The sequence below is a fragment of the Camellia sinensis genome, chromosome 2, assembly GCF_055761805.1.
Source record: "Camellia sinensis isolate YWXY chromosome 2, ASM5576180v1, whole genome shotgun sequence".
Taxonomy (NCBI): domain Eukaryota; kingdom Viridiplantae; phylum Streptophyta; class Magnoliopsida; order Ericales; family Theaceae; genus Camellia; species Camellia sinensis.
This window is the reverse complement of record NC_138962.1, coordinates 110375110-110447198: the sequence shown is the minus strand read 5'-3', so window position 1 is coordinate 110447198 and position 72089 is coordinate 110375110. Positions and strand designations below refer to the sequence as shown.

The window sequence follows — 72089 nt, the reverse complement described above, 5'->3', positions numbered from 1 at the left end:
GTTGGTACCTCCTGCACTTCATCTATCTGATTGGGAATTGGCTCAATATAGCGATCCCGGGTTTAGCCTTGTTGTACAGTGATCCGGACATGTGTCCGTGGATGTTGGTAGTTGTTTATTATCTTGTTTGCATCCTTTTTACTTTGTAAATTGAGTTATGGGATGTGTTGGGCAGGTTTGTTACAGGTTGGTTGTGTTTGGGAGCCTAGTGTTGCTGCCCAGATTTTTGGTCCTTCGCTCGAGCTAGGAGTTTGTCGCTCGAGCGAGAGTTGAGTTGTGTCTGGTGGGTCGAGCCAGAGTGGCTTCGCTCGAGCGAGTGATGGCGTCTGGTTCTGGACCTGAGAGTTGTGTTTCTTGGCTCGAGCGAGCTTTTCTTGGCTCGAGCGGTCTGGTTGTTCTTCGCTCGAGCGAGTGGTCTGTCGCTCGAGCGTGTTGCTGGTTACAGACCTGAGGGTTTGAGTTGTTGGCTCGAGCGAGAATTCCTTAGCTCGAGCGCACTTCTGAGTTTTTGGCTCGAGCGAGAGTTCCTAGGCTCGAGCGAGAGTTTCTGTGTCTGGTCGCTCGAGCGACCAAGTCTTCGCTCGAGCGAGCGTGTTTTATATCAGCGGACAGTAGCGATTTTAAACATCACTTTTTCACCTTCCTTTTCTTTTAAACCCTAAATCCGAGACCCTCTCTCTCTACACTTATAGTCTCTCTAAGAATTGATCTCCCTAGAGTGTGAATCTAGCCTAGGGCCTTTGTTAAAAAGATAGAGGGCATTGAGAGCTTTGTTTTAATCTGAAAAAGTTTGGATTTGGAGCAAGTTGATCTTCGAGTCTTCATCTCCTTTTTGGCTCAAACTTCGAGGTAGGGATATCCTACTCCTCTCTATGGATTTTGTCTTTAAATTTTGGTATTTTGAGATGTTGGGCTTAGTTTGGTAATTTTGTAAAAGTTTGGGGCTTTTGTGCAATTTTACAAAAGTTGGGGTTTTATTCATAATAAACCTGGATGCATGTTTGGCATAGAGAAATGGAATGAATGTTAAATCATTGATGAAAATGGGACCTAAGGGTTGAATGTTAATTATGGGAATTGACCTAATTACATTGTTTAATTAATTGGGATAATTAATTGAGAAGAATGAGGAAATGAAATGTTGATTGAATATCCATTGTGCATTTATTTTCTGTTTAGAAATAACTGCTTTGGGCTATCGGTGGAGGATAGTCGTGATTGTTGTAGACAATGCATGATGATTAGGCAAACTGAAACTAATCAATGAAATGTGTCATGGAATTTGACGGTTGATAGAATACATTAACTGTATGTATTGAGTGATTGTATATAGAACCAATGTGTTTGTATACGTTATGTGTAGAGGAGGAGATGGGGGATGTACTCCGCGGTTTAGGGGAAGATAGGGGATGTACCTCTAAACCGGATAGTGTTGGGAGAAGATAGGGGATGAACTCCGTAGATACAGCTCATATGCTTGTCTAGAGAAGTGAAGATAGAGCTTATATGCTTATCTTTGTGATGTGTGGATATAGCTCATATGCTTATCTGTGGATATTGTTGTTATACCTATCTGTTGTAGAATGTGGATATAGCTCATATGCTTATCTGTGGATATTGCTGTTATACATATCTGTTGAGAATGTGGTTAGTGCTTATATGCCTATCCGTTGAAAAAGGGAAAATGAAAGGAAACTTGGACTCATAAGTCGTATGACATAAATATGTGATTTATGTGATTGAATCAGTGTTGGCCATCTATCAAATGCTAATATTTTAGTCATTGTTCATGGTTGGTTTAGTGTATTTCTACTGGGCTGTGGCTCACCCTATATGGGAATATCATTTTCAGGTGCAGGAAGCATGCCACCTCCAAGGACATAGCTGGGAGGCTAGAGGCGGACATACTTTTGTCGCTTAACTTTTGATGTATTACATGTAACTTCAAGCCAATGGCTTAATGTGTAAACGAGTTAGTACTCTTTTGTTGTAACCAAGTGTTAACTTGGAAAGCTGTAAGCCCGTAGGGCATTTTGTTTTGATGTTAACATGTAATACCTATGTAATGGAACTCTAACGAATAAAAGAATGTGGTTAGTTTATATGTAAATGCATGTCTTATCTGATGAGGTTAATGTTGTTATTTTGAGGGTGTTACAACTTGGTATCAGAGCGTACCGGGTTCGAATACTTTGGGTACGTGGGAAGTGATTAGGATCACAATGGGTTTGTCTCGCTTGATAGAGACTTAGATGTAGTATCATATGCTATGTGTTTACTTGATAACATGCTTCTGTGACTATGTGGGTATGGGATTTAATTTCTGGGATGTTGATTGGATCCTTGAGTTTCTGGGAGTCTTGTTGGAAAAGCACTTGATCAATGCTATTTCTAACCGGAACTCTAGTAACGCCTCGGGACTATCATTATCCGGAAATGAAATTCGTAAGTGCTTATGTGTTTATGTGCTTACGTGGAGTGAATTACTGTTGTCCATGCATTAGGACGTGAGTGTTTAGTTTCGGCACATTTGTGAATGTGCTAACGTTCTGTGTTACCTTTATTAGGATGTCAGGACGAGGAAGAGGTGCTAGGCGTGGTAGACCTGCGAGGCAGGAAGTATCGTTACAGGGTGAGATTCCGGCAGTGCAGGAGGGAGTTGGTCAGGCCAATGTGGCCGAGCCAGTGGGTCAGCAGGCTATGGGTGCCTTGGCCAGAGAGATAGCAGGAGCTTTGGGTATTCTTAGAGCTGGGAATCAGGCCGCTGAGGCAGGGCCTTCTTTCTTGAAAAGGGAGTTCTTCCGGTCTAATTCGGATGAGTTTATTGGGGATCCAAAGGAGCCACTGAAGGCTGATGAGTGGCTAGAGCAAATGAGTAAGACGTTCGAGATGCTTGGCATCGAGGACGGAGCACTGAAAGTGACCTTGGCATCCTTCCAACTGAAGGGAGATGCGGGTCAATGGTGGAAGTACGAGAAGACTCGTGTTGGTGGCACTTGGGAGGCGTTTATAAATGCTTTTCAGGAGAGGTTTTTGTCTGCAGCAGCTAGGGAGAAGCTGAGGGATCAGTTTAGCCGGCTTAATCAGCAGGGCTTGTCAGTGGCCGAGTTTGAGGCTACCTTTACTAGTCTGTCCAGGTTCGCACCTGAACTGGTGGCGTCTGAGGAACGCCGTTGCTATGAGTTTGAGCGGAAGTTGAGGCGGGGCCTCAAGTTGAGGGTTGGTGGGTCTTATATCCGAGAGTATAGACACCTGGTAGATGCTGCTGCTCATATGGAGCTCATGATGCAGGAGGAGGATGAGGGGCAGAGAGGCTCCAAGAGGAGCCAGGATAGTCAGGGTGATGGCAGGAGGCAGAGGGGTTCTAACCCTCAGCAGTCGTAGGGTGGTGTTGCTAGATCGACCTTCCTAGTGCCGAGTGCAGGCTCCGGGAGAGGTGGTCAGGGGGAATTCACCTGTTACAAGTGTGGCCAGCTGGGTCACAAGGTTTCTGTTTGCCCGCAGAAGGGTGGGGGTCAGAGAGCTGCTTCTTCTTCAGCTAGACCGCAAAGTCAGAGTTTGGGCAGGGGGCAGCCCTTGACTTGTTATAAGTGTGGACAGCCTGGGCACCTGAAGAGGTTTTGCCCACAGTTGAGTGCCACTTCGGGAGCGTCTGGTTCTAGGCAGACGCAGGGTTTTCAGCCAGCTCAGTCTGTGCAGGCCTCGAGGGCCAATCCGGGAGCTTCGTCATCCCAGTCAGTGCAGCAGTCTTTTGCTCCGAGAGGTGAGCAGGTAGACCAGGGGCCTACGGGGCGCGTGTATGCTGTTACCGCACAGGATTTAGTACCAGCTCCATCAGTAGTGAGAGGTACTTTTCTGTTTTGCAACTCGGTTGCTAGTGTGTTGATAGACACGGGTGCATCTCATTCTTTTGTATCTGCTGCATTTGCATCTGTTTTGGAATTGGAGTTAGCACAGTTAGCATCTCCTATTTGTGTGGTATCGCCTTTGGGTGGTGAGTTGATCCTGAAACAGGGTGTTAGAGGATGTGATATAGAGATCGCCGACTATAGGCTTCCTTTTCCGTTTGTTGTCATGCCTATGAAGGGTTTTGATGTTATTTTGGGTATGGACTGGTTATCGTCATACCGGGCTGTTATCGATTGCTACCGTCAGAGGGTCACGTTATGTACCTTGAGCGGGGAGTGGTTCCATTTCTTGGGAGACCGGGTTGGTAGTGTCTTGCCACCGGGGTATGATTCACGAGGGCGAAGTGAGCTTAGTGGTTTACTTGCTAGCTTTGAGAGTAGTGAGTGTGTTGAGACTCAGATTGTGTTGCCGAGGGTGGTTTGTGAGTATTCGGATGTCTTTCCCGAAGATCTTGTTAGTTTGCCACCTCACCGAGAGATAGAGTTCTCTATTGATTTAGTGCCCGGCACGGCGCCGATTTCTATGGCACCTTACCGTTTTGCTCCAGCAGAGTTGGTTGAGTTGAAAGTTCAGCTCCAGGAATTGCTCGATAAGGGCTTTGTTCGCCCTAGTGTTTCGCTGTGGGGAGCGCCGGCCCTCTTTGTTAAAAAGAAAGATGGTGCCTTGAGATTGTGTATTGACTACCGGAAGTTGAATCGGGCTACGGTTAAGAATAAATATCCTATGCCCCGTATAGATGATTTGTTTGACCAGTTGAAGGGTTCCTGTTGTTTCTCTAAGATAGACTTGAGATCGGGTTACCACCAGTTGAGGGTCAGGGAGGAGGACATTCCTAAGACGGCATTCCGTACGCGGTATGGCCATTACGAGTTTCTGGTGATGCCATTTGGGCTTACCAATGCACCGGCAGTCTTTATGGACTTGATGAACCGGATTTTTCGGGAGTTCTTAGACCGATTTGTGGTCGTCTTTGTGGACGACATCCTTATTTATTCGCTTTCAGAGGAGGAGCACGAGGAACACTTGAGAGTGGTGCTTGAGTTGCTTAGAGCCCATAGGCTGTATGCCAAGTTTGGGAAGTGTGAGTTCTGGCTGGGGGAAGTCAAATTCTTAGGCCACGTGGTATCCGGGGAAGGGGTGTCTGTTGATACATCCAAGGTTGAGGCAGTGCAAGATTGGGCACAACCTAAGAGTGTGTTTGAGATCCACAGTTTTCTGGGATTAGCTGGGTATTACCGTCGGTTTGTGAAAGATTTCTCCAGGTTAGCGTCACCGTTGACTAGACTGACTCGGAAGAGAGTCAAGTTTGTGTGGAGTGAGACTTGTGAAAAGTCGTTCCAAGAGCTGAAAGTTAGATTGACCACCGCCCCGGTGTTGATTATTCCGGAGAGAGGGTTGGGTTATGCGGTTTATTGTGATGCCTCACGAGAGGGTTTGGGATGTGTGTTGATGCAAGAGGGGAAAGTGGTAGCTTATGGCTCACGTCAGTTGAAAATACACGAGAAGAATTACCCCACACATGACCTAGAGTTAGTAGCAGTGATCTTTGCCTTGAAAATCTGGAGGCACTACCTTTATGGTGAGAAGTTCGAGGTGTTCTCGGACCACAAAAGTTTGAAGTATCTGTTTACACAGAGAGACTTGAATTTGAGGCAGAGGAGATGGATGGAGTTCATCGAGGATTATGATTTTGAGTTACACTATCATCCGGGAAAGGCCAATGTTGTGGCCGATGCCCTTAGTAGGAAATCCATTAGTGATGCAGCTTGTATAGCCATCCGGGAATGGGAGATGTTGGGAGCACTTGGCGAGTTTGATTTGCTACTGGGCGAATCTGTTGAGGCTGCGGCCTTGTTTTCTGTTGTTGCGCAGCCTACACTTGTGATTAGAGTGTTAGAGGCACAGAGAGGTGACCTTGAGGTAGAATCCCTCCGAGAGAAGATCTCCAGTGGGAAAGTTGAGAAGGGTTTGACGGTGTATCCCGATCTGAGTGTGAGATACCGAGACCGTTTGTTTGTACCGGAGGCTTGCCGAGAGGAAGTACTCCGAGAGTTTCACCATTCGCGCCTTGCGGTGCATCCGGGAGGTACTAAGATGTATCAGGATTTGGGTCGCCAGTTTTGGTGGCGGGGTATGAAGAGGGATGTGGCGGTTTTCGTATCGAAGTGCCTTACTTGCCAGCAAGTGAAGGCCGAGCATCAGAGGCCAACGGGTTTGTTGCAACCCTTGCCTATTGCCAAGTGGAAGTGGGAGCATGTCACTATGGACTTCGTTGTGGGTCTTCCGAGGACTCAACGGGGTAGTGATGCTATTTGGGTGGTTGTAGACCGGTTGACTAAGTCGGCGCACTTTATTCCTATGCGTGTGAGAGATTCGGTGGATCATCTTGCCGACTTGTATGTTCGGGATGTAGTGAGATTGCACGGGGTCCCAGTGACGATCGTCTCAGATAGAGATCCTCGTTTTACTGCTAGGTTGTGGCAGAGTTTGCAGAGTGCCCTGGGCACTAAGTTGACCTTTAGTACGGCTTATCATCCTCAGACTGACGGGCAGTCCGAGCGTACTATTCAGATCCTTGAGGATATGCTTCGGGGTTGTGTCCTGGACTTCAGTGGGACGTGGGAGAGGCACTTGCCATTGGTAGAGTTTGCCTACAACAACAGTTTTCAGTCTAGCATCGGTATGGCACCGTTTGAGGCCTTGTATGGCCGACCGTGTAGGTCTCCAGTTTGTTGGGCCGAGGTGGGTGATGCACCTTTGTTGGGTCCGGAGTTGGTTAGGGAGACGACGGAGAAAGTTGAGCTTATCCGTAGGAGGCTTGTTACAGCCCAGAGTCGGCAGAAATCTTATGCTGACCGTAGGAGGAGGCCTTTGGCGTTTGAGGTAGGTGATCATGTCTTTCTGAAGATATCACCTAGACGAGGCCTGATGAGGTTTGGGAAGAGTGGGAAGTTATCCCCTCGGTTTATTGGTCCTTTTGAGATCCTTGAGAGGATTGGTGAGGTTGCTTATCGGTTAGCCTTACCGCCGCAGTTGTCCGGGGTGCATGACGTGTTTCATGTGAGTATGCTTCGAAAATACGAGCCAGATCCATCACATGTATTGGATTGGACCGACTTAGAGGTAGATGAGGATGTCTCGTATGAGGAGAGACCGGTTCGAGTCTTGGATAGGCGGGATCAGGTCCTGCGTGGCCAGACCATTCCTTTGGTGAAAGTCTTGTGGAAACATCACGGAGTGGAGGAAGCCACTTGGGAACGTGAGTTGGAAGTCCGCGAGAAATATCCGGACTTGTTTGTTGATATGTGATCTTGTATTTAAATTTTGTATTTTGTTGAACTTAAGAGCTTTTATATATGTCTTAAGTTGTGAAACATTGAAAATGTTGGGTTTATTGGAAGTATGTTTTGGGAACTTGCCTCATATGGAAGTTGAATGTGACACTATATGTGTTGAATGTATTGTTGAAATTGGAAAGATAATGCGTAATGTTAATGCATGTTGAAAGTACATATGTTGTTTACATATTGTGAGATGCCTCTTGTTCAATGGAGGGGATGACCAGTAATGGGTCGGATTGTTGAATGTTAAGGTGTAACATTGTTTAAAATGAAGAAAAACTGTTTTCGAAAAACTTGTGCTTAATTTCGGGGACGAAATTCTTTAAGGGGGGGAGGTTATAGCGATCCCGGGTTTACCCTTGTTGTACAGTGATCCGGACATGTGTCCGTGGATGTTGGTAGTTGTTTATTATCTTGTTTGCATCCTTTTTACTTTGTAAATTGAGTTATGGGATGTGTTGGGCAGGTTTGTTACAGGTTGGTTGTGTTTGGGAGCCTAGTGTTGCTGCCCAGATTTTTGGTCCTTCGCTCGAGCTAGGAGTTTGTCGCTCGAGCGAGAGTTGAGTTGTGTCTGGTGGGTCGAGCCAGAGTGTCTTCGCTCGAGCGAGTGATGGCGTCTGGTTCTGGACCTGAGAGTTGTGTTTCTTGGCTCGAGCGAGCTTTTCTTGGCTCGAGCGGTCTGGTTGTTCTTCGCTCGAGCGAGTGGTCTGTCGCTCGAGCGTGTTGCTGGTTACAGACCTGAGGGTTTGAGTTGTTGGCTCGAGCGAGAATTCCTTAGCTCGAGCGCACTTCTGAGTTTTTGGCTCGAGCGAGAGTTCCTAGGCTCGAGCGAGAGTTTCTGTGTCTGGTCGCTCGAGCGACCAAGTCTTCGCTCGAGCGAGCGTGTTTTATATCAGCGGACAGTAGCGATTTTAAACATCACTTTTTCACCTTCCTTTTCTTTTAAACCCTAAATCCGAGACCCTCTCTCTCTACACTTATAGTCTCTCTAAGAATTGATCTCCCTAGAGTGTGAATCTAGCCTAGGGCCTTTGTTAAAAAGATAGAGGGCATTGAGAGCTTTGTTTTAATCTGAAAAAGTTTGGATTTGGAGCAAGTTGATCTTCGAGTCTTCATCTCCTTTTTGGCTCAAACTTCGAGGTAGGGATATCCTACTCCTCTCTATGGATTTTGTCTTTAAATTTTGGTATTTTGAGATGTTGGGCTTAGTTTGGTAATTTTGTAAAAGTTTGGGGCTTTTGTGCAATTTTACAAAAGTTGGGGTTTTATTCATAATAAACCTGGATGCATGTTTGGCATAGAGAAATGGAATGAATGTTAAATCATTGATGAAAATGGGACCTAAGGGTTGAATGTTAATTATGGGAATTGACCTAATTACATTGTTTAATTAATTGGGATAATTAATTGAGAAGAATGAGGAAATGAAATGTTGATTGAATATCCATTGTGCATTTATTTTCTGTTTAGAAATAACTGCTTTGGGCTATCGGTGGAGGATAGTCGTGATTGTTGTAGACAATGCATGATGATTAGGCAAACTGAAACTAATCAATGAAATGTGTCATGGAATTTGACGGTTGATAGAATACATTAACTGTATGTATTGAGTGATTGTATATAGAACCAATGTGTTTGTATACGTTATGTGTAGAGGAGGAGATGGGGGATGTACTCCGCGGTTTAGGGGAAGATAGGGGATGTACCTCTAAACCGGATAGTGTTGGGAGAAGATAGGGGATGAACTCCGTAGATACAGCTCATATGCTTGTCTAGAGAAGTGAAGATAGAGCTTATATGCTTATCTTTGTGATGTGTGGATATAGCTCATATGCTTATCTGTGGATATTGTTGTTATACCTATCTGTTGTAGAATGTGGATATAGCTCATATGCTTATCTGTGGATATTGTTGTTATACATATCTGTTGAGAATGTGGTTAGTGCTTATATGCCTATCCGTTGAAAAAGGGAAAATGAAAGGAAACTTGGACTCATAAGTCGTATGACATAAATATGTGATTTATGTGATTGAATCAGTGTTGGCCATCTATCAAATGCTAATATTTTAGTCATTGTTCATGGTTGGTTTAGTGTATTTCTACTGGGCTGTGGCTCACCCTATATGGGAATATCATTTTCAGGTGCAGGAAGCATGCCACCTCCAAGGACATAGCTGGGAGGCTAGAGGCGGACATACTTTTGTCGCTTAACTTTTGATGTATTACATGTAACTTCAAGCCAATGGCTTAATGTGTAAACGAGTTAGTACTTTTTGTTGTAACCAAGTGTTAACTTGGAAAGCTGTAAGCTCGAAGGGCATTTTGTTTTGATGTTAACATGTAATACCTATGTAATGGAACTCTAACGAATAAAAGAATGTGGTTAGTTTATATGTAAATGCATGTCTTATCTGATGAGGTTAATGTTGTTATTTTGAGGGCGTTACACTCAACTTGGTGAGAATGGATACGAGAGTCCACGTTTGGCTGTTAGCTTTTTGATTAAAATAGTCTTAAAGTCAAAACACTTTAATCACATTTCTCTATTTTTTTTACATGGTTTTTTTTATAAATATTAAAAATTCGATTAAAATGATTACTTTCCAAATAAACTCCAGTTGTAACTGAATGAACTTGTCTTGGAAATTAAATGTCATCATATTATATAAATCAATTGTTACAGAATTGAAGTAAATGTTGAAGGTGCAATTTTAGAAATGAGCAAGGGATAAAGAGATGACTTTTATTAAGTAATTACACTTAGGTCAATTAGTTTTCTCTTATTTAATTACTTAAATTTCAAGACATGACATTTTGGACAATTTTTTTCTAGTAGTAAAAAAATAAAAAAAAAATAAAAACATTTCTGCTAACTTTATAGCACACTCCTAATTATAATTATTATTATTGTTATTATTATTATTATTATTTGCGTTGATTGTTATTTCGGCTTTTAGCTGTGGAGTGAAGAGGGGATGTTACCAAACCACATTTAAATATAAGAATTCCCCATTTCTATAAAAGGACTTTATTATAACCGAACAGTTGCACTTACAAAGTAGTCATCATCAATGTGTACAAACATTTAAGACATGCTCAAAAAGAACACCCCTACCCCTCAAACTACAATATCTCTCATCTGCTTTATCTACACTTTTTTTTTTTTATCAGCAAGAAGAAATCTTTATTGATGAAATCATAAAAAAGAGTACATCAATAAAGAGGAGCTCGGAGCTACATTAAGCTCGGAGCTCCAGTTGGAGAGAATCCAACACAGAGGAAAACCAAATAAACAGAAACAGAATACACAGCATGAGAGTAATCTAGCAGCATACAATACACAGCATGAGAGTAATCTAGAAGCATACACCAAAAAAAGGCAGATTGCACACCCTAGTAGGTTGCCCACCATTCAGCACCCAAATCTGAAACAAAACCAAACTAAACCTACAAGCTGACCATCAAAATTGCAGCTGACCATCAAAATTGCAGCAAACAAACCTTCATCTCCAAACCTTAGCACCACAAAAACTTCAGATAGCTGAATCAGCAAGACTAGCAACAAAACACTCTGAGAGCTACCTAAACAGCAGAGCAATTTTCTACAGATCAATAAGTAGCAATGGTTAAAATAACTGAATTCCTATAGAGTAAGTAGAGCACACATCAACTTCCATCAAATCCAACCAACACCAGAACATGGAGACTAAACTGCATAACTAATGACAAGCACATTCTAGCTGCATAACCAGAGGCAGAACTTCCTCACACACAGCAGAGACTATCCTGCACAGATTGAGGCAAAACTCTGCAGCCTAGCATGCCAACCGAGAGCATTCTGCAGAAGGACTAGTAGGAAAAAATAGGCCTCCTCATATACTTGACCCTCTGACACCACCTCCCAAACTAAATCTGATACACTGTAGATTAAATATGAAATCATGAATAGAGAACAAGCGTTCCTTAAATACTTCCTTAAACCACACAGCCATTTTTAACTTAATCAGATCCGTAATTCCATCCACACTTGGGACAACCTCCTGAAATAAACATTCATTCCGATTTTTCCATAGAGACCACATCACTACAAGAGGAAGGGCATTACACATCATCCTTTCCTTTTTATTAAGACCTACCCCTGTCCACCATTCAAGCATGTCCTCCACTGAGGCTGGCAGTGCTCCTTGAATCTTCCACCATCTAATCATTTCATACCACACTCTCCAAGCCAGTGGACATAATAGAAGCACATGTATGAGAGACTCAGCTCCAAATTTACATAGACAACATTCTACAGATGCACCAGCAGACAGAACACCAATCCTGTGCAGAAACTCAGCTGTCTTTAGTTTTCCTTTCCAAGCAAGCCATCCAAAAAATTGGACTCTAAGTGGGACATGTTTAACCCAAATCCTTTTGCTAACTGTGCATCTATTGCTGGATCCCTCAACCAATAGCTTATACATAGATTGAATTGAATATCTTCCAGATTCCGAGGCTTTCCAGACAAGAGTATCTTTTGAGTAACACCTAAGATTAGGACCTGCCTTAATCTGACTCACCAATCTGATTAATTCCACTCTTTCCCAGTCAAACAACACCCTTCTAAACTGAAATGACCATTCACTAGCTTCCTCCTTACTGATCATCATATCAGATAAAGTCACTCTCTTATCAACTACTACCATGTACAACAGTGGAAATGCATCTTTAAGGCTCAAGTTTTCACACCACTTATCCTTCCAAAACTTGATTCTATGACCATTACCCACTTTCACCTTACAATTGTCCAGAAAAATAACCACTAGACTGTTACTCTGTTCAGATTGTAATAATATATCCTACCACATTTTAGAACATCTCGCATTACAGATTACTTGACGGCTCCAACTCCCCTCCTCAATCCTATATTTACTGCTCAAAACTCTCCTTCACAAAGCTTTATTTTCCACGCCAAACCTCTACCACCATTTCAACATAAGGCAACTATTCACTTCCTTCACTCTCCTAACCCCCATGCCCCCTTGGTCTACAGGCTTCACCACTTCCTTCCATTTTACTAGATGAACCTTCCTCTTCAATTCAGATCCCCCCCACAGAAAGCAAGCTTGAAGCTTGTCCAATTCTCTAGCAATCCCCTGTGGCAACTTAAACAATGACATATAATATATAGGCAGCGAGGACAGGACAGATTTGATTAAAACAAGTCTCCCAGCAAATGACAGCAGTTTCCTTTTCCAACCAGCTAGTTTGCTTCTGAATTTACCTAGTATAGGCCGCCAAGTTGCTTTCCTACTTGGGTTAGCCCCCAGCGGTAAACCGAGGTATTTGAACGGCAAACATTTAACTTCACAGTTCAGCACTGATGTGTACTCAGACATTTCCTCTTCTAGAATACCCACACCACTAATTACACTTTGATGGTAATTTATCTTCAACCCTGACATCAACTCAAAGCACCTCAGAATCTTCTTTACATTCTTTATCTCCATTACATCAGCTTCACACAATAACAAAGAATCATCTGCAAACTAGAGATGAGTAAGGACTAACCCATCAGAGCCAATCTTAACCCCCTTTATCATCCCCAAATCCAAAGCTCTATTGAGCAAAATGCTTAAGCACTCTGTAGCTATGATAAACAAAAATGGGAACAAGGAATTCCCTTGTCTCAGTCCTCTCTGTGGACTGAACTCCTCAGTAGGAGAACCATTAACAAGCACCGATAGCCTAGCTGAGGTAATACATACCTTAATCCACTCCACCCATTTTCCCCCAAACCCAAAATTAACCAACATGGAGAGTAAGAAATCCCAATTCAATGAGTCATAAGCTTTCTGAAAATCTAACTTAATAATCATTCATTTCTTTCTAGATTTCTTCCAACTGTCAACAACCTCATTGGCCACCAAAACACCATCCAGAATATTCCTCCTTCCAATAAAAACTGATTGGTTTTCACTTCCGATCTGAGGAATCACTGCCTTCAGCCTTGAGGAAAGAACCTTAGACATAATTTTATACATCGACCCAACCAAATTGATAGGTCTATAATCCGCCAACCCCACTGGATTCTCCTTTTTAGGTGCCAAAGTGATGAAAGAGCTATTGATTCCTTTGACCAACTTATAATTCTTATGGAAATCGAACACAAAATTCAGCACATCAGACTTCATTACCTTCCACAGTTTCTGAATACAAGCCAAGTTAAAACCATCTGGACCTGGAGCCCTATTCCCATCACAACCCTTGACAGCAGCCCATACCTCTGCCTCAGTAAACTCTGCCTCCAACATATCAAAACAAGGACTATCCCTCACTAACTTAAATGGACCTACCAATACAGGCTTATGCTGTCAATCCTCAGAGTACTGCTTCCGAAAATAAGCTAGGTCCTCAAGCTTAACTCTACATAGATCATCAACCACCACATCACCAACAGTTAGAGTATTTATTTCATTTCTCCCCTGCCTATATTTCACTAACACATGAAAATATCTTGTGTTTTTATCACCATAAAAATTCCCGTTAAGCCTCGATTTTTGGAACCACAACCTTTCCACCATTCTTGTTAAATATCCAGCCTCAACTCTAGCCTCTCTTCTTCTAGTTTTTTCTACCACTTCAAGCTCTCTTTCCTCTGCTAACAAATCAATCATATGAAGCTCATCGTATACCTTCTTCAACTTAATATTAACATTACTGAACACTTCACTATTCCACTTTTTGAGTGCTAATTTCAACTCTTTCAGTTTCTAGAATAACCTAAACCCAGCCCACCCCTCCACCTGATGCTCCCTCCACCACTTTTCCACAAAAGGTAAGAATTTTGGGTGTAACATCCAAGCATTAACAAACCTAAAGGGCCTAGGGCCCCAATCTCTCTCATCTTCCATTAGCAGTAAAGGACTATGATCAGACATGACTCTAGGAAGTCCTCACAACTTCAAATTAAATGATTCCACCCATTTTGGATCCACCAAAACCCTATCAATTCTGCTCCATTTCTCCCATTCCCTAGCATTACACCATGTAAACCTTCGGCCTGATAAAGGCAAATCATTCAACTCACTTCTATCAACAAAATCATTCAACTCCTCCATCCCCTTATCCCTCCTAGAGCAGCCTTTCTTCTCACCAATCTTTCTAATTTCATTAAAGTCCCCCCCTATTTACCAGGGTTTAGAATACTCCTCATTTAACTTTAGAAGACACTCCCACAGTTTACCTCTTTGGCCCACTTCATTTGGTGCATACACATTGATCAAGACACAATCAAAAGAAAATAATAAAGACCCAAAGAGAAGAACAAACCTTCTATTACAGCAGCAACTTGACATCTGTAAAACACCTGGATCCCAAATGCATAATAGGCCACCAGCAGAGCCCTCAGCATCCACAGTCATATATTCCATTCTATCCCTAGCACAAATCTCTTTGATCTCCTTTTCGGACATGGAGGCCTTCTTTGTCTCTTGAAAGAGAGCTATATCAATACCTCTATCCTTCAACAACCTCTTAATTTTACTTTTTTTTTCCTTTATCCCCAAACCTCTGACATTCCATGTTAGTAGCTTCATCATAACCATTTACACTGAACTTTGACCCCCCAAGATCTTATTAATCCGCAGGAACTACATCCCCTTCCCTTCTTGCTCTATCATTTGCCTCAAGGTCCAAGATTTTGGTCAACACTTCCTCTTCTTTACCTTTATAGTTTATACCCAACAACTTTCCCATCTGAATAGTTCCCTGAGCCTCTTTAAGCGACGATCTGCTTCTAGCTACTCCACGAGCTGTTGAATCTGCACCTGATGCTGCCACAGTTGCTGCTCTCCATACAGCGCCTTTCGGTCCCAATTTACTAGAAGAGGCTCCTTTATGATTATGGCTTTTTGAAAGCTTAAGATATCCCTACTTCATCTCTCTGATTTTCTTCCCACTGGATTTCGTAACTACTCTCTTCCTCCCTCTATTCTTCTGGAGTTTTTTCCTTGAGCTCAATTCGTTGCACTGTGATTCAGATAAGTCAGAACATATTATTAAAGGGCTATTTTCAACCTGAAGCCCTCTTTGAAAACCAGCCTTGGAGCCTTGGGTTTGCGTCTCGCCCCCTGCCCTCATATCCACAGGCCCATTACATAGGCCCACCCCATTACTTCGACCCAGCACCACCTCTAGATGGACCCCCTGTTTGAGCAAACTAGATCCACTCAAGCTTTTAACAGCACCTTTCATGACAACCTGCTCCTTACTTTTCTGACCTACCAACTCACAGCCGTTGCCTATGCTCCCACTACTTCCATAATGCTATCTGTTATACCCTCGAACTCACTGCCAATAGACTCTGGTACCACAGTTTCAAACTGCCTTGGTGACCCCGTCTGCACCTCATCGCTACACATCACTCTTTCTGGCCCAACCCCAATACACACCTCCTTCGATTGGTCCAGCTTCGTAGCTGACTCACCATCCCGATCATCATCTTCTACAGCCACATCAGTCGCCATAAGTCCTACACCTACCTTCTCACTATTATTTGAACTGCAGACTCCTATCCCTCCGTGTTCCATAGAGCTCTCACTCCTCCCAGCCAATATCTGTGGTACCCCAGATAAATGTTCCCACACTCTCACAGTTTGGGAATACCCTTTGCACTCCAAATTGATTACTTCATTAATAGGCTCCATATACTTTGTTAAAATTTGAATCCTTGCATATTCAAATGATTCTGGGTTGCATATATCACCTTCAATACAAATAACCTCCTCCCATACCTTCCCAATTCTATTTAAAGTTGTTCTATTCCATAAGCTCCATGGGATCCCAAAACAGCAGACCCACATCTTACGTTCACCTCCACTGTGAAAATCAGGATTCCACATCATAATTTCCTCGCACCAATCACCTATCCATTCCTTCACAGTTCCCAAACTATCCTCCATGCACTCCTTAGAGTTGAAAGTTAACAACACATCTCTACCTCCTCCATCCCTCACTACCACATTCTCCATGCCCCTCTGCTGTAATTCATATTTAATCTTAACATTGGCGTATTCAACTTTAAGACGAACCACCACACTGTCATATAGCCACCCGTTTCCGACTTCCTCTGCCTGGACAGACACAATTCCACTTTCCATACCATGCTTTATCTACACTTGATTAGAAAGAATTCATTCACTGAAACCTAATTGAACACAAAAATCCTCTCCCTATGAACACAAAAACCAATCAAAGAATGTGCTACCATGAAGACATTATACACTTAACATGGTTGTATATTTACGTGCAAAGTAGTGGTTCTGCTTCTGTGGCTTGCCAAAATATGCAACAATGATTAAATGAGGTGAAGCAGGGAGAGAGGCATTTATACTATATCAAATTTCAATGGTTGCACGAGTTTTAATAGGTTTAAGCTTGATCCCTAAGCTCTCAGGGGAGAGCAGCTCTGGTGTTGTGCATGAATACATCTGACTAGGAGGTTTGGCGGGGTTTGATCCATTACTTGATGCTGTAGATAAAGGTAGTTGTTGCCTATATAAGCCAAACCCCATTTTTTTTTGATAAGCAAAAGAGAGCTTTATTGATGAAGAAAGCAGAACAAGCATACAACTTACATCAATAAAGAGGGAAGTGCAAAAGCATCACCTCAGGCCTTAGCAATCCCAACTAGGTTGGCACCACTAGGGAAGCAAAATCATCTGCTAGCACTTGACCCAAGATTGGCGAGAAACCAATCCAGAGAAAACAAGAGAAAGGGAGAGGAAAAAAAGAAAAACCAGACCAGCCACCTAAACATTGACTAAACAGAAGAATAAATAAGATCTACCATGAAACAAGCCAACTGCATTCCAAACTGACTAAACAGCAGAGCGCCTCAGACCATTCCAACTGCAGGACCAAACATAGAGCATAATTCTTCAAACTGATACAAACTGCACAGCAGCTTCAACCTCCAACAGACAGATACAACCAAGGGAGCCACCAGAACAGACCAGATCAGCCTTCCAAATATTTCCAAGTATTGGTGACAGACACCTTCTACCTACAAACTAGAAACAGACCAGCCAAACTCCTAGAGCACACGGCTGCAGGCCAACAGACAGATACAACCAAGGGAGCCACCAGAACAGACCAGATCAGCCTTCCAAATATTTCCAAGTATTGGTGACAGACACCTTCTACCTACAAACTAGAAACAGACCAGCCAAACACTAGAGCACACGGCTGCAGGCCAACAGACAGATACAACCAAGGGAGCCACCAGAACAGACCAGATCAGCCTTCCAAATATTTCCAAGTATTGGTGACAGACACCTTCTACCTACAAACTAGAAACAGACCAGCCAAACTCCTATGTGCATCTGCAACAGCAAACAACACAGAAGCCACCACACAGAGCAGAGAACACAGGCAGAACACAGGCAGAACACAGAAGCTTCAACCTCCAATAATCCCCCAAAATCAGAACACAGGCAGAACACAGGAGCCAAAATCACACCCGGAATACTGCAGAGCAGAACACGGAAACAGAGCTCTCACAACAAAAGCAGAAAACACGCAGAAAATAACCAAGAAGGGAAGACACACACAGAAGCAGAACACACACACAGGGCACTTGACAGAAACAGAATTCATCAGAGGCACCTCCTGGTCTGGTTGAAGTTAAATATAAAATCATGGATGGAATAAGAGTAAGAGTTCCCAATGGAGTGGCTCTTCAACCAAATGGCAACTCTAATCTTGATAAGCTCACAAAGCTGCAGGGAGTTAGGTTGAGCACTATTAAACACACAGTCGTTCCTGAGCTTCCAAATTGACCATAAAACAGCAAGTGGTAAGGCTTTCCATATTTGGAGTTCCTTCTTTCTGGTTTTAGTGCCACTCCACCAATCAAGTAAGGCCACCACAGAACCTAGACATACCCAGAGAAAACCCCACCAATCTATGATGTCAGACCAAATTTTCCAGGTAAAGGGACAGAGGAGTAATACATGGTTAAGGGACTCAGGTTCTTCTCTGCAAAAGTGACACTGAGTAACAGCCTCGCCTCTAAGAACACCAATGCTATGAAGGAACACGGATGTTTTGATTCTGCCTTTCCAAGCCAGCCAAGAAAAAAATTGAACTTTTGGTGGTGTGATGTTATTCCAGATAAGTTTAGGCATGGACACAACTGGACCTCTATTAGACTGCAACCAACAGAATAAGTCAGATGATCTAAAGGCACCCTGATTTGAAGCTTTCCATCTCATACCATCCTCCACCTCATGCCTTAATAATGGCCCATTGCCCAGTAAGACTTGCAAATTCTGGACTTCCTCCTCTTCCCAAGCCAACAGAGGTCTCCTAAAGGTTAAGTTCCAGTTGGGGTAGCTACTTTTTCTATCCATGAAATCTTTAAGAGAACCATCTTTATCAGAAGAAAGACAAAATAGTCTAGGAAAGAGGGATTGAAGACAGTCACCACCTAGCCAACCATCCTTCCAGAATGAGATATTGGCCCCATTACCAACAACCAATTCTGAGTTAGCCAAGAAATAGTTGAGTAAGGTAGGGTTATCAGCAGCTAAACCCATAATGTCCTCCAGATCCAAGAGCAATTAGTAATAGTACCTTGGGAATGAAACCAACTACCGGATCTGCTGCTGTACTTGCAACAGATCAATCTTCTCCAAAGGGCTTGTTTTTCATTACAAAACTTCCACCACCATTTAGCAAGTAAGCACTCATTAACTTGACCCAAACTTCGAACACCTAATCCTCCTTGATTTTTTGACATAGAGACAACCTTCCAATTGACCAAGTGGACCTTTCTTTTGACCTTGGTGTCGCCCCACAGAAAAGAAGCTTGAATTTTATCCACCTCTTTGATTACACCCTTTGGCATTTTAAACAGGGAAAGGTAGAAGATAGGGAGGTTTGATAAAACTGACTTAAAGAATTCAATGGGAATCAACATTGCGTATGGGTGTTCTTCTATCACTAGCGAGCCACATGGCTGAACCTGTTATAGACAAAAATAAATAAATAAAATCATCCCACAATGTATTATCATTATTCATAACAAGAAACTAACCAGTTGAAAGATACGAACTTATTCCTAATGATCCAAGGCAAAATAGGTAACTAGTAATGTTGTACTGAAGTTGCTAACTGTTTCTTGAATTACATTCACTTGGAGTTTCAACTTTGTAGGTAGGTTTTGGACATTAGTCCAAACATATCTGATGGGGAATGTTTCTTGTCCAAGAATTTGAACATTTGGTCTTAGAATCCTGTACCATTTAGATAGTTGACAATATATATTTTATGTGGTATTTGGGTACTTAAGGAGGAAAAAAACATGAGCTTGTTAGGTAAGTTTAGTTGCTACTGTGATGAGCATGAGCAAGGTGAAATTCACACAAAAAAAATGTATCACACTAATTGAGAGAAAATCAAAAGTGAGGAGAAAGACCAACCTCAACAAGAGCGCATATCTTTTTTTCCATCATAGCATTCATATACACTGATTCAGTATGGAATGGACTGCAATCACCCACAAAAATGAGTGTTTTGCATGGTAGCTTCTTTAAGCCCTCTGTAAGGTCATGCCTCCTGCATATAAACTTTGTAATCAACTCATAGGGGTTTATTAGTAAAAAAGCAAAAAAATAAAAAAAAAAAGGGTAAATAGTGTGTGCAAAAGAAAGGAAAATAGCAATTACTAGCCAATAGAAAACTCATAAAGCTTTCACTTTCAGCTCTCTCTGCTAAATTCATATAATATAGTATAAATATTACAGGCAAAAGATTGTATCTGATTATTGGTGTATAGTTGTTAGACTTGATCAAACCACTAAGAAAAAGATTATATCAGAATATTTGTGTATAATTTTTAGACTTGATCAATCACTCACCATGGATGGGTTCCTCAGACTATAAGCATATTATGTCAAACAAACATGGTACTAAATAATATATAAGAAAAATGAGTAGTCCTACGAGACAATCAATTCTTTCTAAGTAGGAGAACAAAATGTGCTCCAAAAGAAAGGAAAAAGCTAGGGCACAAACATTGCAAAGAAGAATATGATAAACTGAACAAATGCAAATATAGTATAGGTGCAAGAAGTTACTCATTCATTGCTTAAAGAAAGTGCATGACATTCAAACTGTGCCTTTCGTCTAGTAACTGTACACCGAAAAAAATGATGAAGGTCTGTTTCAGTTTGTGAGCACCTCAAAATTGACTAGGATGCAATAGAGAAGAATTAAAAGGTTACCTGTTTTTAGATGTGAAATAAAAGATGGATCATGCAAATATATATAACATTTGAATGTGTTATGAATACCAAACCAAGTAGGTATCATCCTTCAACAAATTCAACTAGGTTAAAATAAATAAATACATAAGGGGGGAAAGCCCAGTGCACAAGGCTCTTGTTATTACAAGGTTTGGGGAAGAGTCGACAGGGTTTGGGGAAGAGTCTAATGTACGTAGCCTTACCCTGCGCATAAGGAGGTTGTTTCCATGTTTGAAACCTATGACACCCAAGTCACATGTGGAGCAACCTTATCGCTGCGCCAAGCAAATCCAACTAGTTCATGCACCAAATATAGATCAAGGTAACTAAAAAACCCACCTTTAGAGTGGCAAAATATTACAAATTGAATGGTCACATCAATCAAATGGACTCTCATCCTTCCCTCCCTCAAACAAATGGAAGAAGGAAAATGGTAAGAAAAAAATACCCCTTCTGTGCAACTGCTGAAAATATGCTTTCACTTAGTCATTTTTACGACCTAGAAACTAAAGCCATTAGATACTTTTTCAGATAGAAAACAATAAGAAATCATATTATGTTATAGCTGATTTTAGCTTTGTGAGAACCCGAATATAAAAATTAAGTAAATAATTAAATAATAATATTACAATCTCAAATATTTTGGTGGTGAATTCTAAGGTGCAAATTAAATATTATTGGAGGATCCTTTAATTAATTTTTAAACCTAAAATAAATTTATGGTGAAAGTCATTGATTTAGAAGCAAGATTTATTATTAAAAAAAAAAATTAGAGAAGAGGGTGTGACTTGAACTTTAGACCACAAAATTAATAAGTTAGACTCTTACCATTTGAATTGCATGTAACTTATATATGTATTTTGTATATTTATCTATCTATTTGACCTAAGTGTGCCCACAACTAGTATAAAATAAAATAAACACAAACCCTAAGGTGTCGTTTGGTAACACTTACGTTTTCAGTTTTCTGTTTATATTTACAAAAATTTAAAAAACTCAAATAAAAACTTGTTTGGTAAAATTTTTGATTTATAAATCAGTGGTCTCAGTTTATAAATTTGGCCAAAAAATAAAAACACAAAAAATGTGTTTCCATTTTGAGTTTTCAGTTTTTTCTTTTTACCATCCAACACTAGCCATCACTCGCCACCATTTTCCATCACCGTCTTCCGCTACTACCACCTGCCACCCACCCACCACCACCACCTGTCACCACCACTCACCACCCACCTAACACCACTAGCCACCACCTGCCGCTGCCACCAGCCACCACTAGCCACCACCCACCTGCCACCCACTCACCACCACCATCTACCCCTCGCCACACTACCACCACCACCTACCACCCACCTGCTATCCACCCGCTACCACCCTCCACTCACCACTACCATCCACCACTCGCCGCCACCACCACCACCACCACCCGCCACCTACTTGCCACCACCACTCACCACCCACCTGCCACCACCATCCACCACCTGCCACCACCAGCCACCCGCCATCACCACCCACCCCCACCACCACCACCACCACCATCACCCATCACCCACTCGCCACCCACCTGCCACTACCACCCACCACCACCCGCTACCTACCCGCCACCACCCACCACCACCTGCCACCACGCGCCATCCACTACCCACCTGCTACCACTACCCACCACCCACCACCCACTCACTACCACCCATCGTCCGCCACCGTCACCCACCCATCCACTCGCCACCACCACCCACTCGCCATCCGCCATCCGCCATCCACCTGCCATTACCACTCGTCATTCGCCATCCACCTACCATTACCACTCGTCATTCGCCATCCACCTGCCATTACCACCCACCACCACCACCACCACCACCACCACCCACCGTCACCACTTTCCACCACCATCTTCCGTCACCACTTGCCACCACTTGCCATTTCTCACTCTTTTTTATATTTTAAATTTTTTTTAAACATTTTGTCAATTACCAAATGCGTTTGTAGTTTATGTTTTTCTAAAAATAAACAAAAACCAGTTTATAAAATTTTTGTAAATATAAACTGAAAACGTAAACGTTACCAAACACATTCTAACTCTTGTTATAATTGTTTTCCACAACACTAGCAGCCCTCGCAGCCGTGGGTTTATGAAGGAAAGAGAGGGGTTTTTCAATCATCAAGATTATTGTTGCAGCCAAGAAGGAGAGCTTTGGGTGTGTTGTGCTGTGTGGCCTCCTAGGTTTTCTTCTCTTCTTTCTTTGTTCTTTATCCTAATAATATTGTTATTTAATTCATTGATGGAGAGATTGTAGGTGTATGTATTTTGTGTATATATATATGCTGTTAAGAAATCTAAGGAGTTAAATTCATGTATAGAGAATCGGTGTGAATCTTAGTCCAAAAATTCTGCACATAATCGCTAATTTTAAAAATCAAGAAACCATATCAAACGGATGAATTTTAATCTGAAATTTTTACAGTAGATCAATTACACATTGAATTACATATCTGAATTTTTTCATAATTTTTGGGAGTCGAAATCCGTATAAATTGAGGTATTCAAATCTGTCCAGGAAACCAGTCCGAAACAGTAAATTCGGGATTGTTGTTCTCTTTGGGTATAAATCCAAAAATTATCAAATTAGTGTCATTAGAACCGGTTACGAGACTAGTTTCATATGTTTTTGGCCTTGCATTGATTGCTCGTGTATATTAAGAGAACCGTCAATTTCTTTAAAGTGCTGCAGAAAACAACCTGTTTGGATATAATAAATTGTAGATAATTATTTTGATAAGAAAATCAAGTGAAACCAATTGGGTTTGAAACTTAGGATATATTAGATCATATCTGGAGGTTATTGGAATTTTTTGAATAGCGTGGAGTGGGTTTTGTAATTTTCAAAGTTAGCGAATAGGTTGGGAAGGCTTGTTTGAAATTCTGTTTTATCTTAAAGTCACAATTAATTAAGTTTTGACCGGAACCCATGTCTTGGGTGATTTTAAACCTTGAAGAACATGAACTTAGGTAATATTTAAGAGTAACGGTGAGTTGGGTTGAGCCGTGTTAGTGCGCTTTAGTTTGGGGTTACTTAGTTCGTATTCTTTAGTATTTTTAAATTAGTAGTGACGTGTAGTTTTCATATTGGTTCAGGGCACTAGTTGGACTTTCATACTCTATTCGAGGATTATATTATTTCGTTTCCAGGTGAGTAGTTTCATGCTACGTATTTTTATAAATGTTCCCCTACCCTGAACTGTTGGAAAATTAAATTGTTGTTTCAAGACTAAACTGTTTTGATAAATTATTATATTATCAATTGAATCAAATTATTTCTGAAACATATGTGAACTTGGCATACTGTAAACTATTTGTTTTGGTCTCATGTTTATAATGATGAACCACCATGTTTTGCGAAACTGATGTGTATTGATTATTGGGACCATGTGTGTATTTAGTCCAGGGAAATTATTCCACTGTGTGTGGTGACTCTGGCCACTAGGGAACAGATCCGGGTTGGGCCGTGATGACTCTAGTGCTCAACGATTGTAAGGAACAGACCTTTAAAAATAACTAGGTGACCTTCAATCGGATCGTCTTTGAGAAAAGGCTCAGGTGCCACCCTGAGGATGACTCTTAGTTCGGTATTGGATCCAACGGGGCTTATAGCCTGAGAAATGTGTGGCAGATTATTTGTTTTTATTGGTACCCAGAAATGTATTGGTGTTCATGTTATAATCTGTTTTAAGTGAAAAATGTCGTTTATCATGTTCTTGCGAGACATGAGTATTTTAAGTGTTGAATTGTGGAACCTTCTTTTTGAAACAGATTGTATTTACCAAACTGTATGCCAATCTAGTTTCTGTGATATATATCTTATTTTGGAATTGAACCCTGTTTTCAAAACTGTATTTACTATCCATGTTGCTACTCACTGAGCTATCAGCTGACTTAGTTGTTACCATTTCCAGGTGTTAGAAGGACTTAGTGTGGACTCATGGCGTAGCGGGGACTCAATTGCATGGACCTCTAGGGCATTCCTTTAGTTTAGAGTATTATGTCAAGTTTGTGCATATTTATATTTATTCTTATCGAAGTTCATTTAGGATTATTTTTGATAGGTGGGTTGTTTATATCCCATAAGTTTGGATGATTTTTTTTATTACGGTTGATTTTGCCGTTTATAATTGTGACATGTCTGGATTGAGTTTTGGTTATTTATTATTAGACTATTGTTCAGTTGTTCAATGTGATTGGATTCGTGTTTAGGCTTACGTGTGCCTTGGGCTAAGTCCCTGTGGGCCACGGCCGGTCATGCCCGGATTTGGGGTGTGACAAGCTTACCCTTCGACAAGCTTGTATTACATTTGATTCTGCACCATTCATGCTAGACCTAAGCTCCTAGTAGGAATTCTAGGATTATTATTAAGTTACCAAATTGGAAAGTAAGCCACAAATTAGGCCATATGAATTACCTTACTGAAGTAGCGATGGAGAAGGCATTCCTTTAATAAACCACACATTTCGTAGAAATATAACGAGTTCAATAATACCTGCAAAAACAAAGATATCGTATGCCAACTTCTCGGATGGCCATGGAAATGTAAGGATTCTCCAAATCCAAAATGTCTGGGAGTGGAAATCCATTCACCATGCACTTGGATTGTGACATTTGTAGCATTTGTTTGTAATTAATGCTTGCATTGAGAGATGCACAAAATGGCCTAGTTAATGTTACGTATAATGGAAAATTGAACATTTTACAAGTGTTCATTGATGATAGGAATTTTAACCTTGTTATAAAGCCATTCAGTCCACAAAGGTGCTTTGCATATGGGGGAAACAAGGATCAACCCACGTACACGTTCTCTATATTTCATCTGCAAATATAGGCCAGAAGACAAATAAATGTTTTTTTTTTTTTTGAACAGCAACAAACTCTTTATTGATGATCACATAACAGAAAATCATGGAATACATCAACAAGGAGGGGAGGCATGAGCAAAAAGCATCATTGCAACCTCCCTAATCCCAACTAGGTTGGCACTAAGGAGAATGCACAATCATCTGCTAGCTCAAGCCAACAGGTTGACGAGAAGCCAACCAAAGAGGAAAAAAAAGAAACAAAACAGCAAAACAACTCAGACACCAATACACCAAAACAAAAATAGAACAGAAACTCCACTGCTCTCAGACTTTATCCAAATGATACAAACTACACCTAGACTCATTTTCTAACAGCAGCCAGAAGGGGATGAAGAAGCCACCAAACAGATTTACCATCAGACCACCTCTCACTTTCAAACAGATCCACCATCAGACCACCAATGAAGGAAAAACATCCATAGAAACCAGCAGTATGCAGCAGCAACACACAGAGGCAGAACAACAGTTATTCAGCAATTCCACAACATTAGCACTTCAGACCAGCAGCTGACCACCAGCAGCAGCAATAATACTAGACCAGCACTACCAATGCAGCAGCCAAAACACTACCAATGCATCAGCAATTATACCAGACCAACACTACCAATGCAATAGCCAAAACACTAACCCAGCCAAAACACTGCCAGTAATAGCATGACAACTCCCTCCTACTATCTGCACTACAGCAGCAGCAGCAATCTACTTCAACCAAGACATAGCAGTCTCCTACAAATACAACATTACCAGCAATAGCAGGCCTCTGAGTTTTCCTTCTCACCATGCTTACAGTTACACCAAGAAGTAATGAAGCACCAAAATGGAACAGAGCTGCAATCTGCAATTTGGAACAGAGCTGCAAACTGGATCAACTGCAGTCTGCACAGCTTGAGGTAACAAACCTGGCCTCACCAGTCCTAGTCTCACCAGACTGCAGTGGGGAACAACTGCACCAATCTATAACAATCCTTGTCTCACCCCTGAGATATTGTAAAGAAAATTTGAAATCAAAAAATGAAGCTTCTTTGAAGCAACTTTAAGCCAGAGAGGAAGCCTAATGAGAATCAGTTCTTGTAGCTCCTGCAGGTTTGGATGAGGCGCTTTGAAGAAGCAATCATTCCTATACTTCCAGATTGACCAGAGTGTTACCAGAGGTATGGCATGCCAAATCCTCTGTTCAGCTTTCTTACAAAGGTACCCTGACCACCATTGCAATAGACCATTGACAGAGTCAGGAACAACCCAAGAAACACCCCACCACTACAGCAGATCAGACCATATTCTCCAAACAAATGGGCAGAGCATTAGAACATGCTCGAATGATTCCTTCTGTGATTTACAAAATACGCACAATGTAGAGGCAGAACTATCCAAGACTCCAATCCACTGCAAGAATACAAAAGTTTTCATCTTGTGCTTCCATGTGAGCCAACCAAAGAACTAAACCTTAGGAGGAAGAAACTTGATCCACACCAGGCGACTGAAACTCTCATTACCTCCATAAGCATTGCTAGTCTGATTGTAAAGATTAGACACAAAAGAGTGCCCTAGCTTGGCTGCTCTCCAAACTGCACTATCTTGAGTCTCCAATTGAAAAGAGGGGACTGAACCTACAATGCCATAAAGCTTTAGCAAATCATTCTTTTCCCAAACAAAGAGAGGCCTCCTAAATGTGAAAAACCAATTCTTGGTTATGCCAGATACTTCCACAAAGTCCTCAAACAGACCATGCTTTTGTAAAGATAAACTAAAGAGGCGAGGGAACTCATCTTTTAGACAAAGATTTCCACACCAAGAATCAAACCAGAAACTTATGCGACAACCATTTCCCACCTTTAACTGGAGGTTGCTAGCATAGTATAGTGAAAGAGATTGGTTTTGTTCATCTGCTGCCACTATGCCATTCCAAATATAAGAGGATGAGGTGTTTAAACTTAGGTTTGGAACCCATTTCCCACCAAAGGAACCGATATTTACTGCATAAAACCTTATACCAAAGTGACACTGGTTCAGAAGCAAATCTCCACCACCATTTTAGAAGTAGACACACATTCACATCTCTGATTCTTCTAACCCCCAAACCACCTTGCTTTATGCTCTTAGTAACCTCTGACCATTTCACTAAATGAATTTTGCGCTTCAAGTCAGGCCCTCCCCATAAAATAAGGCTTGAATTTTGTCTAACTCCTTTGCAATTCCCTCAGGTAGCTTGAATAATGATAAGTAGTACACAGGTATACTTGATAACACTGCTTTCACCCAGATTAATCTACCTGCATAAGATAGTAGCTTCCTTTTCTAACCAGCTAGCCTTAATTTTACCTTTTCAACTACTGGTTTCCAAGTTTTCTTCCTTCTAGGATTTGCACCCAAGGGTAGACCTAGATACTTTATTGGTAAATTTTGGGTCTTGCAGTTCAAGAGGGAAGCAAACTTAGCAAGGGCAGATCCAAAGATGCCAATCCCACAAACCACACTTTTTGTGGTAATTAATTTTAAGACCTGAAGCCACTTCAAAGCATCTAAGAATTCTTTTCAAATTTAGCACCTCTGTCAGCTCAGTTTCACAGAACAATAGGGAATCGTCTGCAAATTGAAGATGTGACAATTGCACCTCATCATTGGCCCCAACAGATATCCCTTTAAGCAAACTCAGATCCATAGCTCTCTGAAGAAGGATATTTAATGCCTCAACAACCAAATTGAAAAGGAATGGTGATAAGGGGTCACCTTGCCTGAGCCCTTTTTGGTGGTTAAACTCCTTGGTTGGAGATCCATTGACAATGATTGAAATTCTAGTAATAGAGACACACTCCTGAATCCAAGAGATCTATTTATCGCCAAACCCAAAATTTGCCAACATTGAAAAAAGGAAATTCCAGTTGATGGAGTCAAAAGCTTTCTCAAAATCTATTTTAAAGAGTAGCCCAGCTTTCTTGGATTTGACCCAGCTATCCACAACTTCATTTGCAATCAAGACACCATCCAAGATGTTTCTACCTCTCAGGAAAGCAGATTGTGAATCACCAATTATCAAAGGCATAACTAACTTCAATTTATTTGTTAGGACTTTAGACAGAATTTTGTAGATGGAACCAATCAGACTAATAGGTCTGAATTCATTTAGTGTTAAAGCTTTCTCCTTCTTTGGGACAAGAGTAATGAATGAGCTATTCAAACTTGGGATTAATCTGCCACTGGCATGAAACTCTTGCGTAAATTTGAGGACTTCACCTTTGAGCACCTTCCAAAATTTCTGAAAAAACAACAGGTTAAATCCATCTGGTCCTGGGGCTTTGTTCCCATTACAATCATTGACTGCTACCCAAACTTCTTCTTCAGAAAAATCTGCTTCAAGCACATGAAATTGGGCACTGAGCCTAATACTTTTGAATTCACCTAACAAGGTTGGTCTAATTTTCCAATCATCTTTGAAAAGGGAAGCCAAACCTCATTCTTGATAGGAATTGGATCCTTAAGAATCACACCCCCAACTGTGATGGAGTTAATAGTGTTTCTGGTTTGTCTACTAGTGGCCATGACATGAAAAAACCTCGTGTTCCTATCCCCTTTCAGATTCCAGTCCAACCTAGATTTTTGGAGCCATTCCCATTCCATCTTCCTGCTCAAAGACCACATTTCATTCCTTTTCTCTCTTTGCAGCATCAATTCACTTTCATCCAGAGGTCTGGTTTTAGCTTTTAGATCAAGATCATGTAAAGCAGATTCAGAAGCTTCTAATTTTTTAACAACATTACCATAAGACTCCTGATTCCATTTTTTTAAGGCCAACTTCAGGGACTGCAATTTCCTCTTCAGGATGAAACTTGCAGAACCAGTCAGCTGTAGTTCACTCCAATTACTCTCTACCAAGGAAACCAGAGATGGATGTAAGGTCCATGCATTCAGAAATTTGAAAGGTTTGGGCCCCCAGTCCCTACCATCCTCCATGAGTAGAAGTGGGCAATGGTTAGAAAAAGTTATTGGGAGACCCCATAGTTTGAGTTTATATCTCACTAACCATTTAGGACTAAGAAGAAATCTATCTATTCTACTCCACTTTTTCCCTTCAAGAGTATTACACCAGATGAATTTTCTGCCTAACATTTGGACATCTACCACCTCACAATTATCAATGAAGTCATTAAACTCCTGCATGCCTCTATCCCTGCAAGAAACTCCTATTCTTTCCCCCACATTCCTAATCTTATTGAAGTCTCCACCAAGGCACCATGGATTTGCAAACATTGTTTTCAAGTTTAACAGGTTCACCCATAAAGCCTTCCTTCTTATTACATCATTTGGGGCATAGATGTTGACCATAACACAGTCAAAAGAATTGTGAACCTTACCTGACAAAAGAATAAAGTTCCTGTTGCTACAGCAATCTGAGAGATGGAAGACATCAGGATCCCAGATGCAGATTAATCCACCAGACAGACCTGCAGCATCTACAGTCATGTAATCCATCTTGCCTCTAGGCCAAAGACTTTTTACTGGCAAGGTTGTAATACTAGATTGCTTTGTTTCTTGAAGCAAAGCCAAATCAACTGTCTTATCATACAAAATCTTTCTGATTTTCCTCCTCTTTTCAGGCCTTCCTAGACCTCTGACATTCCAGCTTAGGATCTTCATATGTAACAGATATACTCCAAATTGCACCCATAAGGAAGCTGGTTATTCCACAATACCAGGTCCTCCAGCCATTCTCACTTTATCTTGCTCCTCCATGTGTATGAATTTCTTGACAACCTCAGATTCCTGACCCTTATAGTCAATTCCCAGTGTTTTGCCTACCTGAAGCGTTGCAAGGGCCTTATGTAGAATTTTCGTTGTAGAGGAGGTGTGAATTGATTCTGAAGTGTGACTGGGTGGGGAGTGAACAGTTGATGGTCTGGCTCTAATTCCTCTTTTGAACCCATTGCTTGACCCTACCCCTTTGTGCCCTACCCTTCTTGTAAATCTAGAGAATCTACCTGCAAATAAAGAGTGTTTGATCCCTTCTCTTCTAATAGCTTTCCTTTTACCTTTCTTAAAACGGCTGCTGGTGGAGTCTAAAGTGGATGGCCTGCATATGTCATTGGACTTAAATTGTGGACTCACACCTGATGCTCTACATGACTGCTGCACAACTAAAGTGTTTGATCCACTATTAAAAGGCCCAATGGGCAGTAAATTCAGGTGGCTTGACTCATTGGACTGCAACCCATTTAAATCTTGGCCTAAAGCTATCTCAATACGGATGCCAGGCCTTACTTTTGGTGACTCACTAAGGCTTTTGATAAAGCCTGAGGTAATGATCTTGTCCTCTACTGCTGGACCTACTAAGAGACTTTTCTGAGGATCATGATTGCACTCAACCACGTTTTGCAGATTTTCCGGAACTAGCTGTTATTCTACACCTTTTTGGGCAAAATGATTACTTCTCTGGTGTAGACTTTTCACTGGCAGTACTGATTCAGCCACACATATGCCTTCTTCATTTGAATTCCCAACACAGTTTATAGTCTCTGCAACAACTGATGTGTTGCTCCAGCTGCCTCCTACAACCAGCTCATCCATAGCCTTCATGCCAGATGCCATGCCCTTATTGGTTCTAGCAGACGTTCCTGCCATGTCATCTGCTTTGTCACCATCTTCCTCCTCTAGGTTGTGTTTTTGACTGGGTTGGATTACGCCATTAATTTTGGAATAGACAGCTTCAACTGGCTCCTTAGAGAGTGTTTCTTTACAACTAAGGCTATCATCCACAGCACTCTACTCTTCAAGAACTTGAATAGGATATACTCTTCCTTTACACTCCAAGTTGATACTTGTATTAATCGGATCCATGACATCAGTAACTATTTTAAATCTGCCACTGCGAAATGAATTCGATGCACTAATATTTCCATCCAAGAATATCACCTCTCCCCATATGCTTCCTATCCTTCTGAAAGTATTTGAGCTCCATAGGTTTGGGGAAACCCCAAGACAGTTGATCCAAACTTGTCTCTGTTGTTGTAGGTACAAACCAAGACTCCACACTGTGATGTACTCACACCAGTCCTGGAACCATTCCACAACCATAGACATTTTGCCCATTAAGTCTTCTTTGGATAGGAATGTAAGAAAAACATCTCACCCACCTCCTTCTCTTACCAGCACATTTTGCTCTGCTCTTTTGATGAGCTCATTTTTCACCTGCACAGAGGTATGATCTGGTTTGAGTCTCATGATCAAGCTCTCATAAAGCCAACCATTTCCTATCTCCTCGACGCTGATTGTTGTTGTCAAAGCAGATCTGGGTTGATCCCCTTTGATAACTTCTGCAAACGATCTCCCATCGGTGCCATGGTTCCAGGTGGAGTTTTTTGCCATAACGGATGTGTTTCTAGCCATTGGTTGTCTGGTTGTTAAAGTTTTCCATCGCTGCCTTGCCTCTGTGTGTTGATCAAATGTTACGATTTTGACTGATAGAGATTTATCATCTACCCACGAACCATTTTCTTTTTGTTCTGCAACACTAGCTGCAATAGAGCAGTCATAACATACAAACCCAAATCTGAAGTTTGTTGATTTCCTTCTCTTATGTGGGATGAAGACGTTTTTGACCACTCCAAATTTAATGAACAGGTCATACAGGTTTCTAGGTGCCATGGATTCAGGCAAGTTATCCACGAAAAGCGTAATCAAGCTCGCTCTACGACCATCAGACCATGAAGTAGGATTTGATTGTCTTCCTCGTTGCTTTACCACTGGGATCCATCCACCAAGATTCCCTTTGTTAGCCATCAGATTTTCCTTCTTTTTGTTTTTATATATATATAAATAAATTGGCATGAAGGCAATATGAATAGAAATATGGAATGAGTTCTAAGAAAATCGTAACTTTTGAGAAAGGATTAAGAATTCCCAGAGGCTTGGAAGGGAGTACGAATATAAATATGAAATTAAGAAGACAACAATGGATTGATGTTCTCTTTAACTTTGGAAACAAATATCATCAGCACACAAAGGATGAAAAGTAATAAGAAAAATCATTTTGCCAATCAGCACCCTGTATGTCATTATGCAAAGTTGGCAAAATTCTTGCATCAAAGTTCTAAAAATAAATGTCGAACAAACCACTCATGAATGTGGTTAGAAGACAAATAAAAGTAATGAAGAATAAAAACACAAAATCTAATAATAAGGAAAAGAGCAGCTGACTTTTGCAAACTCACAGCAAAGAGTGTAAGAATATAAGCACCAGCAGTTACACCCAAGCAGAACACCTCTTTCAGTCTGAATGAGAAAAGTCATAGATTAAAAATTAAGGCAAAACTAAGCACTTACATTATAGGAAAGTATAACTCACCACAAAATAAAGGTGAAAATAAATTTAAAGATTGAGTTTCTCAATCTGTCATTTTGACACATCATTGATGCAAGCCATTCATAAGTGGCTCAACCTATAGGCAAGTTAGCACCTTGCCTAGAGCCCATCAAAAAATTCATTTTTGCCAAAGGCCCCAATCATCCAAAGGCCTAGGGCATTGTTTTGATGTTCGGCCCAAGGCCTCAAAAATCTTTGCGCTTCTGCTGAAATCATTTGCATCTATTTCCCTTTCAATGTGTTTCTGTAAATTTGTCACGATAAAATGCATAGAATCTCATTAAAAAATTAGGGGTTAGTTATACTTTCGTCCCCTCAACTATAACTGAATATTATCATAACCCACTTAACTTTAAAACCATATATTTAAACCTGTCAACAACCAAAAACCATACAAAGACCCCCTTCTGAAGAGGGGGTGACAATGAAACAATTTTGAAAGTCAAGTGATCTAATATAAGATTTTAAAGTTAAGGGGGTAAGGTGATATTCCGTGGTGGCTATGGGGAGGGGGGGAGGGGGTGCAAATTGTAACTAAATTCAAGTAAATGCATAGACTACACAAAAATGATGCACTATAATTTTCTACTTTCTTCGGGCACTAATTTTAGTTGTCATTCATAGGGTGGATTTGGTATATCTATTATGGATCATAGATCAACTATTCGGAACGATAGCCAATATCTCTTCCTACTTAGTGAGTAAAATATTAGCTATGCTTAATTAAATGAGAATATGTGTAGTTAACCATGCCAACCCTCATTTTAGATTTCTTTAGAGTTCCCTAAACTCTAGGAACACAAAAACTGGATATATCTTATCACCAATGATTACCAAGTTCAATTCGTTTGGTTAATGTAATTAACATTGGAACTTTCCAAGCGATTATCTTTTTCCTTCTTTCTTTCCCCCTCCCTTCTTTTGGTTTCTCATGGATAAGAATTTGCATTAAGACATGCTCATGATATACATGACATTTTGAATGTAAAAACTCCCTGGGTAAATTATACTTTGTATCGCTGCACTTTGTACCAAATCCCACTTTGGTGCCTATATATGAAATTGTGACGATCAACCCCTTACGCTTTTGGTGAAGTGTCAATAGCCCCTTTTTGTTACTTCACCGCATAAGTCTTTAACAAAAATTAGTACTGTGACAAGCATATGATTACGAAATGAAGGCGCAAAGGAAAAAAATCACCTCCATTCCCTGCCAATACAAATTTCGTCTCAAAATTTATATCAAATTATGATTGTATTTGCCTAAAACAAAACACAAAAAACAGATTGTAAATAATTAAAGAGATAAACTAGGGTTTTGCAAAAATTGGAATCAAGAAGCTCAATTTTCCACGGTAACACATGTTTGGTTTGTATTTGTGAAATAATTTTGAAAATAATTTTCTGGAAAGAGTTTACAAAATTTGAAAATTTGTTTGGTTGTATGTTTTTGTTACCCAAAAAGCAACCTACGAGAGGGGGGGTAAATTAGGTTTCTACAAATTAAAATTAATAACACCTCAATAAATTAACTAATAGTACAACAAATTATTAACAAGCACAATGATGAACTTAGCACTAAATGATCAAGCAAAATAACAATGAAGTATAACTAACATACATGATAAATCAAATGATTAGCACATAAATATTAGATAGATATAGTAGTAGTAGGAAAGTAAAGAGATTAGGGAAGAGGAGACAAACAGGTTTATAGTGGTTCGGCTTCAACCAAGTCTACATCCACTCCTCAAGCTTCACTTGAGATTTTTCACTATCTTCTAGTTTCACAGGGTGCTAGCAACCTTTTCACAGATGGAATAATCCTCCACAGATTTTATACAAACTTTCTAAGTCAAGAACACTGAGTGTACTACACTCTTACAAGGTTGAAAAGAAGGTTTTTTTGCTTTCACAGAAAGCTACAATAATTATCTCTCAAAGATAGGTATAAAAATGATGCTCTGGTTTTTCTGTAAACCTCACACAAGAAAGATAAGCTTAATGCTATAAGGCTCAGTGTATAATTTCTGAGAGAGGATATAAACAAAAATTTAAGAGCACTTCTCAGAGAATTTTTCAAAGAATAGATGTGAGTGATTATATATCAAAGAATATTTTATGGTTTTTATTGTAACTTGTTTACATTAGAGGCTTTGGTATATATAATGAAACTTATAGCCATTTATAGCCATTGTATTCATTTGAATTTATAGCCGTTTGTAGCCGTTGTACTCCATCATTACTAATTTGAATATCTTCCACTCCATCATTACAAATTAAATATCTTCCACTTGAACCTTTTGATCCTTTTGGCCTGCTGTTGTGCTGGGCTGTTTGAACCTTTGTTTTGGACTGTTTGAACTCCTGATTTAATCAAATATTAAATACATTCTAACAACATTTAGGATAAAAGTTTAGGTGAGAAATAATGAGACAAAATAAATTTTGATTCTATTTTTCTCTTTCAAATAAATCATCAAAATAAAATTTGATTCTATTTTTCTTTTTCAAATAAATTAAAATATAATTAAATAAATCATCAAAATAAATTTTAGATTCTATTTTTCTCTTTCAAATAAATTAAAACATAATTAAATAAATCATCAAAATAAATAAGTCTAACAATCTCCTCATTTTTTATGATGGCACACAATGATGTTTTGATTTGATTTAGGAGTAAGAAATGCTCCCCCTCAAGTCATGCTCCCTAAATTCATTTCTAAATACATAGGTTAGCACATGTGTAATAAATAAGCTTTAATCAACAACATGATATAAGATTAAGATATCAAATTATAAATACATAACATCAAATTAGTTTGAAAATAATACCATAATACATAACATTATATAATATCTCCCCCTGTGACATTATCAAAAGAAAATTATGGGTCAGAATCTGGAGGAGGAGAAGAAGAATGATAGTGATAAATGGCATCTATACAATTCAAAACATATATATACATATATGCATACACATACAACTCGCCCGCGTCTCTCTTTTTCCTTCGATAAACACGTTTGACACGCGGTTTCACTTTTGCGTCATTGGCCGACAAAAGCAAGCCTCGATTGGTACTCGCCTCAGCTCCCTCTCCCTCCTTGTATTCTTCTCTTTGCCTTCTTCTCTTAATCACACACTCTTCCATTTTCTTCTTCACCATTCTCTTCTATCTCTTCTTCACCACTCTCATCTGTTTCTTCTTCCTCATCGAGAGACAAAAAAAAAAATATGAACGGAGGCGGCCAAACCTCAGTCTGTTCTCTTCTATTTCTGTGCAACTCATTTCTTTTACCCCTCTCACCTCTAAACCATGGCTTCCTCATCCCATCCCCTCACTCTATTTCCAGACCTGAACGATCCCATAAGCTCTGCTGGACCGAGTGCCCCTACTCCTACTCTTCCTGGCATTCCTCTTCCTAACCTTCCTATGATGTCGATTGAGCAAATCATAGCAATTCAATCTGACATAGAAGCCAATCATTTCACACTGACGTCCTGTATGGAGATGGTGACGACAGTCACAAAATTGGCTCACCGATTGCAGAACAAGACAAGTGAGCTCCATCAAGTCAACACCTAACTCTCTCTACTCCAGCATATGTACAAGAATGCGCAAGTAGAAATAGGCACACTGAAGGCCAAAAATAAAGAGCTTAAACAGAAGACCACCTCCATGGCCCGATTTGGAGCAACGTCGTTCTTGGTCTTTGATAGTCAGTGGGGAGTCGTCGCTCTCGACGAAAGCACGGGGGCAGGGGCGTCAATGGTCGCCCAAGGTGATAAAAAGAAGAAGAAAATGATGGAAGAGGCGAGTAAGTAAGATCTGCGTATGGCCGGAAAAAAATGAATGGTTTTTTTTTATGTTTATTTTGATCGGCATGTGGCCGTAAAAAAAATGAAGGGTGCATTTTTTTTTTTTTTGGTTTTTTTATGTAAATATTTGTATTTTGATTTGTTGTTGTGTTTATGTTTAAGTACTGAAAAATGAAATTAAAAAGCAGAGAAAAAAAATAAGAAAATTAAGCCCAAACAAAAAATAATAATGAGAGATCAAATTGTTAATGAGTATACGAGAAGCATTTGAACATGATCTAATTCTCAATTTCTTAGTACGAGCATACCAATCTCAAGACTATAATAGACATATAATAGACACAACAGTGCATAGATCAAACAAGGTTGCCAAGCAAGAGCATAAATATGGAGGTAAAGTTCGAGTCACTCTTCCTCTAGGAAAACGATATTCCTTTTACATTATTAACAACTAATCAGCTCAAAGGTCATGTTGTAAAAATTAAGATACCAAAAGTATAGAGATACCAAAATAATCAGAGATACTAAAACAATCAAGTCTCTTTTTCTCCCCCGATGACATTTTCAACAAAATCAAGCACAAGGAAGGAGTATGGTACAACATATAGGATGAAAGAATGTAAGTCTCATTATGGCACAAATAATCATCCATATCAAGGTAGCTCTATGACACCAAAAAAATAATAGCACATAATGATCATACAATTAAAGCTCATACCATTTGACAATAATGGGCAAAAAAAATAGTAACATGCGAAGTGCAAGCCCATAAGTTTGATATCAAAAACAGAATAGAAACTAAGGGAATTTTTTAAAAAATAATCAAGTTTAAATTCTTCCCCTTGTTTCATTTGGCAAAATCAATAGGAGATATGATAAATGAAAGCTCATAACTGAAATGTTCTCGTCAATAATATCAAATAGGATGCCAAAATGATACCAACATGCAATCTACCAAGGATACTAATATGCAATCTAGAAGATTTAACAATCATAGCTCAAGCATTATATAGAATACCAAATGTTGCTCATAATAGGTTAAACTCAATATAATCTCATGGAGCTAATGTAATTCCAAAAAAAAAAATGAAGCATGTTCAAGGTATAGCAATTCATATGTCAAGAAAAATCATGAATTTCAATATGTACCACACATTTAAACATAGGCATGATTTTTAGGTAAGAGCATCATCAAAGAGTATACATTGCAAATCATATGAAGCATAATCAATCTTTTTCATATCAAAGTAATAACAATATTAGCTCACGGAATATAAGATAGAATTTTTACCTCAAAAGCTTAAGAGAGTATATGAGGCATATCTTAGGTTCAAGAGATGGAAGCTTTTCAATCTTCAATTTTCTTTCATGAAGAGTTCATCTCAAAAGGGTTTAACAAGTATGTTAGCAAAATGATTTCTCCCTCTAAGTTAGTGCTACCCTTTTCTATTTTGTGTAAATATAGCATTCATGGAACAATCACTATTACTCAATAAAAATACAACACAAATCGCTTCTTATCACAAACTAAAAAGGTGAAAAATAATTCAATGATCAAACAAGAGTTTGGAATGCTATTTTTTAGAATTTTCAAGTTGTAACGCATAGCATAATATGCATAAGAAAATAGTTTTATGCTCTTTGTTTTATTAAGAAATGATGCAACAATCTCATTTAATCACATAACATTATCAAGAGGCATTTTCATCAATTCAATCCATATGCTCAAGTGCGATAAAACATTTTACTCAATATGGAACACAACATGAATGTTATAAACAATTAATTCAACAATTTATCAATCAAAAGCATTTCATGAGATGTATGCCAATATAATCCATATTTAAAAGATATTCAATAGGATAAATGAAATGTTTCTACAAACATATGATGCTTCTTTTCATTTAGACATTGTTGATGGATCATAATCAAGGAATTTCAGAACTCATTCAAATATTCCAATGTAAAACATATAAGCATGAAATTTTCATATTGAGCATATTCTTGAGATCACAAATGTAGAATTCAAAATATAGATAGTATACATCTCAAAAACATGCTATGACATCAAAATTGATTCTACAAAAATATGACTCAAAAAAGAATTAACATATTAGTATGAAGTCATATATAAGATGTGAAAAGTATGCTCACAAAAAAATTTATCACTTCTTATCTCTTTTTCATAGCAATGGGTGACATGATATAAAATGTTAATAAGTACATCAATCATTCATATTCTAATAGGCATTCATCAAAATAATATAATTCTCATTTTTGAGTTCAATGAATGTTTGAAAGAAGCTAGCAGCACATGACTTAGCAAACTTAATACAATTAGGTTACATGGAAGCAATGATTAGACACAACCTATTGAACACAAATCACACCTTAAAGAATATAAAACTTTAAACTTAAAGGTGTGTTAGGAGTTATACATTCATTTACCTCTTTGGAATCTTTACCCATACATTACCTCTATTGTTCATCTTGGTGATTTTCATTTCATCATTCTTCTTCTTGTAGGAGCGAATTTTGCTCTTTAGATTGAACACTCTTGTTGTGCATTTCCTCTTGAAGTCCTTGGTGTTCTTTGAGATTCCACCTACAAAATATCTTGATTTCTTTCTTGGTAGCCATACTTTCTTGGGTCCGTGGGGATTAGTCTCAAGAACATTTAATCTCATAAAAGGTTTAGGAGGATCAAAACCAATGCCTATTTTGTCAAAAACACATCTTTTATTTCCAAGAAGCTTGTTGAGGTTTTCTTTTCCTTTTACAAAATTTTCAAGAGTTTTGTTTAAATCCTCAACATTGTTTTTCAAAATGTTTTTCTCGTTGGCAATAGACGTAAATTCATTTTTCAAAGTAGCATTTTCCATTTTTAAAACACTCACATCATTTGAAAGAGAAGTAACTAATTTCTTTAATTTAGAATTCTTAACACAAACGTTTCTAAATATGTCATGTAATTCATTGAAAGCACTTTCAAGTTCTACATAATTAGAAATTACCTCATCTTGAGTAGATTCTTCTCCTCCAAGAGCCATGAGACACAAGTTGGCTACTCTATCATTTTCTCCCCGAATGGCTTCCTTTTTGCTGCCATCCATCATTGAAAGTTCATGAGTCATGAGTGAGCCTAGGAGTTCTTCAATGCCTAATTTTGTTAGGTCTTTTGCTTCTTGGATAGCTGTAACCTTAGCTTCCCATTCATTTGGCAAAGACCTAAGTATTTTTCTTACAAGCTCACCATTAGTATAAGATTTACCAAGAGATTTTAGAGCATTAATAATATTGGTAAATTTATAAAACATCTCAGAAATATATTCAAATGATTCCATAGTAAAGAGTTCATAATCATGAATAAGCATGTCAATCTGAGACTCTTTTATTTGGCTAGTTCCTTCATAGGTGATTTCAAGTTTATCCCAAATCTCTTTAGCAGTAATACACGCAGAAATTCTATGGTACTCATTTGCATCTAGTCCACACACAAGAATAAGCTTGGCTTTAGCATTAGCTTGAAGGAGTTTATAATCACGCTCATCAAATTTATCCTCAAGTTTAGGCAGACTGATATGCTCTACTATCTTGGAAGAGATTTTAGGACCTTTAGTGATAATGAGCCACAAAACAGAATTGGTAGCTTGAAGATACAAAGTCATTTTTTCTTTCCAATGAATGTAATTACTACCATCAAAGAGAGATGGCCTATTGCTAGCTTGTCCTGTAGTAGAGTAAGTAGAATACATGGTTGATATTGATCAAAAACTCAAGATTGTTAAATCTAAACAAGAGCCCCAAGCTCTGATACCAATTGTTACCCAAAATTTAACCTAAGAGGGGGGTGAATTAGGTTTCTACAAATTAAAATTAATAATACCCCAATAAAATTAACTACTAGTACAACAAATTATTAACAAGCACAATGATGAACTTAGCAATAAAGGATCAAGAAAAATAACAATGAAGTATAACTAACATACATGGTAAATCAAATGATTAGCACATGAATATTAGATAGATATAGCAGTAGTAGGAAAGTAAAGAGATTGGGAAAGAGGTGACAAACAGATTTATAGTGGTTCGGCTTCAACCAAGCCTACATCCACTCCTCAAGCTTCACTTGAGATTTTTCACTATCTTCTAGTTTCACAGGGTGCTAGTAACCTTTTCACAGATGGAGCAATCCTCCACAGATTTTACACAGACTTTCTAAGTCAAGAACACTGAGTGTACTACACTCTTACAAGGTTGAAAATAATGTGTTTTTGCTTCCACAGAAAGCTACAATAATTATCTCTCAAAGATAGATACAAAAATGAAACTCTGGTTTTTCTGTAAACCTCGCACAGGAAAGATGAGCTTAATGCGATAAGGCTCAGTGTATAATTTCTGAGAGAGGATGCAAACAAAAATTGAAGAACACTTCTCAGAAAATTTTTCAAAGAATAGATATGAGTGATTATAGATCAAAGAATATTTTCTGGTTTTTTTTGTAACTTGTTTACATTAGAGGCTTTGGTATATATAACGAAACTTATAGCCGTTTATAGCCTTTGTATTCATTTGAATTTATAGCCGTTTATAGCCGTTGTACTCCATCATTACAAATTTGAATATCTTTCGCTTGAACCTTTTGATCCTTTTGGCCTGCTATTGTGTTGGGCTGTTTGAACTCCTGATTTAATCAAATATTAAATACATTCTAACAACATTTAGGATAAAGGTTTAGGTGAGAAATAATGGGACCAAATAAATTTTGATTCCATTTTTCTTTTTCAAATAAAATAAAATATAATTAAATAAATCATCAAAATAAATTTTGGATTCTATTTTTCTCTTTCGAATAAATTAAAACATAATTAAATAAATCATCAAAATAAATAAGTCTAACAGTTTTGAAAATATATAGTTTTGGAGTTTGGAATGATTTAATTTTTTTTTAATAGTTGAATAGATGGATGTGAGAGAAAAAGTGATTAATTGATGTGTAGAATGTGATAGAAGGAGAGAGGAGAGAAAAAAAAGTGATTGATTGATGCGTAATAGAGAGAAAAGTGATTTTCGATTTTTTTTTTTTTCAAAAATTTTCAATCAAACAAATTTTTAAAAAAATTTCTCAAAAATTGTCTCTCAAGAGACTAACCAAACAAGGCAATAGTCTTCTGTTTATTCATCTTCCTTTCTCTTTGATTTCTCTGCTGTCTTTTATTTATTTTTTGTTTATTTCAGAAACTCTGTTTACTTAATTCTTTGTTCCTATATATATATATATATATATTATAATTCTCACATTCTTAGCACATGGGCAAAGTGTGTATTGGTGGGAAACGGAGATGATTTTTAACTCTTGCCCTCATTTCGTAGTCGTATGCTTTTCACATGACAAGATTCTGTTAAAGACTTAAACAATGGAGTAACAAAATTATTAACAAAGTAAATAGCATACTAAAGAAGAGAGTTGCAAAATATTGGCTTACCTTAATTTGGGTGAGACCATGTCTATATATAATCAATATAAGAAACATGGAAAAATGAATTAAATAATTACACAATCAACTCCTAAAATTAAATTCCTAAATTAAATATACAATATTCCATATTCCAACACTCTCCCTCAAGCTGGATCAAAGATGTCAACCAACCCCAGCTTGCCAATGGAAGATCGAAGTAGGGATGGTCCTACAGATTTGGTGAAGATGTCGGCATACAATGCCAGGTCGAACCTTTTCCCGGATGAAATGAATATCAACCTCAATATGCTTAGTATGCTCATGAAGCATAAAGTCAGAGGCAAGTAAGACTTCTTGTCACAAAATAGTTTGGAGGAATTATTCTCCTCAAAGCCTAACTTAGTAAGAATAGACCGAAGCCATAGTAACTTACTTGTCCCGTGAGTCATGGCGTGGTATTTAGCTTCAGCAGATGAGTGAGAAACAACCGCTTGTTTTTTGCTTTTCCATGACAGAAGATGGGTACCAAGAAGTGCATACCCCAGAAATATAACGTCTGTCAGTTAATGAACCTGCAAAGTCTGCATCAGTAAAACAGGACAATCCTGTCTGAATCCCACCATTGAAGAATAAACCCAAACTTGGACATCACTTGAGATATCTCAAGATGTGGTGAACGGCATCAAGGTGAGCAGTACGAGGTGAATGCATAAACTGACTAACCATACTCATAGCAAATGTCAAATCTGGTTGTGTATTAGTCAAATAGATCAAATGTCCTACCAATCTCTGGTAGCGAGTTGGATCAGAAAGCAACTCACCAGACTCAGCTAAAAGTTTCAGATTCGAATCCATAGGAGTAGATGCAGGCTTGCACCCCATCATATCGGTGTCCCGAAGAAGATCCAAACTATACTTTCGTCGGGACAATGATATCTCTTGCAAGAACGAGCTACTTTAATCCCTAAGAAATATTTGAGAGGACCCAAGTCCTTGATGTCAAAAACTAGACTAAGCTCCTGTTTTACCTTAGCAATGCCAATGGTGTCATCCCCTGTAAGGATGATATCATCCACATAGACGAACAAAATAATACATCGACCATTGAGCTGACGACGAATGAAGCATGTATGGTCGGAGTGACATTGAATAAAATCCATGGATAGGATAACAGAGCTGAAACGATGGAACCATGCACGAGGAGATTGCTTCAAGCCATAGAGAGACTTACGTAGACGATAGACCTTGCCAGCATACTCCCTCTCAGCCCAAAACCCGAGTAGAGGATCCATGTAGATCGTCTCAAGTAAGTCCCCATGTAAAAAGCATTCTTGACATCAAGTTGATAAAGGGGCCAAGAAAAAGAGACAGCCAAGGAAATAAGTAAACGAACAGTGGTCAATTTAGCAACCGGTGCAAACGTATCCCCAAAATCCTTGCCAGGAACTTGTGTAAAGCCCTTAATAACAAAGCGAGCCTTATATCGGTCCACTATACCATCAGCCAAGTATTTGACAGTAAAAACCCACTTGCACCCAACAGTTGTCTCACCAGAAGGTAAAGAGACAAGATCCCAAGTGTGATTATACTGCAAAGAAGCCATTTCAGTTTGTAGAGCTGTAACCCATTGGGGATTCTGGAGAGCCTCAGACACAGACCGAGGGATAGAGACCGACTCAAGTTTGCCAAGAAAAGACCGATGAGAAGCTGAAAGGGCATCATAACATAAAAACTAGGAAATTGGGTGATTAGTACTACTAAACCAACCAAACCGATTAGGGGGATGGTGTTCATGGGTTGGATAATGGGAAGGAGCGTGGGAATGAATAGTAGAGGGAGTACCTGGGCCTGAGGGCGAAGAAGATGCTGGAGGAGGCAGAGCACGAGGGCGACGAGAGTATGTCTGTAATGGCAGAGGACTAGCAGGTACAGATACAGGCGATGAGGAAGGAGCAAAGGAATGAAGGATAGGAACAGGGCAAGCACTCGGAGACACAGCGAGAGGCGGTGCACGCAAGGCGGAATCCTGAACCATAGGGTTAGAATAAAAAAATGACATATCTTTGCAAAATATGACATCCATAGAATGATAAAAATGACGAGATAATGGATCATAGCACCTATAGCCTTTAGAGAGAGCGGAATAGCCTAAGAAGATGCGCTTAAGAGACTTGTTATCTAACTTGGTCCGAGTAGGACTACGATCCTGAACAAAACAACTACAACCAAACATGCGAGGTAGAAGAGGAAATAACCCGGTATTTGGGTGAAGTAATTGAAAAGGTGCCAACCCGTGAAGAATCCGACTAGACGTCTGATTAATGAGGTAAACAATGGTAAGCACAACCATATGCTAGTAGGATTTAGGGACATTCATCCCACAAAGAAGACACTGGACAACAGACATAATATGACGATTTTTACGTTCAGCAATCCCATTTTGTTCAGGGGTGTAAGGACAAGTGAGTTGTTACAAAATTCCTTGTTGATTAAGTTGGGAGTGAAATGCATCAGAGATGTACTCCCCCTCCCCCCCCCCCCCCCCCAAATTATCAAAACGAATATTGTGGACAACAGTGTGGAATTGGGTTTTGACCCTTTGGAGAAATTGAACAAAAAGTGGAAGCACACCAGACTTCTTTTTAAGCAAATAAACCCAAGTGCACCGAGAATGGTCATCTATGAAAGTTACATAATAGCAATGCCCAGAAAAAGCCAAAAGATGAGAAGGACCCCAGATATCAGAGTGAATAAGGTCAAACATACATGAGGCATCTACATACAAGGAATATAAGAAGTATGAGTATGTTTAGACTGTTCACAAACAACACAATGAAACTGATGATCCTTGCAAGCTTTATTAAGTGACAGAAAAAGTAAACATAAATAATTAAAGTTTGCATGTCCTAAATGGGCATGCCACAAGGCTGAAGTTTAAAAAGAAAGCACATAGGAAGATGACACAGGTAACACAGTTGCTTGCAGGCCAGAAGTGGTAGGATGAGAAGGTGGTGGGTCTCTAAAGTAGTATAGCCCGTCGCGCTCAAACCCTCTATCAAAAATCTTCTTCGAAGTCAGGTCGTGTAATAAGCAATGAGTAAGTAAGAAAATAACAGCACAATGAAGATTTTTAGCAAGATGACTCACAGAGAGACAATTATAAGCAAAATGGGGCACATGAAAGACAGAACTAAGTGTAATATCATATGATAAGGACATATCACCCTTATGTTGGACATGTGAAATAAACTCATCAGCAAGACATATGGCCTGGGCAATAGTAGAGACATGAGAGTATAAACAAGAAAATTCACTGGCCATATAATCATTGGCCTTAGAATACAATACCTAAGTAGGTGCAGTGCGAACATGAAAGGCTGTAGGAGTACCTGTAGCGAGTATGGCAGTGGAAGGAACACTTGGAGACATAGTAGTGAATGAACCAAGTTGCTCTTGAAGGCGACCAATCTGAGATTGAAGCTGATGAAGATCAATAGGATGAGGGGACTGAGGAGTACTAGAGGTGTCTGCAATAACAGCAGTATGAAGAGAGCCTGAAGGGCGTGCCCTTGCAAAGCGTTGCTTCAACTCAGGATGAAGCTTGAAGCACCGTGCTTGGACATGACCAGCTGCACCTCAATGGTGGCAAATAACCTTGCTACTAGAAGCATGAGGACTAAACTTGGCAGTAAGGGCCATCTGATCTGAAACGAAAGATGAGGCAGGACAGAGGAAGGAAGCGGAGCCACCGGTTGAATCAATTGATGACGACACTCCTCACTGTTAATAGTAGCAAAAGCCTCATATAAGGATGGTATAGGAGATGTGTTCAAAATTTGAATACGAAGAGACTCGAATTCAGGTTTTAAACCCATCAGAAATTGATAGGTGTGCTGGTGAGCAAGACGAGTAGACACGATAGAAGCGGCAACAGCTGGAAAATCACTCAGTGGCTCATACTGTGCTAACTCCTCCCAGTGAGACTAAAGATACCCAAAAAATTCAGCAATGGTAAAACCCAAAGCTTCCTGAGAGGCATGAGAAATATCCTGATAGAGCTCGAAAATCCTAGCATCATTGTGGGCATGTGCGTACATCTAGGTAAGAGTACTCCACAATCGAGGAACTGTATCACAACACATAAACATGTTGTAGATGCGTTCTTCCATAGAGTTGAACATCCAACCCAGTAAGGTGCAATTGTCAATATCCCATTGAACCCGCTTAGGGTCATCAACGGGAGGTTGTAACTCGGTTTCCAGAAGCCATCCAGATTTGCCTCTATCCCCAAGGTACAGACGTGTAGACCGACTCCAAGCCGCAAAGTTGCGAACAGTAAGCAACACACTGGTAATTCGATGAACCGGAACATGGGAGACCAAGGAAACATCTGAACGAGGCATAATGCACTAAGTTTGTGTAACAAAGTCAGACATTCTAAAACACCAAGAAGCCAAAGTAGTGGTGTCACACAAAAGAGATGCTACCGAACACACCGGTAGCTCAACACAACAGAAAATCAAACTATAAAGTGCTTACCACATTAGCACATGAACTCTAGAAGGGTAAAAAGAGAAGAACAACACCCAGGAGGGGAAGCCGCACTAGACCCAAGGCAGGGAGGGTCTAGTTGGCACCTAAGGAAGTTGTGGCAATGAGGATAAGGGACTGCCGAGGGGCTGAGAAGGAAGAGGAAAATTTTCGACTAGGCGGAGGAAAGAAGAAGGGCTGTCGGGTGGCTGGGTAGGTGGTTTAGGGCTGGCGGCAATAGAAGACAAGGGTGGTGGGTGACTAGGGTTTGGCTCTGATACCAAGAAGAGAGTTGTAAAATATTGGCTTTCCCTAATTTGGGTGAGACCATGTCCATATATAATCAATATAAGATACATGAAAAAATGAATTAAATAATTACACAATCAACTCTTATAATTAAATTCCTAAATTAAATATACAATACTTCATATTCCAACAACTAATACTTGTGCTCACAAGAGAAGAATTCTAGACAAGGGATTTGTATCCCATGGGAATTAATTTGGCCAATGTCTTTAATATAAACAACAACAACAACAACAGCAACAACTATCTTTGCTACAATTACAATAGTATCTATTTTCTCAAAATTTGTGAAATTGACAATTAAGTTGTTTAGCTATTCATAAAAAAGCAGCTCCCAATGAATTAGCACCATTAGGGGCATTTGAGCCCTGATGAGCCCATACTTCATTTTTCAAATTTGCCATGATCATTAACCAATCATATAAAATTTTTAATCTTGTAAAGTAAATTATTAAAACTAAATAATAACTATATAAAAACCCAATGATTTAGGCCATTACATAACTTTATGAGACAAGTTGAAGGAAAGGTGTTTGTGATGTTTGGTTACATTTGGAGGCCCAAAAACTGCATATAGGCATATAGTAACTTCCCAATCTAAACAGTGCAACAGTGCAATTAGTTTCTGGTTTCTTCAAAAAAATTCCAACCTTCCATTTGTTGATATACTCTAAATAAAAAGTTTCTTTATTCCTGGGTGATGGGGGAACTGCATTAAGAAACAACTATTCATATGACTTATGCAGGAATAATATAAATTTTCATTCAAATTTCAACGTCAGTAGCCCGATCACCTGGCCTAGTTTGAGCTTAAATTGGAACTGTGAGGTAGTGATGGGCCTGCTATTTGTTTAGGGTTGGTATTAGGCCTATTGGCTGGCCTTCAACTTGACTCAACTGATTCAAGTCGCAGCTCAATAACCCTTATCAATAAACACAACTTCATATTATTGTTCAAGATACAATTTTGTGGGAAACATATAAATCTGCGTCTTCTTCCTTATAATCAGCGGTGTTCAGAAGGCATAAATAGTTGAATCACCTCACTCATGTTTCCATGGTTCCACTCTGTAATATATTAAATGCAATATGCAATATACAATATCAAATGCCACAATTCCAAGGTATGGATTCATTGTTCTAGATTTGTCTGCAGCTCATAAAATCTTAACGAGTCAAATCACATTATGACATATGATTGACAAGTGAACCTTTTTTTCTGAATTATCTGATCCCTAACATCAAGGTTACAAAACTTCAAAAACCTATCACTATGCCAAATGGAGAAGAAATAGCATTGAAGTTTTGCTAGCACCTATTCTCATTTCAGTTATAAATACCCGCATACAGTATTATTTGATATCAAGATACTTATGTGAAAGTCTGTCAATTTTCAACAAAATATCTCTTGTACAAGAATCTTTTTATCATTTTGCTTGCCAAGGGACTTGAACACCTATATCTTTTAAGTTGATATTAGACAATGGTATTAATATCAATGCAATGGATGACTTAAAATATTGTCTAATTCCAAAGATTGAGTCATGGGAAAGGATGTCTATACATCTACAAGCTAAGCCACCACAATTTAAGCATTAGACTTCAAGCGTCTTAGAGGCAAATGTTTACGATTCCACATTGATACATTAGGCTTGACCAAGTAAATATAAGCCTTTTGGGCACCATCCCTCGTAAGCCGGTTTTCAATGGCGAGTTCTACCCAATGGTTTGTATCATTTGATATTAGAGTCAATCACCATGTCGAGTATGGGATCAGTCTGCAATCAGTGAGGCAATTGTTTATGACTCCACATCAATACATTAGGCTTGACCAAGTGAATATAACCCTTTTGGGCACCATCCCTCGTAAGCCGATTTTCAATGGCCAGTTCTACCCAATGGCTTGTATCATTTGATATTAGAATCAACCACCATGTCAAGTATGGGATAAGTCTGCAACCTATGAGCATGGGATAACACGGGTTGTAGCATTGTGGCTCTAGCCATGGATGGGGGAAACATAGAAGCTGGTTTAATACAAGCCTCTTAGGTACCCTCTCTCCTTCCCATGAGAGCCAACAAGACTAGTGGATTTCAAATAAAGGGATTTCAAGTAATAAGAAAGTTAATTATTGGAGGTAGATTTATAATTTTAAAATAAAGGATCACATAGAGATAGGGGGCATGTTTGGTTTGTCTCTCAAACCATGTTTATAGAGAAAAAAGTCCATAAACATGTTTGGTTAAAATTTTTTTTAAAAAAAAAAATCCAGAATCACTTTTTTCTCTACTACACATTAATCAATCATTTTTTCTCTCTCATCTCTCATTTTCAATTACTTTTTCTCTCCAGCAATGCTAGGTATTATGAAAAGTCTTTCATGAAAATGATCATGAAAGATTTATGATCTTTGGATTACACTTAGAATAAAGCACCGCATACTAATCAAGGTAATCTAAGGGTCACAAATCTTTTGTGATCATTTTTATGAAAAAAATTTCATGATCCCTAACATTTCTCTTTTCTCCCACACCCATCTATTCAACTCCAAAAAAATATCAAATCGTCCCAAACTACAAACTCCAAAACTATTTTCAAAATATACAATCAAACAAATTTTCAAATTTTTTAAACTCTCTCCAAAATATTGTTTTTAAAATAATATCTCAAAACACAAACCAAACATGGCCGGGATGATGCATTGTGTTGATATTCTGGTACAAATGGAATCATTCATGGAGGGATTTCAAATACCTATGCTCACCTAGTTATTTCAAACCCATTAATCTAAGAGGCTGAAACTCTCAAATCCATTCTTGAAAACTATATTTAAAATACTAGATTGATTTAAAGGTTATACTCTTTGAATGAGTGATGCTATCCATTCATTTCAAATCCATAAATGCAAATGCAGCCAAAAAGAAAAGCCTGTAACCGATGGAACAAAGCTTATACTCAAAACTTGACAAATTTCATACTCTAGGAATCAAGAAGTTCTGCACCGACTATTTAGTAAAAAAATTTATTGTTACCACAATTAATGAAATTGCTCCAAAGAGAAATTGAAAAATAGAAAGCATTTACATACCCAAAGAAATCGACCACTTCGGCAACCTGGTCTTCAAGGTCATCCACACTGAGGCAAAGGCACATCTGAAGGTATCACAGCAGCTCCCAACTGCACGAACTCTTAAGTAAATGGCAAAGGAAATTCATTAGAACCTCCAACCAACACAAGCAAACAAAAGAAAAGAAGAACAAATCAAATGTAATGGGAATGCGATCCTGACCTCATGCCCTGGGGCATCAATATGGTAAATGCAGAAGTTGTGGAGCGACAATGAACCCGAGTCTCGGGAAAAGAAGAGACCTTGGAAACAGGACATGTCTGTAACACACACACACACATCATTATATAATTCCAATTGATAAAAAGAACCAAGAAATGATATACATACAGTTGAGAGCAACATCTGGGTATGTTATCAGAGTAGGCTTTTCTTGATCCCCACAAACCAAAACAGTGATTGAACCTTTGCTTTTTTTAACCAAACATTCCTGCTGTGTGGGTATTTTTCTGACCACACTGCCTGCTTAGTAACCAGCTGGAGAGCACTGGCAGAATAGATGACACCGGACTGACCTGCAACAGAAATATAAGAATCCCGCGGTGGTTTCGACCACCCGGGGGCACTCCGACGATCAAGTCAGTATATCTCTCAAAGATAAATCAAGTACTAAACTCACAAGCTTGAGTATCAAAAGCATACCTTAGACCCATGGGGGTGCCACTTTTTTGTAGCCAACATAAACCTAGTCTCAATAGAAGCCTGACTTCTATGGACTCAAGATTACTGCTAATCTGGAACTCCCAATGGGATTATGATAAACTCTCTAAGAGTCTTATCTTTACCCAAACTGAAGTCTTCTCCCAATCTAGGACTCTTGTCCTTATCCAAGTTGAGTTCCCTCTTCATTCTAGGACTCTTGTCCCTTATCCGCTTATCTCGGATTCCGATATCTTCGGAGGCAACCTCGGCCCAGCCGAGATGACCTCGGCACAACGACCAAGACACGTGGCACCTCGGCTGACACGTCGGCATCACCTTGCCACGTGTTGGTACTTAGAAAATATATCCCCACAACTGCCCCCTAGGTTCTATTACCTCGGCATTCTGAGGTGATGGAACCTACACTATTCGTTCATCTGTGCCCCTCTGTCTGAGATCAAACTCGCCAACCTCAAAGTTCCCTGGACTTTACTGTCCATTGGTGTCAAGAATCAAGTTTCATGCTTTCCAAGCTGCTTGAAATCGCACCTCCTAGCAGAGATTCTGGTTCCATTAATTCGTAAACTCCAAGAGTTTTGCAACTGCTCCACTCACACTCTCTGGTGAGTTTCTTGATTTCCAATCATTTACTTGACTCTGGCGATTTTCATATCGGCGTTCATTTCACTTTGTAGGTTCATAAACTCTTTACTTTTTTATAAAGCTCAACCTTTCATAACTCTTCTGATTTACTTTGAATTTATTTATTTGCTCTTTGTTGTCTTCTATTTTCGTCTGTCTTCAAGTCTTGAATTGTTTGAATGCCTGGCACTTGTTCTTTGTCATATCCGCTTTCTGTTGCTAGTATCATGTCCAGTTCATTACTTTCTTGTTTCTTCACATACTTACTTAGTGCCTGTGTACGTGGCTTTATTCTTTGAACTTTGTCGTCTTCTTGACTATTTCTCTCTTTTTTCATTCAATCCTCTGGCTTTTTCTCTTTCTAGCTCTTTTGCTTAAATCTGTCATTGTCGTCAGACTTCGGCAATTCTCATTCCGGCTTCCCTCTTTCTGGTAAGCCACTGTTCCTCCTGGTTTTATTTCTTGTTGCTGAATAATGGTAGAGAAGCTCTCCCAGCTGACTGTCAATGCTGAACCATCGTTAACCGTTGAAGTAGATTAGTCCGACGTTCTTGCCTTAGTCCTTAGTTCTTAGGGTCTTCATCTTTGTACTTTTGTTTTCTTTGCATCTGTCACCTTTTTTGCTTCTGAAAAATGTCTGTTGTTTGGCCGATGTTAACATCCCTTGCTCCTTGATTATCATTCCTTTTTCCACTGTATCTGATAGCCATGTCGGGTAATTGACTTCTCGGATTTCCCTGAGCTCCAGAAGCCTGTCTACTTCTTCCTCTACTGCTTTGGCGTGCATCAACGTTGGCCCTCTTGCTCGTTGGATTACAGGTTTGGCCGACCTGTCGACGTTCAATTTGTGGCATGTGACCTCGGGGTCAATGCCAGGTATTTCATAAGCTGTCCAAGCAAATACCTCAATGTTTGCTCTCAAACAAGCTTCAAGTTCTATTTCTTCTTCTTGGGCTAAGCCTAAGCTGAGAAGAAAGAAGCGTTCTTCATCCCCCTCCTGGACGAGGATTTTCAGTGCCTCTTCACTCCTCTCGGCTGGCTCCTTGCCGACATCATCTAGTACCTCTTCGTTTTCAATCTCTGCCTTCTCTGGTTCTCAAATGTTGCAGGTGGATTTCATTACTGCCATGGAGCAATTCTCCGCCTGCAGTTGATCCCCTCTGACTTCTTCAATCCCATGTTATGTTGGGAACCGCAGTAGTTGATGCAACGTTGAGGGAACTGCCCCCATTGCATGCAACCATGGCCTTCCCAAGATTTGTAAGGAGATGGAGTGTCAATGACGGTGAATTCTGTCTTGATCTTCTTCTAACTGCTCTCGCATGATTCTATACTTAGAATATTTTGCATGCCTTTCATACTTTGCCTCCTTTGTGCAACCTTCTCGGGGTTATATACGTCGGGTATAATAGCTACAAAACTTTTGCTTCGGCAAGATACTGACTTGTAAACTTTTCATAAATTCTAACAAGTGTAAAACATATACTACTAAATGTTAACTTTGTAAACTTTTTCTCAAGTTTCAACAAGTGTTTAAACGGTGATCTCGGTCTAGCCTACTTGTAAATTGCTACAAATTTCAACAAGGATTAACATATACTGTAACAGGGATCAACAAGGATTAACATAACAAGTGTTAAACAATAATCTATTTGTAAATTGCTACAAATTTCAACAAGTGTTTAAACAACATACTTAGCTTTTTCCTCAACCTGTAAATTGCTGCAAATTTCAACAGATGGTCATATGTCGGCTTAACATTATGTTGTAAATTGCTACAAATTTCAACAAGTGTTAAGCATCTTCTTTGGTTTAACCAACCTGTAGATTGCTACAAGTGTTTAGCAATAACCTCGGTTTTACTTCGACTTGTAAATTGCTACAAATTTCAACAAGTGAAGAGAAACAGTAATCTCGGCTTAACTCCAACTTGTAAATTGCTACAAATTTCAACAAGTGAAGATAAGGAATCAGCTTAACTCCAACTTGTAAATTGCTACAAATTTCAACAAGTGAAGATAAGGAATCAGCTTAACTCCAACTTGTAAATTGCTACAAATTTCAACAAGTGAAGATAAGGAATCATCTCAGCTTAACTTCAACTTGTAAATTGCTACAAATTTCAACAAGTGAAGATAAGGAACCATCTCGGTTTAATTTCAGTTAAGCATCATCTCGGCTTAACTTTGGTTAAGCATCATCTCGGCTTAACTTCGGTTAAGCATCGTCTCGGTTTAACTTCGGTTAAACATCATCTGGACTTAACTTCGGTTAAGCATCGTCTCGGTTTAACTTCGGTTAAGTATCATCTCGTCTTAACTTCGGTTAAGCATCGTCTCGGTTTAACTTTGGTTAAACATCATCTCGGCTTAACTTCGGTTAAGCATCATCTCGGCTTAACTTCGGTTAAGTATCGTCTCGGTTTAACTTTGGTTAAACATCATCTGGGCTTAACTTCAGTTAAACATCATCTGGGCTTAACTTCGGTTAGGCATCATCTCGGCTTAACTTCGGTTAAGCATCGTCTCGGTTTAACTTCGGTTAAATATCATCTGGGCTTACCTTCGGTTAAGCATCATCTCGGCTTAACTTCGGTTAAGCATCATATTGGTTTAACCAACTTGTAAATTGCTACAAATTTCAACAATTGGTAAACGCATTTTTCTTCTCTCTGCCCTCCCAGTGTGAACTTAAAATCCACTTGGGTTCTCATCATACATGTACCTTCGACCTTGTCGCCGAGGTTTAATTCAAGCCGAGGTTGTCGGCCTTGGTTTCTCTATTGATCTTACTTGGCTCCAACCTGAGTTTGATTTTCGGCCTTGCATCGGTGAGCCGTTTTTCTTTTCTTGTTCCGACGCCTTTTGTTCCCGGCATGTCCTCCTTGGCCCTAGTATACTTCTCAATTCTGGCCAATTTTAGTCTGATCTTGTGTGTTTCCTTTTTATCTTCTGGGATCTGAGATCTGCTCATTGTGCTCTTGTCTTCTCGGACTCAGGTGCCGAGATCTTATCTTCTGGAATCTTGGATTTGCTCACTTAGGTTGAGCTCTCCTCTTTTCGGGCCTACTTGTCTAGGCTGAGATCATGTCTTTCCGGATCCGAGATCCAGGATCTGGAATCCGGGATCTGCACACTCAGGATGAGTTCTTCTATACTTGAATGTTATCTCCTTGGGAGCGCTCATGCCCCCTGTCTTTGCATCCCTTCTGGAAGGGTCTTCGTTCCTCCGTAGGTATCTATCCTTCCATACCTGGAGGTTGTCTTCGTTGCTTCGATCTGTTGTCTTTGGTGCGTCACCTTCCTGGCCGGCGTCTTTCACTCCATGACTCTGGTCACGAGTTTCTATGTTGCTATTGTCCCCTTCAACGTCGAGGTTGACAGATCTCCTATTCCCAGCAGGAGCGTTGTCTCCAGTCTAATCCTTCTGTCCGTCATTGGCCATCTATTCCTCTTTCTTTCCCACAGACGGCGCCAAATTGTGTGGGTATTTTTCTGACCACACTGCCCGCTTAGTAACCAACTGGAGAGCACTGGCAGAATAGATGGCACCTGACTGACCTGCAACAGAAATATAAGAATCTCGCGGTGGTTTCGACCACCCGGGGGCACTCCGACGATCAAGTCAGTATATCTCTCAAAGATAAATCAAGTACTAAACTCACAAGCTTGAGTATCAAAAGCATACCTTAGACCCATGGGGGTGCCTCTCTTTTATAGCCAACATAAACCTAGTCCTAATAGAAGCCTGACTTCTATGGACTCAAGATTACTGCTAATCTGGGACTCCCAGTGGGATTAGGATAAACTCTCTAAGAGTCTTTATTTTTACCCAAACTGAAGTCTTCTCCCAATCTAGGACTCTTGTCCTTATCCAAGTTGAGTTTCCTCTTCATTCTAGGACTCGTGTCCCTTATCCGCTTATCTCGGATTCTGATATCTTCGGAGGCAACCTCGGCCTAGCCGAGATAACCTCGGCACAACGACCAAGACACGTGGCACCTCGACTGACACGTCGGCGTCACCTTGCCACGTGTTGGTACTTAGAAAATATATCTCCACACCTGCAATACCCATTAAGCAGAAAGATTATTTTATAAGAAAAAATTCAGGAATGTGAGTGAGAGTGTGTCTTGAGAGGAAAAAAAAAAAAAACAAGATAAGCATTGAAGAAGAAATTGATGAGATTCTTGGTGGGTATGGTTGTTACCTTCCCTCCAAGAGGTATCATATCAATATCAATAGAGACAGAGTCAGTTGAATCACCCATTACCTGTTCTTTATAACTACAACAATGCAGCAGCTACAGAAGAAGCAATTCACTTATCAGTCACAGCTTACACGAGAAAATGAAAACAACTTCTTGGTTTTCTATTCTCTCTCTCTCTCTCACTCATCTAAATGCTTCTCTCACTGGCACTCAAATTTGTTTTTAATTTTATTTTTTGGATATTCTCTGAATTACCCAAATGCCCTTCAAGTAATGATGGAATTACAGTATCAAGGGTTTCCCTTTTTGGACTCATTGGCAAGTTTGTCCTGTGGTCACCTCTTGTTCTTTGTATGTTTTTGTTTAACCAAAAAAGTGACCGTTGCAGTTGTAAAAACGGCCAGAAACACATTTCATATTTTCGACTGCCCAATGTGGCCATGAAATTGAAAATTTACTTATTGGTGTGAACGGTGTCGTTTCGCTCAAGGCAATCTCTAGAATATCACAAAAAGGTCTTCTGATCTGAGACTCTGAGGAAATTTGGGTTCATATTATGGGCTTTGAATAATTTAAATATGAAAAAACATCCGGACCCCTCTGTCCCTACTTTCACCACGCCACAGACACATAAAAATTAATGATTAGAAGAGGAAAAAAAAAAAAAAATTAACCAATCACAGGTCTATGGGGGCGTGGGGTGACCGGCTGTGGGGCCTCAATCACTTCCATTTAAATATTGTGGGCATCATACAGCTGTATGCCACCTGGAAGCCACAGGAAAGGAATACATCTAAAAGTTATGATATTGTGCAGCGCAAGCTCCTCATCTTCCATCTTGGCACTCGGATTCGAAAAATATTTTCCACCTAAGAATTCGTTTGGCGTATCCCTTGGGATTAAAATAATCATATAAGACAAAATATATTATTTTAATTAAATAGAACAAAATGTCACATTGAACCTATAAGTATTTTATTTTTTTTCTCACAAAAATAAAAAAAAAAATCAAAAATCTATCATAAATGAGACTTTTTAATTCACATCTCAAACCAACTCTAATTATTGTCAGCAATAATGCTTAAGACCACTAAAAGTGGTGCTCTAAAAGCACCACTAGTGATGTGGATGTGGCAGTGGATGGGACCCACTGCTTGTGTTCTGTGTTTTTTTTTTTGATTAAAGTGCTTGCCAACTCATTAGTGGTGCTTTAGAACACCACTTTTAGTGGGATGTATCATTACCCTTATTGTCAGGACCATTAGCTCTTTTTCACAAAATGGTAAAATATACTAATTTTTACTAAAATTTGAATAAGCTACAATTTATGCCCCATAATTTTAATATAATTATAAGGGGAGTCGAACATGCAACCTTAGAGAGAACAAATCGCCCATAATTTTAATATAATTATAAGGGGAGTCGAACATGCAACCTTAGAGAGAACAAATCGCTAAGTTTCAAATCCCATCAACCAAACCAAACTCTTGGAGCTAATTATATTACTATTTTTTTTTTTAACACCAATTATACTACTATTGCGTCCTATAATTTCAAAATAATTATGGAGTGTTTTGGAAAGATTGTTAAAAGCTGTTTTTTGACCTTTTTTTGACTTTTTTGTAAGAGAGGGAAGTAGGTTAAAAGTTGGAAATTGGGTTAAAATAGACCTATATTAGGGGTCATTTGGCATTGCCTAAAATAGCCAACTTTTTTGTGTTGGGACTTTTTTAACCTGACTTTTTTAGTCTCGTTTGGTTTTTGTTTTGAGGCTTTTTTGACATTTGTGAGAAAAAAAATGTAATGATTATGGGTAAAAAATAGTATTTTATCTTATTGACTTGTATAACCTATTTTGTCTTTTTTACTTTTTAGCCCCAAAATCTTTGCCAAATGAGGGCTTAATCTATTTTAAATTTCAAATTATACATTTTACCCCACTCCATTAGAAAATCGTCAATTTTGTAGTATTTACTATTTTATCTAATTGAATGTCAATCTTGTCTTTGAACTAATTTTAAATAATTTTTGAATTAAAAAATTTAATGTGTGGGGCAAAGTTAATTGTGTTCTTAATTAATTTTGTTCATTTGATAGAAAGTGATCAAATAAAAGTTTGTAAAAAAGAATTTTAATTATCAATCTTAATACTGATAATTATATTGAAAGAGAGATAAGCTTAATTAGTCGAATTATAACATTCGTACTTTTCTTAGGCTTTATTTGTTTGCATGTAAAATATTTTCCTACAAAATATTTTTCTAAATTGGTTACGTATAATGGGATAAAATATTTTTTATGTAAAATGTTTTATTGAAATTCACCAAAAATGACTTATCCTTTCGGTTTTTGCAAGCCATTTACGTAATGTGATTAAAATGTCGAAATTACAAGGTTACTCTGTTAATGTGATTGAAAAGTAGAAATTACAATGTTACTCTGTTCAGACAACAAAGAAATAAAACCAAAAAAAAAAAAATGCATGGAATTTTTTTTATGTAGATCGACTATTGAGTTTTTTTTTTTCTTTTTTTCTTTTTTTTTATAAATCCAAATCTGCTGTTGAGTCCAACTCCGGTTGTACACTTGTGCAAATATGGCACTGGAATTGTAATATTTTTAAGTTGCAGCCAAACATTTAAAAAAAAGGAAATAAAATTATGTTACAAATAAACATTTTACATGTAAAATATTTTTGTGCATAAAATATTTAATTTTAAAACAAATTGAACCTAAATTTAAATAATAAAAAAATAGTATAATTTATGGTTTAGAAAAACCATGGGAGCAGTTCGGATATTCTTTCTATTTTTGGATGCTCACTTTTGAGAGTAGTAACATTGACTTAAAAAACAAAAACAAAAATGAAAGCATATACAATTATAATTCAAGAAATAACATATCAGTATATATTTTGAAAAAAAAAATTTGATTAATGATAAATTTTATAAACTTTAATTATTAAGAACATAAACTTTTTCATGTCTCTGTAATTATTTTTTGAAAGTACACTTGATCTGTAATATCCCTATTATAATTTTCGAGTAGAACTTTTAATTCGTTTGGGAAGTGGGTTGGCTTTTTGGTTTTTTTGACTTTTTTGATTATTTTATCCCAAGGCTAAAAAGCCTAGTTTGGGAAGGGCTTTTGGCTTTTTTGACTTTTTTCTGAGAGAAAGAATGTAATGATTATGGGTTGGATGTGATGTTGTCTTATTGGATTAAAAAACCTATTTTGTGTTTGTGGTTATTTTAGCCAAAAATCCTCAAACTCAACTTCCCAAACATAGGTTATGTAGGCCTAGGCCATTTAAGCCTGAGCTTGAGCGCAGCTTGGGACCTTGGGCCTAGGCCGTTATTTTGAAACATAGCCCGGCCGCCAGCTTGCTAGCCCAGTCTAACTCGGCCCAAAAAAATTTTCGCCCTTCAGGTGCCCCGGCCCGCCAGCCCATCCCCTCTCTGAATGGCTCTATAATTGAATAACGGTCAAAATTCAAAGAAAAAAAATATATATATATATATTCAATGTTGCACACTGTGGCAACGATAATGTACATATCTATACTATATATATAATAGAATGTAGTGCTGTTTTAAAAGGCTTCAAAATGTCATTCTAAAATTTTCATAAATTTGAAAAATTCGTGGCACCTCTCTTTTGAGTTTATAGCTCTTTTCCTTCCCCTCCCAAAGACTTTCCTAATAATAAAAACTCCTATCCTTCCACCTTTCTCTCCTACCCTACGTTTGTCCCTCACCCTCAAAGACTTTCACTCCCACTCTTCCACTATCCACAACTCCTATCCATAAAAAGTTGTCAAAAAAAAAAAAAAAAAACCTATCCAAACAAATCTGTTACTCTCCTACCTCAAACAAATCTCTCATACCCTCAAACACTTTCAATCCCACTCTCTCACTATCCTACAACAGATTGATATATATAAAAAACAACCCATCTATCCATATCCCCTTAAACCATTACTTCTAACAATCCACTACTGCAAATACATATACTTCATCTGCTAAAAACAAAACCTATCCAAACAAATCTGTTACTCTCCTACCTCAAACAAATCTCTCATACCCTCAAACACTTTCAATCCCACTCTCTCACTATTCTACAACAGATTGATATATATATATATATATATATATATATATATAAAACAACCCATCTATCCATATCCCCTTAAACCATTACTTCTAACAATCCACTACTGCAAATACATATACTTCATCAACTTCCTTCATCAGCAATGAATGCCAGCAGTCTGCAATCCGCCATCGAATGCAAGTCTCGATTTTTCTTTTTCTTTTTCTTTTTCTTTAATAATTTATTTTTTGTTCCAAGCATTTCAGATTTTTTATTTTGACTACATAGATTGCAGAAAATTGTAATCTCCAAATTTAATCTTTTATGTTTTATTTTGTTTTACAAAATCCAAAATATATATGTACATACTTGGCTTGAAAATCGGAAATATTATGTTTTGAAATGAAAATTCTATCATATTAAACATGATTTCAATTCTTTTGTTTTTCTTTATAGTTTTTAATTTAAGATTAAAATTTAATTATTTTCATTACTTCTTTAATTTCTTAGATTGCAAGAATCTATTAAATTTAATACTATATTTTGTTTATAATTTTAGTGGATAAATAATTCAATAAAAAATAAAGTTTAAGATGGTTAAAAGTATATTTTGATAGGTATTTGTAGTGTTTCACTAATAAGATAATGCAAGTTTACCATTATATTAACGATACATGTTAGTTTTATTTTTATTTTATGTTATGAAAAATAAAATCAATAATTTTACACATAATACAACTAACTTTATTTTGGGTGGAGTAAGGGGAAATTAATTAATTTTATGTATATTATAAAATCATAACAAGTATTAAGTTATTTGTGCATTAAACTCATAATTTTTAAATTTTTTTTTTATAATTTTACACAACTTTTAAATTTACAAATAATACTCTATTTGGTTTGGAATTTTCAAAAACAACTTTTTAAGTTTTCAATTCATATTTTTATATTTTTAGATCCACTTAATCTTGATATACTTAAAAGGTATAAAATTTGTACAAAAATTTTTAAAAGATTTATTGAATACAACAAAATACGAAAATGTATTGAATTTTCTTATTTTTTATTTTTTATTTTTTTGGTGAATTTTTTTTAAAAAAAAATTATATAAATATTATACTTTTTTAGTGTATCTAGATTAGGTATATCTAAAAAAATTTAAAAACCTATGTAAAATATTAAAAAAATTACTAAAAAATAAAAACTTAATTTTCTAAAAAGTGAGTTAAATCAAAAGTTTTATATAAGACAAACAAAACGATAAAAAAAAAAAAAAATAAGTTCAATATATATGGATAAAAAATATTTATCCCATACATAGCAGGGTGAATGCTAGTATATATATATATATATATATATATATATATATGTATGTATGAACTCAATTGAAATGGTGACATGACCGTCAACACCAAACGGCCCAATTTTTTTTTGTTTATTTACAAATTGACCTCATCCTCCCAAATTTCTATAAACATCTCCCATCTCCCATTTTATTTCTCACAAACAATTCACTTTCTCAATTAATTTTGAAGGCTCATTCCTAAGTGGCAATTGCAATTGTGTAAGAAGAAAATTTTATTAGAAGAAGCTAATTTTTGTATCGCATTCAGTCAGTAACATTAATTAGTTGAATTAAATTTATTAATTACTCATTTTTTTACATTAATTATTTCTTAACATATATCCGTTGTTATTATTTACTCATTATTTAAATTAATTGTTAGTTCTTCTATATTATTTTACTTACATTATTATGGATCCTAATATTCATAATATTTATGCCGATATTGATAGATTTACTACACAATATAAATCTGTTGATTCTCCTTCTAATATACCTAATATCCCTCTTCTAAGAGTTGGATTATCAACTAGGGGCACGACTAGTGGTGTTTGGGAACATTTTGACAAAATGTTTATAAATAATCTTAATGGTACAATTACATTTAAAGCAAAATATAAATATTATGCACATTTACTTAGTGTTGTATCTGCAAGGGCACTAGTCATCTAAAAAGATATGCTAACAAATATTTACAAAGTCAATAACCTGATATTAGAAATCAAATGCAATTAGGGGTTTCATCAACTGACCATTTGCAAACATTTTCATATTATTCTATACGTACACAAAATTCTGTAATTGATTATATTATTAAAAAAGAACAATCTTTTTTATTGTTAGTGAACGTCTCGATTTTTCCCAAATGATTTACGAAAGTTTTGCATAATATCAAAGTTTTTCAAGAAATACAACTTTTAGTGCAGGTGAACGGGGTACTGATCAATTATCGCAGCAGGCTTTCGCTCCAAATGGTTGAGGCACTGATAATATCCAGAGATCATATGCATGCGCTTATAAGAAGACAAAATTATAGTGAAAATGAGAGAATTCAAACCAATTTAGATGACATATCATCAGGCAGCACGAGTGAATTGTGTATCTCCTCCGATGATTGATCAACAATTTGTTTTTCACTATTTCATTTCATTTATTTTTTTTATACGTTATATTAGATTATTGAGGTGGAATATAATGCAAATGATTAGCAGACTAATAGGTGCCAACCTAATTGGGATGTAGTTGACCTGTGGTGATGCAATTGCTCTATTATCATCAATAATCCACATCTATTGTATTTAATTATATAAATTTTTGTAATATTTTATTTTATTTTGAAATAAAAATTATTCATTCAATAAATGTTATCTATTTAATTTAATCATTGTAATATTGCAAGTTTTATTTTGATATATATATATATATATATAATTATTCATTTCAAAAAAAGAAAATTACATAAGTTCATATTTTTTTAGGGATTGTTCGTGATGATCTATATAAGTGCATTTTTTGACTTTTTGGCTAAAAAAAATAAGGGGAAAAAAATAATTATTTAGGATAACTTTTTGACTTTTTACGAAAAAATGCATATTATAATATTGTAACAAATACCAAAATGACCATACACTACAAGAAAATGCATGTTTGGTGACTAAAATTGGCGACCAAACCAATTTTAGTCGCCAAAAACACCACATTGAGCGACTAAAAATATTTTTAGTCGGCACTGATTGAACCTTTTTAGCTATTAAAGTATTTTAGTCGCCATGTAGTATAATTGGCGACCAAATTTTCCTTTCGTCGCTGTCTATTACCAATTTAGGCTACTAACATTTAATTTTGTCGTCGTATAGTATCATTTGGCGACTAAAAACTTTTGTCGCCAAAAAAATGGGTATTTTTGTGATTACTTTTTGCGACCAAAGCTGTGTTAGTCGTTGTTTATTCAGTATTGCCGACAAATTTTTTAATTTAGTAGCCAAAGAGGCATCTTTAGGCGACCAATTGTTTGTCGCCATTAAGGTTTTTGGTGACAAATAATCTTTTAGTCGCGAAATATTCGAAATTTTTTTTAGAGGGAAAATAGGTAATTTTTGCGCCTAGTACATATATATTACACACAGAGTTTTTTGTTCTCTTCTATCTCACACACCGACATCAACATACCAAACCCGTCGCTCACCACCGGCGATCATCACCATCTCAGGCCACCGGCGCTCGCCACCACCACCACTGCAAATCGGCGATCATCACCATCGCAGGTATGTTTATGTCGTCTCTTTCCCTCTCTGTCGATCTACTTCTATCTGTTTGTCGATGTCTCTCCCATCCCCTTCTCTCACGATTAATTTTAGGGTTTGACATTTTTTGTCCTTTTATTTTCCATTTATTTCGTACACAAATTTTTAGGGCTTTTCCTGATTTCGTGAATAGGTGTGGTTGAAATTACGGATTGTCCATTTGGATTTTGGATTATGGATTTGGATTGTTGATTTTGGATTCTTTTTGTATCGTTTAAATGTGCCTCTATTTCTGCGAAAATGTTCCAAATGTGCCTCTGTTTTTTCTCCCTTTCAGGTTTTACCATACTTATGACAACTATATGACTTATGCTTTTCCGGTCAGTTCTAGTTCCCACTATATGATATATTATTTATATTTGATGAATATTATGAAGTTGTGGTCTATTGGTTCTGTAGCATGATGAACTAAAGCCTCTAGCCAAAACATTAACCTACTCCCTTGTCGAGCTGGGAAATTTGAAGGTAATTATTTATTTTTGAAATCTTTTGCAGTGTTCAGCTTTAAATGGATAATTTAAAATACCTACTGTTTCAAATTTTAGCTTGAACATTTGCCACAAGAGTATCATGGATCTGCCCTCACACTTGTAGAATCGCTATCCAGGCATGATATACTCTTTCTTAGAGACAACGTTCTTAAAAATCAATGTAGTTGTATTTTTATCTTATATGCCCTTCTTATGCTGTCACCAAATATCTTTTTATTTCATTTCATTTCCATATTATTACTGATTATGCCACTGAAGTATTTGTAGCAGAGTATTATGTTAATACTGTTTCTGTTTCTCAGCCTTGTTATCATGGGGAACAACACAGAATTTGAAAGGGCTGTTCTTTGGCTTTCTGCAAAATCTAACTTTTGATGTTGATGCGAGGATAAATCTTTTTGAGGTATTTTAATTTTTTTCATTAAGGATTTAGTGAAGTTGTTTGACTCAAAGTTTCATTTAATGTGGCCTCAGTTTGCTAATGAAATAAAGCTTGAGCAATGTCGCTTTTTCTTTTTCTTTTTCTTTTGTTTTATTCTTTAGTAGGGAGTGCTAAATCAAGTTGTATTTGAAGTATCAGATTGTGTTTAATGGTGTTTTCACTGTTGTGTACTGCAACATAAGAGTTCTTGGACGACTTGTTTCTGCTCATATTCTTGCAATTGATTCTACAAACAGGTTGGTCCAAAGAAATTATAAGAATCAACTTCTTATCCTGGCTGAAGATTTAGGGCGGCGCTTTCTACCTGCTTTTCATACCCCCACTGGATTGCCATATGCATGGATTAACTTGAAGGTACTTCTTATATCATGCTTAAGTTATAAGACAAATTCCAATTCCCCAATTGTTTACAAATTGTGATGTATCCAAGATGTTTTATTTAACCTGGTAAAGTAGCTTTGAATTTTTTGTATCTCTTCTAAATCATCAATGGTGCTTTGCATTTGCTGTAGTAGCATGGTTTCAAATGTTTGCATTGTGTTAGCGTTAATGTTTGGGAATTTTGTAGTGTATACTATGTGGAACTCATGCCATATTGACTGTACGATGATATTTCCATTGTGTTGGCGTTATTTGTCACACTTAAGTATCTTATCAACATCACTTATATATTCATAAGTTTTTACCCCTCTTCTCTTGCAAAAACTTGAGGTTTACACTGAGGTTGATTTCTATAGTTGAAAATAATTTCTTTAAAAGTCAGCCTCAGTCGAGAAATCTGTGGCCACCTGTAGACACTCCATTTTGGACCGACCTTAAGACTCAGACGTCACTGATTGAGCGCTTGGTGATGTTGCATAATGTGCTCGTTCAGAAGTTTCAGAGTTGCGGCCGTGAGCCCTGCCTCCGGACTTCCGAACCCTCTTTTGTGCTTTGCCTCGGTTTGCGAACCAGGCTCGGTTTTCTTTGTTTCATTTCCTGAGGGGAGGGAGAGGTCCCGTAGACCATCTCTCAATGTCCGTGGGCTACATTCGGTGGTCGTAGGCCATTTTTCCCATTTCGGAGTCCGGTTTCCGATTTTTCGGGATCGTTGGCCGTGTGCCTCGGTTCGGGACCGCCTAACCATCTCCGTTTGCTCTGATTTTTGGCATACTTCCTATTTTCTCCCTTTTGAGGGACACTGGGGTCTGAGAAACCCACTTCGTGGCCAAATGCCACTTTCGGTGCTTAACAGCCCATTTTCGGGACCTCGAACTGCATGTTTTGGCCCCCGAACTTTCATTTTGCAACGGTTTTCGTTCATTTTTGGCAGGTACCTCTGTTTTATCACTAGGAAGGTCACTGAAGGGTGGGAGGCTAGTAATTGTTGCAGCAACCTGTTATACGTCCTCCGACGCCCTCCGACGCCCGTTTTTCACACTTACGGGCTAATGTTGAACACCTTGGGGCCATTTTCTTCAAACCCAAACCACATATTTGTGATGTACACACATGGGAGGACCCTAAAAAATGGTGGCCGGCCACTAAATCTTCTTGACCCTTTTGACCCCTAGCCGGCCGGCTAGGGGGTGTGGCCGGCCGGCCACCTGCAGCAAAAGTAACTGGCCGGCCGAGTTCCTTGCACTATTCACTTTACAGCTGTATAGCTTTATTCCCCAGAAAATATCAATATCCGGGGGATATTTTGTGGGGGAAAGTTGCCCTCCTTTTCCCCTACCTTTACACCCCCTTTTTGGCCCTTATAACCAGCAAGCTATATCACATTCAAGGGTTGGAAAAATTGTTCTTCAAGTCTCAAGAGCCATATCTCCCTCCATCCTTCTCATTTCCCTAAAAAACCTTAAGTCCTATACCTTGTGTTCTTCATCACCACCAAGCTCTACCATCACCACTTCATTTCCAGCAACAAGGAGAGCTTCTCAAAGGCTAAAGGAGCTGCAAATTGGTCCAAGAAGCAACAAAAGCTTTGGTCTTCAAGGGTAAGTGACATTTCTCCTCTTTTGACCCTTTTTCTTGATCCATTTGTAAGCCCTATATGATTTTTGTTTCAAGCTCCGGCCCTAATTGAAAGGGGCCCTCTTTTGAGCTCATCTTCACTTTTCATTAAGGGCTCAACCCTGTTTGAGCCCTCCATGATGCACTTGCTTCATTGATCCTCTTATATGTCATAATCTTGCATGCTATTTTTGGCCCATGAGTAATCTGTTTTTGAGCATGTTGTAAACTGATATTAGGCTTATTTTGAGCCCCTCTTCAACATTGAAGAAGGGCTCAACACCATTTGGGACTTCCATGTTGTACTTACCTTTATACTCCCCTTTTGGTCCCATTTTTGCATGCAATGGCAGCCTACCATGCTTTTGTGTTTGGCCATTTTACAGTTCTGAAAAAGTGCTTATTTTGGTCCATTCTTAATGTTTCATTTAGGTTCTTTCATGGTTTGAGACCTCCATATGCCACTTCATGTTATATCTCTCTTTTATTCCCCATTCTTGCATGTTTTGTTAGCCTACCATGCTTTTGTTTTTGGCCATTTTACAGGCCTAGAGATGATCTTATTTTGGCCTATACTTCATGTTTCATTAACATTTTTTTTCTGTTTGGTGATTATTTTGTATACTTCATGTTATAGCACCTTTTGAGCCTCAATCTTGTGCCTTTTTTTTAGCATGTTTGTATATTGATTTGAGGTTTGCCATATACTGTAAATGTGCATATTTTTGGTCCCTCTTCAATGTTGTAGAAGGGAATTTTTCAGTTTGGATTTTTCTTATATCACTTGCTTCATTACCCCTCTCTTGGCCCCTATTCTTGCATGCCATTTTTGCCCTACCTATGCTCTCTGTTTGGCCATGTTTATAACTGTGAAAGTGCCTTTTTTGGGACTGTCTAGCTTCTGTCTTTGCATTACATGTCCATATTGTGCATGTTTGGCATAGCTATAGGCTATTTCGGGTGCCTAAATTCGCATTTCGGGACAATTCCATGCACTTAGTGTCATTTCGCCTCATTTCGGGACTGTTTTCCCCCATATTTTAGTGCTGAAATTCTATTAGAATGATTGCTTTCCATTTTCATGTCATTGCATCGCATTCTGTCATTGCCTCGGTTTGCGTGCCCGTGTGCACGCATTTCGAGGCACCTCATTTTCATCCATCGACATCCTATGTGAGTGTGGTTGAGGCTCACTCATGTTGGTATAAGCCCATATCATGTTTTCATGTCATTGCATCGCATTCTGTGATTGCCTCGGTTTGCATGCCCGTGTGTACGCATTTCGAGGCACCTCATCTTCATCCATCGGCATCCTATATGAGTGTGGCTGAGGCTCACTCATGTTGGTATAAGCCCATATCATGTTTTCATGTCATTGCATCGCATTCTGTCATTGCCTCGGTTTGCGTGCCCGTGTGCACGCATTTCAAGGCACCTCATTTTCATCCATCGGCATCCTATGTGAGTGTGGCTGAGGCTCACTCATGTTGGTATAAGCCCATATCATGTTTTCATGTCATTGCATCGCATTCTGCCATCGCCTCGGTTTGCGTGCCCATGTGCACGCATTTCGAGGCACCTCATTTTCATCCATCGGCATCCTATGTGAGTGTGGCTGAGGCTCACTCATGTTGGTATAAGTCCATATCATGCTTTCATATCATTGCATCGCATTCTGCCATCGCCTCGGTTTGCGTGCCCGTGTGCACGCATTTCGAGGCACCTCGTTTTCATCCTTCGGCATCCTATATGAGTGTGGCTGAGGCTCATTCATGTTGGTATAAGCCCATATCATGCTTTCATATCATTGCATCGCATTCTGCCATCGCCTCGGTTTGTGTACCCGTGTGCACGCATTTCGAGGCACCTCATTTTCATCCTTCGGCATCCTATATGAGTGTGGCTGAGGCTCACTCATGTTGGTATAAGCCCATATCATGTTTTTGCCATATTGCATTGCATATGCCATTGCCTCGGTTTGCGTGCCCGTGTGCACGCACTTCGAGGCACTTCATTTTCATCTACCGGCTTCTTATGTGAGTGTGGCTGAGGCTCTCTCATGTTAGTATAAGTCCATGTTACATTTTCCATGCCATTTTAGTCACTTGCATTGCATATACCCTCGCCTCGGTTAGCGCGCCCGTGTGCACGCATTTCGAGGCATCTCATTTTTACAGCATAGTGCACACTAGGTTGCATCTTAGATCGTATTCATGCATTTTCTCGGTTTGCGTGCCCGTGTGCACGCACTTCGAGGCATCTCACTTTCATAGCATGGTGTATGTTAGGATTGCATCTTAGTTGCACGTCATGCATATTGCATCGTGTTCGGGATAGGAGTTAGCCCGGGCACGGGAAACGAGGTGCATTTCGTACTTCGAGTGACGGAATGTGCCTCAATTTCCTAGTCACCGACACTCCGGATCATCCATGATGGAGTTAGGTTTTGTTATGTTTTCATGTGCATTCATCCTACATTAAATTGTGCAATTCGACTCTTCGGCCATCATGCCTCGGTATGCGTGATTGGTGGCACGAGGATCGAGGTATGCATATATCTGTGAAAATACACTGTTATGTCCCTTTCCTGCTCTCTGTTGCAGCAAAATCAGGAATCAGCAACTTTCCGGAACTTGGCACGCTTTTCAAGAATAATTGTAAAACAGAGGCTAATCGGGGCATCCCGGTGGATTTCCGCGCAAAGCAGCCGGACATGCATCATCCATCAGAAGCAAGGCAGTCCCTGGCTTGCATGCCAGTTTTATTTACTTTCTTAGTTAATTTGTTAATTAATTAGGAATTTGTATATTATTCGGACTGTAATATTTGGACTGTAATATTCTTTTATTCGGGACTGTATATTTATTCGGACCCTCCGACTGAGGGCATAACTGTAATAAGTGTGCGTGAGTGTGATGTATGTCTTCCAACCCCACGTCTTTCTCCCTTTTATTTATCCGCTTACGATGGTTAGATTAGGGCATATTTTGATTAGCATACAGTATGATAGCATGTTTGCATCATTCATCTGTATTGCATGCACCGGGCTCGGCGCATCATACTAACTACATTGTACTTTCAATTCCAAATTGAATACATGTTAGTTGTAGCATTCCATACGCCATGTTTAGAATAGCCGAGCCTGCTATAATTGCATTTTGCATGTGTTGCATTAGGCATTTCTGTATAATTAGGATCACGCATGATTTCTAATGAAGTTTCTATTTTGGCTTGGAGTACTCGGTAAGTTTTATGCTTTAGCATCCTTGCATGCGTGTGAGTGACTGCCATGAATAGCATGCTTACCATGAGGCTATGTGCTTATATGATATAACTGCCTGAATGCCTGTGGGTGGAGGCTGGGTTATCTGAATTGGAGTAAATCATCAAATGTTTCAAGCCTACCTGCGGGTAGCAAACCATTTTCAAAAAAACGAACATGAAATGTTTTGTTCCAATTCAGGCGACCTGGTCTATATTTGTATGCTGTGCGCATCACATAGTAACCTAGGCTAATAATCGGAATAAGAACATACAATGTTTTCAAAAATAGATATCATGGTTAGTAGAGGCCGGTCTATGATCGGGCGAGTGGGGGTGCTCACGAAGTGACCTTCCCCAATCGTACCCAAGTTCCCGAGCCGAGGCAACTTTGGTGATGACGGACACGTGGCCTTTTGGCACCGAGTCAGGGTTTCCTAAATTTCCCAAAAATAAAATATTTAGGTGGCGACTCTGTATCTGGCAAAGCAGTCCATGTTTGGTACTTCTTTCAAAAAAATCTGTTTTCTCAAAACGATTTGCCGGATTTGGACTCTTTGGTTCAGACTTAGAACCGTGACTGACAAAAGTCGAGTCCGAGCTGTAGCGAGGTCCCCCGCGGGCTTGTTACACCACCACATAAGAAATTAGGATTACAAACTGTGATTAACATACTAAACTGTACGAAAAACTTGAGGAAAACGGTGTCGTTGATTTCTATAGTTGAAAATAATTTCTTTAAAAGTCAGCCTTGGTTGAGAAATCTGTGGCCACCACATAAGAAATTAGGATTACAAAGTGTGATTAATCAATAGCCTAAATACTCTCACATCTTTCTACTGCAAACCTTTGGAACTCCATAGAAACAATAGACGATAATCTGCTCAATATGATGATTAAAGAACATGGTCGCCCTTTCACGCATAATTCGTTGAAAACAGATGAAAAATAATCTCTCTGGTCTCCTGGGATAGCTGTACCCTTTCAACCATACCGTTGATTTTGAAAGCACCTAACTTGACAATCTAAGTTGCACAAGAAGTTGCGCTATTGCACAAGAAGTTGCACTATCTTACTGTAGAATGGGGACAATAATAGAATGGCAATGGCCAATGTAAGGCACCAAACCATATTCAAACTACATTTCATTTGTCTAGGCCCTCAATAGGCTTGGGCCATCTCTAGTTCTTGAGTGCTCCTGTGCTATTGTTTAGTGTCAAAATTAGAGTGAAAAATGTTAAACTCTAGTTCTTGAGATATTGTTTAATATCAAAATGAAAGTCAAAATGATTTGAAAATATGTGAGAAAGACTTTTAAAAGTTACAGACAAAGTGTTTCTGAGATTGATGAAATTTGTTGTTTGTTTCTGTTGTTGTAATTTTTTTGTGGTAATCTAAATTGAGAATATGAGCTATGCAATAATAAATTATCCCATTTTTTAATGACAAGAGAGTGACAGTGGCCATTGTTGATGTTCCTATCTAAATGTATCAAGGGTTCAATCCTTCTTCTTACAAGAGAGTGACAGTGGCCATTTTTAATTTTTTTCAATTTTCTTTTTTGTTAGATGATAGTTACAAGGATCTCCATTTCTACATGTGCATCATGTGTGTTTTGAACTTCTAGTTTATGTACTTAGAATAATGATATATAAACAATTTTTTTATAAAATTAAATAAAAATATTCATAATGATGTAACTTCTTGTAATCATTTTATTTTCAATCAAAATATCCATAATTATTTTCATATTTTATAAATGTCATTGATAGATTATTGTGGATCTAGTTTCTATATAAATTTTTTGTTTATAAATCGTTTTTCATATAGATATATCTATATTTAGGATTTAAAGCTTGATTTGGTAGGAATAGAATAAAGATACAAATACTAATCCAAGAAGCTAGAGTGAGAAGAAAATTTGAAAAAGATTAATGATTTCTTATAAGCTTTGTCATTTTGTTTGGATGATGGAAATTTAGCTTTTGTCCTTAGAGACAATTTACGTATTATGAAAATTATATTATAATACTTTTTAATCTCACCGATTTTATTAAATTTTATTAAATTTGGTTAGGATTATTTCTCTCCCTCTAAGATGACTTCACATAGAATTGTGAATGTATGTCATATTTGCATGTGAATACATGCCAAGTTAGTAGTGAAATTAGCCAATTATATGCAATTGACAAATTGGCAAAACATCCCGATCTGTTATTACTATTTTGTTCATTTCAAAAAACAATGTTAATCGAACCCCTAAACTTACTTAAGCTCTCTTCCATTACAGAGTATTTTTCCAAGTTGCCGTCTATTCACAGGTTTATCTTCGCTTCATGTCTACTGTTCCAATAATGGACAAGAGTTGGATGATGATAACAGATAGGCTAAAAAGTAAAGAGTATGTACAAGGTGTTCAGTCATTTATTGAATTCACTACGAAGAATTTAGGGCCGCAGGATGAAATCCGTTGTCCTTGTGTTGATTGCTTGAACGACATGAAATTACCTGGACATGTTGTATGGTTGCACTTGATTCGAAGAGGAATCGCATGTTCTTATCAAACTTGGGTCCACCACGGGGAATGTGTTCCCATGTTTTGTGCTCATCCTACTATGTG

General features: G+C 38.5%; 1 long non-coding RNA gene and 1 pseudogene across 2 annotated transcripts; both read right to left on the bottom strand.

Annotated features, from left to right (window-relative positions):
• Nucleotides 1–20758: 20758 nt before the first annotated feature.
• LOC114304657 (uncharacterized) lies at nt 20759–25079 on the bottom strand. Its single transcript, XR_014361532.1, has 3 exons — nt 24996–25079; nt 24865–24921; nt 20759–20837 (listed from the first exon to the last, which is right to left on the bottom strand). It is a non-coding gene; the product is annotated as an uncharacterized LOC114304657 (long non-coding RNA).
• Nucleotides 25080–25124: 45 nt separating this feature from the next.
• Nucleotides 25125–50656, bottom strand: LOC114257486 (protein NDL2-like; annotated as a pseudogene). The gene is made up of 5 exons (XR_014361531.1): nt 50378–50656; nt 50210–50307; nt 50008–50097; nt 32649–32709; nt 25125–25400 (listed from the first exon to the last, which is right to left on the bottom strand). The product of XR_014361531.1 is annotated as a protein NDL2-like (transcript).
• Nucleotides 50657–72089: the final 21433 nt, after the last annotated feature.